This window comes from Scardinius erythrophthalmus (genome assembly GCF_964197995.2).
Source record: "Scardinius erythrophthalmus genome assembly, chromosome: 1".
Classification (NCBI taxonomy): Eukaryota; Metazoa; Chordata; class Actinopteri; order Cypriniformes; family Leuciscidae; genus Scardinius; species Scardinius erythrophthalmus.
In genome coordinates this window covers 31,890,101-31,949,232 of record NC_138221.1, presented here as the reverse complement: position 1 = coordinate 31,949,232, position 59,132 = coordinate 31,890,101, and the positions used below count along the sequence as shown (strand labels likewise).

General features: G+C 36.8%; 3 protein-coding genes across 8 annotated transcripts; all 3 read right to left on the bottom strand.

The window, feature by feature from the left end:
- Positions 1-15,336: 15,336 nt before the first annotated feature.
- On the bottom strand, positions 15,337-17,003 carry LOC308699861 (extracellular superoxide dismutase [Cu-Zn]-like). Of its 2 annotated transcripts, none has more exons than XM_081380983.1 (2): positions 16,805-17,003; positions 15,337-16,113 (listed from the first exon to the last, which is right to left on the bottom strand). In XM_081380983.1, the coding sequence occupies exon 2, from the start codon at positions 16,096-16,098 to the stop codon at positions 15,559-15,561; it is 540 nt and encodes a 179-aa protein (XP_081237109.1). In that variant the 5' UTR covers positions 16,099-16,113; positions 16,805-17,003; the 3' UTR covers positions 15,337-15,558. The 2 variants fall into 2 exon arrangements, with proteins under 2 accessions (XP_081237109.1, XP_081237110.1); XM_081380984.1 differs by having other exon boundaries at positions 16,810-16,897.
- Positions 17,004-19,570: 2,567 nt separating this feature from the next.
- LOC308692175 (uncharacterized protein) lies at positions 19,571-21,876 on the bottom strand. 2 transcript variants are annotated; one of them, XM_081367936.1, is made up of 3 exons: positions 21,752-21,876; positions 20,401-21,071; positions 19,571-19,658 (listed from the first exon to the last, which is right to left on the bottom strand). In XM_081367936.1, exon 2 carries the CDS (start codon positions 21,054-21,056, stop codon positions 20,403-20,405), a length of 654 nt encoding a protein of 217 aa, XP_081224062.1. In that variant the 5' UTR covers positions 21,057-21,071; positions 21,752-21,876; the 3' UTR covers positions 19,571-19,658; positions 20,401-20,402. The 2 variants fall into 2 exon arrangements, with proteins under 2 accessions (XP_081224062.1, XP_081224061.1); XM_081367935.1 differs by lacking the exon at positions 19,571-19,658 and having other exon boundaries at positions 20,394-21,071.
- A 3,239-nt stretch (positions 21,877-25,115) lies between these two features.
- pde6ga (phosphodiesterase 6G, cGMP-specific, rod, gamma, paralog a) lies at positions 25,116-58,875 on the bottom strand. 4 transcript variants are annotated; one of them, XM_081361153.1, is made up of 6 exons: positions 58,802-58,875; positions 28,395-28,504; positions 27,801-27,858; positions 26,071-26,254; positions 25,933-25,973; positions 25,116-25,810 (listed from the first exon to the last, which is right to left on the bottom strand). In XM_081361153.1, exons 4-6 carry the CDS (start codon positions 26,202-26,204, stop codon positions 25,734-25,736), a joined length of 252 nt encoding a protein of 83 aa, XP_081217279.1. In that variant the 5' UTR covers positions 26,205-26,254; positions 27,801-27,858; positions 28,395-28,504; positions 58,802-58,875; the 3' UTR covers positions 25,116-25,733. The 4 variants fall into 4 exon arrangements, with proteins under 4 accessions (XP_081217279.1, XP_081217277.1, XP_081217278.1 ...); XM_081361151.1 differs by having other exon boundaries at positions 27,801-27,986; positions 58,802-58,873; XM_081361152.1 differs by lacking the exon at positions 58,802-58,875 and adding an exon at positions 28,842-28,945 and having other exon boundaries at positions 27,801-27,986.
- Between the last annotated feature and the right edge of the window lie 257 nt (positions 58,876-59,132).

The window sequence follows — 59,132 nt, the reverse complement described above, 5'->3', positions numbered from 1 at the left end:
CATCGCTACTTTTTACTCGTAGTGTGGATTTCCCTGAGGGGTTGAAAGGGTTAACTGTGTAAGATAAAAAAGACACACCCACAAAATGTATTTTAACAGTAATAAACTGTAAGTTATAAAACAGGTTTATACTGGCAACACTGTTGCCAGTAGTTTACTGTAAAATTATTTTTTTTGGGTCACCATTGTGCTGAAGAGTAGAGCCTGAGCTTCAGTCCAGGAGAAGATCTACAAACATTGATGATATGCTGCATGTTGCTTTATTTAACAGGTGGCGACTGTGTAGTTGCTGGTCCAGTGGAAATCTTTTTATGTACAATAGTTTTTTAGTGGTCTCAAATGAAAGAAGTTCACAGTAATACTTTGCTCACATTATTAATGCATTATAAATTTTAGTTAATACATTTAAATGACAGATGGTCAATTTAAGGAAGTCGGTTTCTGCAAGTGTAATTAGTTAACTATAATTTAGTGCATTTTTACAGAAACAAACTAGATTACAGTAAAGAACTGTACAATTAACAGTATTTTACTGGCAACAGTGTTGCCAGTATTTTACTGTAAAAAAACCCGGTAAGGTCTAACAGTGTACTCAAAGCGCTTTACATAGAAGGGGGAATCTCCTCAACCACCACCAATGTGCAGCATCCACCTGGATGATGCGACGGCAGCCATATTGGGCCAGAACGCCCACCACACACCAGCTTAATGGTGGAGAGGAGACAGTGATGAAGCCAATCAGTGTATGGGGATGATTAGGAGGCCATGATGGAAAGAGGCCAAGGGGCAAATTTGGCCAGGATGCCGGGGTTACACCCCTACTCTTTTTCATCCTGGGATTTTTAATGACCACAGAGAGTCAGGACCTCGGTTTAACGTCTCATTGGAAGGATGGTGCTCTTTGACAGCATAGTGTCCCGATCACTACACTGGAGCGTCAGGTCCCACATAGACCACGGGTGAGCACCCCCTGCTGGCCTTACTATCACCTCTTCCAGCAGCAACCTGGTTTTCTCAGGAGGTCTCCCATCCAGGTACTAACCAGGCTTGCTAACCTCTTACAATAACAAAGGTGTAGGTTGATGACGCATAAGCGGAATTATGGAACTGGTCGTCATGCCGAAGGATCTAATAATGTTCATGGATGAGTGAATACATTGATGTTTTTAACATGATTGTGGTATAAAGCAGGTCGCGATTGCTAATGAGAGACAGATATCAGAGCCACATGCGAGTCTCGCGGATATAAAGGAATAAGGACATTTCATTCTACCGATCTACCCACAAGTGCTGAATTAACGTAACGGCAAAGATGGCGGTTGTATGAACATGTCCCGCCCCTCCCGCTGGAAAGCCAATCATCTGCTTTTAACAGTCAAGCCGCGAAACATTTAAACCTATCGTCTGGTTCCATTGACGCACGCGCACAGTTGAGGTTTTGCGACAGCGGAGACGATTTGGGGACAGCGAGTTGTGTGTGCGAGATCAGTGACAGGGCGCATATTTAACTGAAAGAAAGAACCATATGGAAAGGACAAGCAGAGAGGGAGAGCCCCGGTCGCGCGCGCGCACCCTCTCCCTCTCTTTCCGAAGCCAGGCGAAAGTGTAAATATGACTTCACCGTCTCCAAATTAAGCGCTGTCTTGCTCTCTCTCCCGCACACATATTAATCAAAATAAAACGACATGATGGTAAAAGGTCGGAAGTCCAAAGTTTCATGTTTTCCCTGAATTACCGCTGGGTGTGAATTGTGCTAAAATACGTTGCCTTATCTTCTCTGAAATGCGTTCCGCACATTCAGCTGACATAAAATTACTCTAAATAAACGAAAAAATCTATCCAGTGATGTAATGTTTTCTGTGTTGACACTAACCTTGATGTCCATGTCCTAACTGCTGGGATAATCACACAACCGTATGACACGTCCAATTCACGAACTAATGATTAATTTGAACCGATTCATTTTAATGAATAGTTAAAACTACTGATCTATACAATACATTGTTATTACTGATAAAGTGCAAACCTGCTTATATTTAAATAAAGGAGAACAATATTGACATTGAATATGCACAACATCGGCATTCTGGATAAAGACGTAAATGAAGTTGGTGTCGTGAACCCTTGCGCATGCGTAGTAAAAGTATAACCTGTGGGGAAAAAGGCGTTTTAAACCTTATTTTGGGGCAAACAAAGTCATCAAACTTTTTCAGCGATTTTTATCATATTTTACTGCTGTTTCGATACATGCAGTTTTTATGTCCCAGTGACCAGTGAAAGTGCAGTTCTGACTCTCTGCCCATTCATTTAGATAGGAGCCTGGTCTTGTTAGTCCGAAATAGCTGCCCGGAGGCGTTGCCAAGATGGCGGCCGAGTGGCACGACTTGCCTAAAAGGACTTTGGTTCGACTGACGAGCTCTCTAAGATCCGGTTTGCCTTTCCACAAGGTCACTGTATACATCTCATGTTGCCCAGCAACGCTAGCGTGGCAGCGCCAAACACAAACACACCAGGCTTGTTCGAGATGGTTCGGCTTCTCGCAGACCGATCGGCTCATGACATCAAAGCACTGCGAAAGCAATCCAAACGCACAAGGACTCGTATGCTCTCCAAACACTCCCGCAGCTCCGATCGGTCCGTGCCGCTCCAATGCATCTCGAACAAGCCTTCCATCAACAATGGAGGTCGTTGCGTTACTATTGATGCTCATGGCTTTGCGAACCTACATCGGCATCCAAACACGGCGAATCCAACGTGTTCGTGCAGCTCGCCGTAACTTGCATAGACGGCGATTACAATCAAGCTGTTATTAGCTCGATTAGCTGCTATTTGAAAAATGGCGGTCACGGGGATGTCACGTGACCCGGAGTGAGGTGGCTGCGTGAGTTCTTTGCTCCGCTCGACTTACTTAATAAATCACGCTTTTTCCTCCGAATTCTAATTTCATTTCGTTGAACAAACTATAAATATGTCAGACACACCTTCTGATAAGGATTTCCCTATTTTCGCCTCGACGCGTTCGCAGAAGGCTAAAGAAAAGGATACGAAGAAGCCTACTGTCCATGCGCCCTCGGCTAATGCTAACACTGACGCAGCCGATTCGCACCTGGATATGTCACTGATTCTATCAGAAATAAAGGCTAATGGATCACGCCTCGATGGAATCACTAGTCATCTGGAGGGTATCGCCAACTCCGTTTCTTGCCTTCAGAATTCGTTTACCGCTCTCTCTGAGAGAGTCACTGGCGCCGAATCGCGCCTGGAAGAAGCCGAACGGAGGATTTCATCTACCGAAGATTCGGCGACATCTACGGAAAGGCAGGTGACTTGAAGACGATGGTAGATCAGCTGCAGGCAAAAGTAGATGACCTTGAAAATAGAGGCCGCCGCAAAAATCTGAAGATTGTTGGCCTGCCGGAGAAAGCCGAGGGCTCTGGTTCACTTTTATCGTATCTTCAAGACATGATCCCAAAATGGTTAGACCTGCCAGTGGGTTCCTCTGTTCTGGACATTGAGAGGGCTCATAGATCTCCCACCTTCGCGTCTGCCAACCCGAACTCAGCTCCGAGAAGCATCTTAGTTCGGTTTCTGAGGTTCACTGATAAAGAAACAATCTTGAAAGCCGCCATGAAGAAGACGATCACTCACAATGGCTCAGAGCTTCGATTCTACTCGGATTTGTCAGCTGGACTGCTGCAGAAGCGTCGTGAGTTCGGGACTGTGGGGAAAGCTTTTGCCGCCCGTGGTTTGTATCGTGGATTTGCCTATCCAGCCAGGCTTAGATGTCTACATAATGGAAAGATTCGCCTGTTCAACGACCCGGACTCAGCCAAGGCTTTTTTGGACTCGCTTGACAGCTAAATTTGACTCTTGGCTGAAATATATACTTTAACTTTCGGTGGAACATTCTGATGATACCATTGGACAAGTAGGATACTTTCTAAGGTAACAGTTAATATCCAGAAAGTTGCCGCCCGCCACGCAGGGTTGTAACGTTCAAGTTATTTTGTCTGTGGCGGATATAAAAATTATTGGTTATGTTTTATTTATTTGTTTATTTATCTTTTCCAACGGTGTCACCCATTACTGATAATTATTTGTTGGGGATGTCAGTGGAGCGGGTTATGACGGAGCTATAACTTGGTGGTTTCAGTATGCTGTTGTCAACTTTTTCAAAGTTCCTTATTTGGTTTTGTGACTTTTTGATATTATCTGTGCCTCATCAGTTGGGGATGGGGTCTTTGGGGGAGGGTTTTATAGGTTTGATTTGCGTTCTATTTGTGGTACTCTCTTGTTCGTATTCGGTATCTCGTACTAGCACAATTGACTTTTTTTTTTTCTTGCATACTATCATTCATATGACTTTTTGTTGCAATTTTTAATATGCTTAATTCTTTTAAATTAGTAACATGGAACGTGAAAGGCATAGGTCATGTAATTAAGAGAAAGAAAATTCTTACATTTCTTAAAAAAGAAGGTGTATCTATAGCGCTATTACAGGAAACGCATTTATCCGATAAGGAACATTTGAAGCTGAAAAGAGACTGGGTCGGCCAGATATACTTCTCCTCATTCGCGTCAAATTGTAGGGGCACCGCAATTCTTATTCATAAAAACATTCCATTCGCCCTTGAACATGCTGAGTATGATTCTGAAGGAAGATTCGTGCTAATTTCTGGTTTAATTGTTGGAAAACATATTACTGTAGGCAATGTATATGCCCCAAATGTGGACTGCCCTAATTTTATGTCTCATGTGATTCTAAAGTTTAATCAGCTCTGCAAAAACATGGGTTTCTTAGGAGGTGATTTCAATTGCATAATTGATGGAAATCTAGATAAATCCTCACCTCAGATTTCAATGGGTTGCAAGTCATCATATATATTACGTAACAGTTGTAAAGATCTGGGACTGGTGGATATTTGGAGGGAGCTGCATCCTAAAGACAGAGATTATACTTTTTATTCTCACCCCCATAAATCTTATTCAAGGCTAGATTATTTTTTCATACCTTCCGATTGTATACACTATGTGAGTTCTTGTCAAATTGGCCCTATTGTGTTATCTGATCATGGCCCGGTTTATTTAGTCATTGATATTAGTATACTTATTCAAAAGTCTAATTATTGGAAATTCAATACTTCGTTCTTAAGTAATACTAGTTTTTGCACTTTTTTTAGACAGAAAATAACTCAGTATTGGCAAGACAATCAGAACTCTCCAGTTTCTCCTGCAATAAAATGGGACGCAGCTAAGGCTACGTTGCGGGGTCATCTTATTGCTTATGCTGCTTTAAGGAAAAAACTTATGATACAGAAAAGGAAAGAATTAGAAGCCGAAGTATCTCACCTGGAAAAACAACATAAACGTTTGCCAAATCAAGTTAATTGGATTTTATTAAATAATGCTAAAGCTAAACTTAACTTAGACCACACAGAACATACCAAGAAATTATTATTTTATACAAAACAGCGCTACTATGAGTCTGGTAATAAACCCAGTCGCCTTTTGGCCTATCAGTTAAAAAAGGAGCAGAGTGAAAGAACTATAAAAGCAATTAAGACATCTGCAGGCAACATGACTTTTGACCCTCAGGACATTAACACTTCTTTTTCTGATTTCTATAGGAACCTTTATACAGCTGAATATCATGGATCAAATGAGGATTTGCTTAATTATTTAAATGAGATTTCTCTTCCCAGTATTTCTGATGATGCTACACTGTAAAAATAAAAGGTGCCTGGAGGAACCTTTTGGGGTTCTTCACTTTGCCACACCGGCGGAACCGTCTGTAGATCCTCTAGGCACCCTTTAAAAAGGGTCGGTTCTCTGAGGAACCACACAGGTTTCCTGAGGAACTCTTATATTAGGCACTGTGTGGAACCACTTTGGGTGCCTCCAGGAACCAAATTTCATTTTTTTTAAATATTTAATTTCATGTTGTTACTATGGTTACCTTTGACTTCTATTATAATAAACAAATTGAACCAAATACAAAATAAGAGTTGTTTATTACATATTTGATGTTAATTTTTATACATACACTTCCATGCACATGGAAAAAAAAGCTAACTATAGCTTAATATCAATGAATACACAAAAAAATAGTATAATACATAAGCAACATGAATAATCAACCATGTATATACAATAGATAAACAAGAAAAGACATCTCAACAAAATGCATGGAAACACATATGTTCCACTAAATAAATCAATGTAAAAAAAATTACATTTTGACTAATTAAAAATGTCCATCATACTTAACTTTAACACATTTGTGTTTCAGTCCGATGGTTAGTCTGACATCACTGTTTCCAAGTCCAAAAGCTCCATAAGATGCCAAAAACAAACAATTGTGCTGTAATATTCCTGAAAATTATGATCCTAACCTTTATCTCTATACCGAAATCTCAGATGGTTAGTTATTCAGCTATTGTGTATCATAAAATGTTGAAGTCTGGGATGCCGTGAGACTGGAGACTGTAATGTACACTATGGCTTTTGAAAAGCTTAAATGTGTGACTTGAATCAACAGTGTTCATAAATGGTTGTTGAGTATTCTCATGAAACAAGATAGAGGAAGTAGAGGCTTCGACCCGGAAACAGTATTAAGGTGCAGTAAAATGATCTGTTGTTCTGTGAATGTTCACTGGTGAATTCCAGTAATTTCAATAAGAATCCACACGATCAGCAATTTCGTTTGTGGTCAAAAATGTCACTATGGGACCAAGTTGGTGTGAGGTACTTAACGAGTTAGAAAAGTGAAAAGGTGCCGCAGATTTGGTTTCCGTTTGGTTTCCCTCTTTTCTGGTGGATGGTCCAGGCACTTCAGTGATTTTCAGGTCTACAGGAGGATTTTTATTCTTGTTCAAACTTGTATTTCAGCTTACCGATATCCCTGCAAAGTACAAAATTTACTGTTAGTAAGGTTATTAAAGTGATAGTTGTGAAATTTAAATAAATTTCTCAGCCTTGTGACGTTCCAGACCTGTTTGACTTTCTGTCTGTGGAACCCAAAAGCAGATCTCAGGCATAATGCAATCCCAGTCACCATTCAATTTCACTGCATGAAACACAAGCAGAATTTTTTTTTTTAAATCATTCATAAAAACCATTCTTATGTAGACTTGTCTAGTTCAATTCAATTAAACAATTTATGTAAAAATGGTTAAGCTCCAAAAATGTCCCAGAAAAGATCCTAAAAATAATCAATGAGTTCACAACTCATGTGTTATGGGTTGTGTTGTAAGTCTTCTGAGGCCATATAATAGCATTTTCCTTTTTTTAAATTTTTTTTTGTCAAAAAAGACTAAACTTGAAGTTATAATTCAGAGTTAAAATGTCTTATATTCAAATGCAAATGATAAAGATATAAGAAAAAATGCATAGCATTATTTGTGAACCAAACCTGTGATATTATTTTTCTGAGTAACATGAATGAGATTTGAGAGCATGAGGGAAGATTTTCAGAGAATAACTGATTAAAAAACACAAGTACACAGTCAAACAATACAATTTCACACAGAGAAAGTTCATAGTAATAAAGTACTTGCATGTGGTGCAGGTAACTTACTGTAATTCAATGTTGCCACTGAAATGTTCAGATTATTTTAGAAATGTAATGGTTGTTCTGGGGAAACAAAAGAACAAAGCTGATTATTCACAACATAATATTTATTGACCAGTAAATGGCTTTAAAATGGTAACGTATTTGAGAGAATGAGGGCACCTGTAGTAAGTAAAGTTAGGCTGAACAAAAACAGAGCAAACTATAACCTGTTTTTGTTATTCATAACAAACGCCAAGAATCAGATAATTTTCTAAATTAGTTAGGCTATATCAGCAATTTGAAGACACAGTTGTACAGAATATGTTGAATTGAATGACTAAATCAATCTAAGACAATAAGTCAATCATTTCCATTTGTTTATTAGATCAACGTAGTTAGCATCGCGGCTAAAACCTTCATCCCAGATAGGGGAGAGTGGGGTGAGTTGTGCCAGTTTTTACTCAAAGTGACTTTAAAGTGAGGCCATGACAGTAATGCCTTCAACTTAAGGATGTACATGTATTTCAGGATGTTGTGCATCCCTGAGAATAATAACTTTGGATCTGAAATAAATAGTTTCAGAAATATAGCTTTTGGGAAAAAAGTGGTCTCATGGCACAACTTGCCCCTGGTGCGGGGTAAGTTGTGCCTTTTGGGGAAATATGTTGGGGTAAATTGTGCCAGTGCTTTCTGAAGTAAAACATAACATTTTACTGTTATGAACCGTATGCTATATGAAAGCAAGACAAATTCAATACAAAATGACTAATTTAAGGTTTATTTAGATATTGTCACCCTGGAATACCATAGCATGCGTTTTTCCTACTATGGTCAATTGCATAGGGATTTTGTATTGAACACAACTCTGGATCACAGTGTCATAGAGACAAGGGGGCGGGCTCATTTTACTCAGACGACCAATCAGTCTCTCAGGATCATTGTGAAGCTATCAAGCTACGCCCTAGCAACCATTTAGAGCACCATAGCAACACAATATATGATATTTGTGATTCATTTCAGGCAAAAAAGGCTTTGGCAATAGATGCCTGTTGACAGAACGCTGTCTGTCAATTATGTAACATAAGAATAAAGTTACTAGGCTAATTTCTAAACATCCTATTGTGACTTAGGCCACTTAAAAACTGAATAAAACTTCTCTTTATTAACATAGTGCAAACTCAAAACTGAAATCAGTGTTAGCTAAATTAAACAAATAGCAGGTAGGCCTAAGTCAAACACTGATGAGGCATGCCCATCTCCTCACTTCTCAAGATTATCCCCTGTGAGTATGTAGGTCTCTAGGTGGTCTGGATCTGGCACAACTTACCCCATGCCCTTTGGCACAAATCACCCCATACCCACAAGTTTGAATAATTAGCATGTTCCAGCAGTTAAGAGCTAACATAATGCTAACTGTATAGACTCATTGTGTAGCCTACTAAAGCACTAAAACATGTGTGAAATGTTTTCAAACTTGTCTATAATTGTCCAGACACTACAATCAAAAAACCTTAATCATAGAAAATTTACTTTGAAAGGGAAAAAACAGTTTTTTGCACTAAAATTTGCTTAACTCTCATGCCATGTATCTCTCTTCTTTGGAGGATGAGTAAAATTGATTGCTTTTCAAAATTATGTGGTCACATGACCAAATTATTCTATGGTTTTCCAGAACAAGGGGTGGAACTACTTCCCCCCCCGGCACAAATCACCCCACTCTCCCCTACTGTGCAATAAACGAGTGGTAAACACTGTAAAAACGTAGTAATGTATAATAAATTTAGTTTATATATATGTGTGTGTTTGAATAGTGAGTAGACTCTGTATTTATATTTATTTGGCGAGTTTACAAACCTTGTAACGGAGAGCCGAACAAACGCGGAAGCTTTGATGAGAGGAGCCGTTACTTTCCTGATGACGATCAGCTGAGCTTTGTTGCGCGCGAGCAGCGCGAGGATCACTGAAGCGACGACAGCAGAGGAATAGCAGCAGTTTCGTGACTGAATAAAACTTTTCTCCTCCTTCTTCTTCTTCTTCATATAATATTATTATTATTATTTAGTGTTGTTGTTTAAGGTTTAAATTACTTAATAAAATAGGCCTATATTAAATATATGTAAGCTACCCAAGTGAAAAAGACTAGGTTACTGTTAAATGTATTAAAAATGCATTAAAGTATATTTGTATTAAGGTCTACTAAAAACACACTCAAGTACATTTTTAATACATTTAATAGTACGTCTTTTTCACCTGGGTATGTATACTGAATCAAACTTAAGTAGCCTATAATAATAATAATAATAATAATAGGATAATAATAATAATAGAATAATAATCTAATTCTGGCCTCACTGAACCATTGGGTTCCTCCAGATGCTGGCTTTAACATAAGAGATCTTCCAGGAACCACTTAAATGTTAAAAGATCTTCCAATAACCCTTTTATCGCATTTAAGTTCCTCTATTTTCCCCCAAAGCACTTCGAGGTCTCATGGTAATGAAAAGGTGACTCCAGAACCTCTGAAGTAAATACAAAGTGCTTAAAGGATCCCATAAGTTCCAGCAAGAACCTCAAAGATTGTCAATGCTTCTCCAGTAACCCTACTATAGGAGAAAGAGCTTTGAGGCACCTAAATTACATTTTTAAGTTCCTTGAGTATCCAACAAGATATTTGAGGCTCCTTTAGTTTTTACAGTGTAGGAGTCTTTTGAATGCCCCTTTTACCAAGGATGAGATCTGGCATACTATTCAGTCAATGCCATCCGGTAAAGCTCCTGGCCCAGATGGGTTTCCGTTAGAGTTCTATAAGCAGTTTTGGCCTGAGCTTTCCCCTATTTTAATGCAGGTGATGAATAATATTTTTGAGAAAAACTCTTTGCCTGAATCTTGGTCATTGGCAATTATCAGTCTGCTTCTGAAAAAAGACAAAGATCCAACAAATTGTTCATCTTATCGACCAATTAGTTTACTTAATGTAGATTATAAAATTATAGCCAAGTCCTTAGCTCGACGGCTTGAAAATATTTTGCCTTACGTTGTCAATTCAGATCAAACTGGTTTTGTGAAATCCAGGTACGGTTCAGACAATATCCGAAGAGTTCTAAATATTATAGATCACTTAAATTTTACCAAGGAATCTGCTTTTATTTTATCCCTAGACGCCGAAAAAGCGTTTGATAGGGTGGAATGGCCTTTCCTTTTTGCAGTTTTAGATAAAATACAGTTAGGATCTAATTTTATTGATTTAATTAAACGCCTATACTCTAATCCTATAGCTCAGGTTAACACTAATAGAATGTTGTCTAATAGATTTTCAGTAAGCAGAGGCTGTCGTCAAGGCTGTCCTCTTTCGCCTTTGTTATTCTCTCTGGTTATTGAACCACTTGCGGTTGCTGTGAGAACTAATAGTAGCATACATGGTATTAAAATAGGTCTAGAGGAACACCGTATATCTCTGTACGCAGACGATGTTTTATTGTATCTTAAACTCCCTGACACCTCTACCGATGTAATTCTTACAGTAATTGAAAAATATAGTAACTTTTCAGGGTACAAGATTAATCTGGACAAATCTCAAGCTTTGTATATGCATGCTCCCTCTGAAGCCATTTCAAAATCACCCTTTCATCTTGCACTTTCTGGATTTCAGTATTTAGGAATTAATATTACTCCCAATTTGGAAGACCTCTTTAAAGCCAATTATCCCCCTTTAATTACAAAAATTAATCAGAATTTATCAGATTGGTCGATCCTTCCAAATTCTTTTTTTGGCAGGATCAATGTTATACGAATGAACATTCTTCCGAGATTAAACTTCCTATTCCAGAATCTGCCATGCTACCTAAATACAAACTTTTTTAAGAGGATTAACTCTTCAATTTCAAGGTATATTTGGAATCACAAGAAACCCAGACTTAAACTTTCGCTTTTGATGAAACCAAAGGAATTGGGTGGGGTTTCGCTACCCAATTTACAATTATACTTTTGGGCTGCACAAATTAAGCACATGTTAAGTTGGTTTATTTACAGATTTGATTCACGCTGGGTTGGGATTGAATCCACAAGATGCTTTCCCAGGCTGTTATGCTCCCTACCATTTATTCATAATGTACAAAAAAATCAACATCTGTCTAGTATTTTTACGGTAACAAATACTCTTTTGGTGTGGAGGGATGTTAAGAAATATTTATCCATCCCAAATAAGTTGTCTCTTAAGTCTCCAATTTCGCTCAATCCCGATTTTCCCACTCCCATACAGAATATTGGCCTTTTGACTTGGAGGTCAAGAGGAGTGTCGGAATTGGGTCACTTATTTGATGACGGCCAAATAAGATCATTTCAGGAGCTAAGACAGGAATTTAGTCTCCCCAGTAAAGATTTTTATAAATTCCTTCAAATTCGACATTTTTTGGAGTTACAGTTAAAAGAAGGTACTATACAATTTGATCTTACTGAAATAGAAAAACTGCTTTTGTCTTCATGTACACTTAAAAAAAAGATCTCTGAATTATATACATTGTTGTCAAATATTGGTCTTTCAACCTTTGACTCTTTAAGGGTGATATGGGAAAAGGACTTGGGGTCTATTTTTAGTGATGAGGAGTGGCTATCTGTCTGCTCAAATATCTATCCCAAAAGTAATTCAATTTTGGTTCATGAACAAAATTATAAATGTATTCACAGGATTTATCTAACCCCAGTTCGCCTCCACAGAATATTTCCCAATTGTTCTCAGCTATGTTTTAAATGTAAGGTAGACATTGGCACAGTGATGCATGTATTTTGGGACTGCGACAAAATCAAAATGTACTGGAAAGAGATCCACAAAATTACTCAAAAAATAATTGGAAAGACTTTTGTTTTGTCACCAAAAGTATATCTTCTGAATTGTACAGTGGAACTGTGTCTTGATCGTGATAAAGAATGTGTATTGAATTTTTGTATATATTTAGCCAAAAAATGTATACTATTATTATGGTCAACTGCTCAGATACCTTCAATTAATATGTGGCTGAGTCAGGCGGCAACACTTTTACCACTGGAAAAACTAACTTATGATTTACATCAAAGATCCGAGGTGTTCTGGCGCATTTGGTCCTCCCTCTGGAACTTTCTTGAGGGTACCCAGTGACTATGTCTTTCTAAATTTGGTTTATAATTTCCTTTTATTTATGTCTTTGTTTCTAAGCATTTGTATGCATTTGAATGTCTTACAAAAATTGCTGTACTTGTTGTTATGAGATACCAGTACCACTGTTGTTTTATTTTATTTTTTAAATAAAAAAAAAAAAAAATGTAAAACAACATCCCATATAATATTCAATGTATAAATTAAATAAAGATGAATCATTATTAAAGTAAAAAAAAAAAAAGAAAAAAAAAAAAAAAAGAAAAATGGCGGTCACAAGTTTCTGTTCGTCTTGTTGGTCACGGTAACCCCGCCCCCAGCCCCTGACGCAAGCGGTTCTTACTTCTAGACCAGCAATGTTCTTAAGAACCACTTTTCCTGGTTCAGAGCTGGTGCTCTGGGTGTCGAAAAACAAAGAACCCATTTGAAACTAGGCTCTAGCCGTGAACCAGCACCAGCACTTCCTTTGCTGGAAAAGGGTTAACAAGTCAGTTTATTTGGCGAATTAAACTTGTGAGGTAACGCAGCGCTGTTTCACTTGGTCTACACTATCACACTAAACTGCATTTGAGTGTGTTGAAAGTTATAATGTTATTCTATGCGTTTGTTTGTCTGTACTGTATGAGACTAGCAGTAAGCTAGATGAACATTAGAATAACATACTGATCATATTCTAACATTTCATCATGTTGAGCTATATGACATTGATTAGCTTTATGTACATTTGCTCAGCTGTCTAATAAAGTACATGCAAGACGTCTCTGTCAAGTCGAAGTTTGCGGCATCTCGAAAACACCACGGCGATATTGATCCTCGTTTTAGTTCTCCTTTTGTCCCAAAGTCTGCCTGCCATGGTCCATAATGTTTGAACGAAACAACTCCATGAGCGTGCCGCTAGACGTAACGCAGATGTCGCCATGGTTACTATGGCAGTATGAGCGGAAACCAGGGATAACGCGGATATTACGTCATTGACAGGCGACAAGTGAACATGGACGAGCCATTATTAGGGGTTCAAGCACGAAGTGCTAAAACCCTATTGTAATTGTTAGGGTTTTTATTATTATTATTCCGCCGTAAAACTGATCGTGCAGCCCAAACCGTGAATGCTGGAGTCTTGAAACTTGGCCAAATGGTAGTCCTCAATTTGGGGAGAACCTATCAAAGTAGGACCCCGATTGGCCAATAGGTGGCGCTACAGCAAGCAAAAGTATGAAATTGCTCTCCTAGACGGTTTGTGTATATTATATTGAATATTCATGATTATGTCAAAAACCTACTTTTGCAAACTAGTCCTAGGCGTTTTCGCCCGATCGCAGCCAAACCAGTCTAGGACAATTCTCTGGACTCTCTAGAACAGGGGTGTCCAATCCTGCTCCTGGAGGGCCACTGTCCTGCAGAGTTTAGCTCCAACCTCAATTAAACACACCTGAACCAGATAATCAAGGTCTTACCTGGTTCAGGTGTGTTTAATTGGGGTTGGAGCTAAACTCTGCAGGACAGTGGCCATCCAGGACTGAGTTTGGACACCCCTGCTCTAGAACAGTGGTTCCCAAACCTGTCCTGAAGGCCCTCCAACACTGCACGTTTTCTTTGTCTCCTACTCAAACACACCTGATTCAACTCATTAACTCATTATCACATGGGTTAATTGAGCTGATGAGTTGAATCAGGTGTGTTTGAGTAGGGAGACAAAGAAAACGTGCAGTGTTGGGGGGCCTTCAGGACAGGTTTGGGAACCACTGCTCTAGAACAATAATTATCAAAAAAAAAAGTTGAACTTTTGCATTTGGATGGCTATAACAGGGTCATTTAGAAGATGAACTCAAAAGCCTTTAAATCCTAAACAAAAACTTCACGGAAATTGGTGAGCATATGTGATATAACATTGTAAACAAGCATGCACAATGTTATGGAGATCGGACCATAGGTGGCACTATAACTGTTAACAAGCTTTGAAAACCATATATTTCCTGTTAAATTGGCTGGAAATGGCCTTTTCCATGTATGATGTCAGTGGTTAAATGGTTGCCAAATAAAACTTAGTCTTTTTATGCATTGGTGCTTAAAGGCCTTAAATGCTTGAACCCCGATAAATGCTGCTTGCAATTTTTAAATTGGAATTTCTCTGAAATTAAAAATCTTTGGGAGCTTTTGGGATACTAAAGTACACAACTGCAGGAAATATATCACACTTTGCAAGTGATTTTTGGTCATTAAAAAAAAAAAAAAAACTTACATATTGTAGCTTTAAACACCTTACATTTTGATTCCCTGTTAACTGTAGTAACAAACTGTCAGAATAATATACCCATTTGATGACATTTAGCGAGAAACCTTATAATTTAGAAAATAAAATCTTACGTCAGAGGTTATGTCTACCTTCAACAATAAGGGTGTCCTCCCTTGAGATGTAGCCACACCCTCCAGTGTCATATTGCATCAACCAAAACCATTGTATCATTTAAAGAAATAGTGTCTCTTTAATTAAAGGCCATTGTCATGATCTTGAAGTGTTAACCCATTGAGCACAGTAAATCAAACTAAACGGCCCACTTTGCCTGCAGTCACCCTACATTTATTTTTAAGAGTGCATTTACAAAGCTATGGCCAAAAAGCCTCTGAAAAGACCAAGAAAAAAAAAAGCATGGGAATGTTCAGGTTATGAAATGTACTTTAATGTAGGACACATACACAAGGAAAATCATGATTATCCTATTTGAATCTGCCCTTCCACCATAACCGACTCCCTCATCTTTGACTCTCAGTGCCTTCCTCCACATGTTTTCTTGGGGGGCACTTCAGTCTTCTGCCACAGGCTTGGAGTAGTAATACCAATCACACCAAGAGCAATTATCGGTCCAGCATTCCCACTGAGTTAACTCTCCTCATCTGAACCCATTCCCAGATCATCCTCCTTCTCATGAACCACCACCGCACGTCCCAGAATGGAATAAGGCCCAAAGAGCTTGGCGTCTGGAAGCGTCAGGAACTGCCTTATAACTCCTTTCTCAGAAGCAAAGTTGCCCAGGTCTCCGGGATGATGAGGGTGGTCAACGCCGTTTGGATTATAATGAGGACCAACAGTGATGCAGCCTTGACTGAGGTCTCCATACTGATGGATGTGCATGGCACGCTCTTGACGATCGTTGGCAGGCAAACCACGGAGGTTGATTTTCACTTCTAAATCTCCATCGGGGAAGACCTGCTTGAAGAGGATTTGCCCAAAGATCTTTGGCTGGTTACGTGGCATATTGGGGTTGGGAGTTACTTCACAAGTGGCATAGATTGTGTTGTCGAACTCCACGACTTCTGGCTGTGGAGCTACAGGCAAACAAACTGGAAGTTTGTGGAACTCTCCTCCTTGTATATGCAGCACCAACAATATCAGAGGGAGTATTAGGATGATTTTCTCCATGTTGATCTTTAAAGCCTACAATGAAGAGTGGATTCAGTGAAATCATGCCATTTGGTTTAAGAATGTAATATTTTTGATAAAAGGTCAAAGCTTTGTTGCAGGGAACTTTGAGAATGGAAGTTGCATTAGGTAAAATAGCACAACCAGATTAGTTTGCAACAGAAAACCATACAAGAACCCAGACAGCAACCAGATCCGGCCCACATCTGGTACACCCAGATGTGGGCCGACACCATGTTGCTGTCTAGAAAACTATCATTTTTGAATTGCTATGTACCCTTGTGAAAATAAAATAAGAAATGTGCTTATTGGTATTGGATGTGTACCTGTAGTATCTTGAAAGTACAATAATAATAATAATAATAATAATAATAATAATAATAATAATAATAATAATAATAATAATAAAAAAAACATGTAGGTCCACTTGCAGATAATAACACTGATGAATTTTAAAAATCTTTTTGTTGTGCTTTAAAGTACACTTAATTTGATCTGTTGTAGCCTACATGTTATTCAATATTAAATATAAAGTTAAGATTTTCTGATTCTGATATTTTTCACAAGGACAGGTAAAATAAAAGACAATATCTATACTTTTGCTTAAACTAACTTTTTTTAGTTGTACTAAATCAAGTCAGTTGATGGAGAAAATGGAATGGAAAAGAAAAAAAAAAACAAGCCTAAAACAGCAAAGGTGCATTACCGTACAGCTGAAAAGTTGTCCTCAATCCGTGTGGAGCCTGAATATTGCTGTGACAAAAATACTACAACGCTTAATCCGTGTGCAGTCCTGACCTGGGGTTAAGAGAATGTTCCTTTTGGCTGCTCTTATAGGAACTCATGTTGAGCTACAAGTTAACCATGATAGTCTGTTAGTCACTAATTAGGTTCACCTGTGTTTCATTTAGCTCCCTTTGTTTGCCTGTTTATATATAGCACTCAGTTTATTAAGTTCTGTGTCTTGCATTGCACAATGTGTTCTCCAGTGTTTTGTGTTTATTAAAAGAAGTACTGCTATAGATTCCTCTTCTCTTCATTTGGTGGCTCATTTGTGACTCATTCATTCATTCTCAGTGTACAATTCCACTTGACGTTCATGCTTGACACCACTTCTTATAGCAGATATTCATCAAACATAAGTGAATAGCTGACAGTTCTTCCTTTTCAAGAAACCAAGACTCTGATGTACCAAGCCTGACAAGCCTATATTACACATGCAATTGGTCTGTTTTAGGACTCGTATGCTCTCCAAACACTCCCGCAGCTCCGATCGGTCCGTGCCGCTCCGATGCATCTCGAACAAGCCTTCCATCAACAATGGAGGTCGTTGCGTTACTATTGATGCTCATGGCTTTGCGAACCTACATCGGCATCCAAACACGGCGAATCCAACGTGTTCGTGCAGCTCGCCGTAACTTGCATAGACGGAGATTACAATCAAGCTGCTATTAGCTCGATTAGCTGCTATTTGAAAAATGGCAGTCACAAGTTTCTGTTCGTCTTGTTGGTCACGGTAACCCCGCCCCCAGCCCCTGACGCAAGCGGTTCTTACTTCTAGACCAGCAATGTTCTTAAGAACCACTTTTCCTGGTTCAGAGCTGGTGCTCTGGGTGTCGAAAAACAAAGAGCCCATTTGAAACTAGGCTCTAGCCGTGAACCAGCACCAGCACTGCCTTGGTGGAAAAGGGTTAACAAGTCAGTTTATTTGGCGAATTAAACTTGTGAGGTAACGCAGCGCTGTTTCACTTGGTCTACACTATCACACTAAACTGCATTTGAGTGTGTTGAAAGTTATAATGTTATTCTATGCGTTTGTTTGTCTGTATGAGACTAGCAGTAAGCTAGATGAACATTAGAATAACATACTGATCATATTCTAACATTTCATCATGTTGAGCTATATGACATTGATTAGCTTTATGTACATTTGCTCAGCTGTCTAATAAAGTACATGCAAGACGTCTCTGTCAAGTCGAAGTTTGCGGCATCTCGAAAACACCACGGCGATATTGATCCTCGTTTTAGTTCTCCTTTTGTCCCAAAGTCTGCCTGCCATGGTCCATAATGTTTGAACGAAACAACTCCATGAGCGTGCCGCTAGACGTAACGCAGATGTCACCATGGTTACTATGGCAGTATGAGCGGAAACCAGGGATAACGCGGATATTACGTCATTGACAGGCGACAAGTGAACATGGACGAGCCATTATTAGGGGTTCAAGCACGAAGTGCTAAAACCCTATTGTAATTGTTAGGGTTTTTATTATTATTATTTCGCCGTAAAACTGATCGTGCAGCCCAAACCGTGAATGCTGGAGTCTTGAAACTTGGCCAAATGGTAGTCCTCAATTTGGGGAGAACCTATCAAAGCAGGACCCCGATTGGCCAATAGGTGGCGCTACAGCAAGCAAAAGTATGAAATTGCTCATAACTCCTAGACGGTTTGTGTATATTATATTGAATATTCATGATTATGTCAAAAACCTACTTTTGCGATCTAGTCCTAGGCGTTTTCGCCCGATTGCAACCCAACCAGTCTAGGACAATTCTCTGGACTCTCTAGAACAATAATTATCAAAAAAAAAAAGTTGAACTTTTGCATTTGGATGGCTATAACATGGTCATTTAGAAGATGAACTCAAAAGCCTTTAAATCCTAAACGAAAACTTCACGGAAATTGGTGAGCATATGTGAAATAACATTGTAAACAAGCATGCACAATGTTATGGAGATCGGACCATAGGTGGCTATAACTGTTAACAAGCTTTGAAAACCATATATTTCCTATGTTAAATTGGCTGGAAATGGCCTTTTCCATGTATGATGTCAGTGGTTAAATGGTTGCCAAATAAAACTTAGTCTTTTTATGCATTAGTGCTTAAAGGCCTTAAATGCTTGAACCCCGATAAATGCTGCTTGCAATTTTTAAATTGGAATTTCTCTGAAATTAAAAATCTTTGGGAACTTTTGGGATACTGAAAGTACACAACTGCAGGAAATATATCACACTTTGCAAGTGATTTTTGGTTATTAAAAAAAAAAAATCTTACATATTGTAGCTTTAAACACCTTACATTTTGATTCCCTGTTAACTGTAGCAACAAACTGTCAGAATAATATACCCATTTGATGACATTTAGCGAGAAACCTTATAATTTAGAAAATAAAATCTTACGTCAGAGGTTATGTCTACCTTCAATAATAAGGGTGTCCTCCCTTGAGATGTAGCCACACCCTCCAGTGTCATATTGCATCAACCAAAACCATTGTATCATTTAAAGAAATAGTGTATCTTTAATTAAAGGCCATTGTCATGCTCTTGAATTGTTAACCCATTGAGCACAGTAAATCAAACTAAACGGCCCACTTTGCCTGCAGTCACCCTACATTTATTTTTAAGAGTGCATTTACAAAGCTATGGCCAAAAAGCCTCTGAAAAGACCAAAAAAAAAAAAAGCATGGGAATGTTCAGGTTATGAAATGTACTTTAATGTAGGACACATACACAAGGAAAATCATGATTATCCTATTTGAATCTGCCCTTCCACCATATCCGACTCCCTCATCTTAGGCTACGTTCACACTGCAGGGCTTAATGCTCAATTCCGATTTTTTGAAAAAATTCGATTTTTTTGCAAGGCCGTTCACATTTTCAATTAAATGCGACCTTTTGTGATCTCCTGTGTGAACGTGAAATTACCCAGAAGTGACCCGCATGCGCAGAAGAGTACTCAACGGTCAACGACGTCACTTGTTGTTTGCGGAAGTAGCTAAACTTTAACCAGAGCCCGTCTCTGCTTTAACTAACTGTGATTCTCTCACTCACACACACACACGCAGCGACCGTTACACAAGAGACAGACTGCAGCTGCTGACCTATCTAATATCAGATTCAGCACAAATAAGTTAACATAACGTATATATAATGGCCGTGGGCTTTTTTTTTTTAATTAACGGGCTCGTCGAGGTCGACCCGTTCGGCAGATTTACCTCAGCTCGACGAATATGCAGTCCGTTTTCAAACCGACGACTACTTCAATGCAGAATTATGACGTTTTTCGCGTATCAATGACGTGCGGGTCGGATACATGCGACCTGGCCGTTCAGACTGAAGTCGCATTTCAAAAGATCGGATATGTATCGGATTTGGGACCACATACCCAAGTGGCCTGGGTCGCATTTGAAAAGATCGGATCTGTGTCGTTCAGACTGTCATGAAAAGATCAGATACAGGTCGCATAGGGGCAAAAAAATCGGAATTGGGTCGTTTCAGCCTGCAGTGTGAACGTAGCCTTTGACTCTCAGTGCCTTCCTCCACATGTTTTCTTGGGGGGCACTTCAGTCTTCTGCCACAGGCTTGGAGTAGTAATACCAATCACACCAAGAGCAATTATCGGTCCAGCATTCCCACTGAGTTTACTCTCCTCATCTGAACCCATTCCCAGATCATCCTCCTTCTCATGAACCACCACCGCACGTCCCAGAATGGAATAAGGCCCAAAGAGCTTGGCGTCTGGAAGCGTCAGGAACTGCCTTATAACTCCTTTCTCAGAAGCAAAGTTGCCCAGGTCTCCGGGATGATGAGGGTGGTCAACGCCGTTTGGATTATAATGAGGACCAACAGTGATGCAGCCTTGACTGAGGTCTCCATACTGATGGATGTGCATGGCACGCTCTTGACGATCGTTGGCAGGCAAACCACGGAGGTTGATTTTCACTTCTAAATCTCCATCGGGGAAGACCTGCTTGAAGAGGATTTGCCCAAAGATCTTTGGCTGGTTACGTGGCATATTGGGGTTGGGAGTTACTTCACAAGTGGCATAGATTGTGTTGTCGAACTCCACGACTTCTGGCTGTGGAGCTACAGGCAAACAAACTGGAAGTTTGTGGAACTCTCCTCCTTGTATATGCAGCACCAACAATATCAGAGGGAGTATTAGGATGATTTTCTCCATGTTGATCTTTAAAGCCTACAATGAAGAGTGGATTCAGTGAAATCATGCCATTTGGTTTAAGAATGTAATATTTTTGATAAAAGGTCAAAGCTTTGTTGCAGGGAACTTTGAGAATGGAAGTTGCATTAGGTAAAATAGCACAACCAGATTAGTTTGCAACAGAAAACCATACAAGAACCCAGACAGCAACCAGATCCGGCCCACATCTGGTACACCCAGATGTGGGCCGACACCATGTTGCTGTCTAGAAAACTATCATTTTTGAATTGCTATGTACCCTTGTGAAAATAAAATAAGAAATGCGCTTATTGGTATTGGATGTGTATCTGTAGTATCTTGAAAGTACAATAATAATAATAATAATAATAATAATAAATAAAAAAAACATGTAGGTCCACTTGCAGATAATAACACTGATGAATTATAAAAAGCCACTTTGTACACACGTACACTTTCAGAAGCGTCACACCTGCCAGCCAAAGTGCCTATGATACAAACCAATGACATACAGGTGGATGTAATCACACTAAAATGAGTCCAGGCAAAGGTTTATGGAAATGGAAAAGGTCTAGGTAGAAGTGCCCTCTGGTGGCCATGATAGGGCTTCTGCTGGCAGGAGTGACATTAAGTACATGTACACTTCATGGAATGGAGAAGAAAAAAAAAACAAGCCTAAAACAGCAAAGGTGCATTACCGTACAGCTGAAAAGTTGTCCTCAATCCATGTGGAGCCTGAATATTGCAGTGACAAAAATACTACAATGCTTAATCCGTGTGCAGTCCTGACCTGGGGTTGAGAGAATGTTCCTTTTGGCTGCTCTTATAGGAACTCATGTTGAACTACAAGTTAACCATGATAGTCTGTTAGTCACTAATTAGGTTCACCTGTGTTTCATTTAGCTCCCTTTGTTTGCCTTGTTTATATATAGCACTCAGTTTATTAAGTTCTTTGTCTTGCATTGCACATTGTGTTCTCCAGTGTTTTGTGTTTATTAAAAGAAGTACTGCTATAGATTCCTCTTCTCTTCATTTGGTGGCTCATTTGTGACTCATTCATTCATTCTCAGTGTACAATTCCACTTGACATTTATGCTTGACACCACTTCTTATAGCAGATATTCATCAAACATAAGTGAATAGCTGACAGTTCTTCCTTTTCAAGAAACCATTTCTACAGACTCTGATGTACCAAGCCTGACAAGCCTATATTACACATGCAATTGGTCTGTTATATTTACAGTTTTTTACATATGCTATGACAAGTTTTTCAATAATTTTAACAATTTTCCAAAACTCTTAACACAGTTAGCACTACATCCGTCTATGTAAGCTATACCATGAACACATTTTGTGTTGCTTTAACACAAAATGCATACAATTAACACAAATTTAAAATGCTTGAACTTCTTTCACACACAAGCTCAAACAAGAGCAAAACAATGGATTTTACTGCCAAATTTACCAATGCTTTAACACTGTATGTCAGAACAGATAGTACCATGTTCTAAACCTAACCTTACAGGCTAAAGTCAAGGTAAACAGCTGTATATATTGTGAATTGAAACACAAATATATCCCCTGTATTTTATCCTATTGTTACTGAGAAACAGCCGATTGAATTATGCAAATATATGAATCACAGCTTATTCCCATCTAGGAAACACACTCAGGTGTTGAGGTTCTTTCAATCGCATGACCATATGGTATACTGTAACCGTACATTCTATAAAGCACTCTGAGATGGGTCTTTTTTTATTTAATTTCTGCAGCAAAAGACCTACAGTAAACCCAACAAAACAAAAATGTAGAGAGGCTTCAAAAGAAACTGCAGTGCAAAACACAATCTATGATCAATACAATATACTAGGGCTGGGCGATTTAAATCGTGAGATTGTTATGCGCATCTCGTCAGTAAAGATGGTTCCTTGATTAGTAGTAAATCGGCATCACCTGCTTTCAGATGGAGCGGCATTTACTACACAGCAAAAACTCCAGTGTTAAATGAACTCTTCTGGGAGTGTATATGAGTCCACACTCAAGAGTGTTGAAGTTAATGAGATAATTAAGTGATTAATTTAGTGATGATTGAGCATTATTGAAGACACCTGATGTTAACAAGCAGAATCACTGAAGGAGAAAATCACAAATTGTAAGCCACCGTTATGGTGATGGGTGTTTGCTTTACTTGGGCAATTGACCCTTATATTATTAACTTTAGATTTTGTTATCTCTATCTCAAAAAGTTTCATTTTTCAGATGAAAACTGAAAACTATGTGAAAACATAACCAACACTATCAGATCCCACTTTTCTTTGTTCATTTGACTGTTATAAACCAATAACAGCAGACAAACAAAATCTAAAGTTAATAATATAAGGGTCAAGAGCCCAACTTGCTAACTTGTAGTTCAGTTGTGCTTTGGGTGGCCCGACTTCAAATCTCATATCGTATGCCTTTTCCTGATCCCGTCCTCCTCTCTCTTCCACTTTGCTTCTTTTCTACATACAGTCCTATTAAAATAAAAGGCAAAAACGATAAAAAAGAAAACTTTAAATTGTTGCTGTTGAAACTCCATCCACAAATGGAATAAAATCAGCATCTTTTAAGCCACTACATCAACATCTCTAATCATACGGGTGGGGGAATCAGCTAATTGGCAATCTATGACAATAGCCCAGTGGTCAGCTTGCTGTTTAAAAGGACAGTTGTGCTTTCGTTGACCTTGGGTTCAAATCCCGACTCGTGGACCTTTTCCTGATCCCGTCCTCCTCTCTCTCTACCACTTCGCTTCTTTTCTACATACTGCGCTATTATGAAAAAAGGCAATAACGCCACAAAAAAAGGCTTTAAACTGTTGCTGGTTAAGCTCTATCTACAAACAGGATAAAATCTGCATCTTTTAAGCCACTACGTCAACATCTCTCTTCATGGGGGTTCGGGGAACGGATTCCGAAAGCTGGATTGTTTGCCGTCGGATTCTGTTCCCCCCATGTTTCGTAGAAAATGAGGTTCTAATATATACAAAACTGGCTTCATCCGCTTAGCCACAATGGCCTAGTGGTCAGCTTGCTGAACCAAGTTCAAATCTCAATTTGTGGACCTCTTCCTAATCCCGTCCTCCTCTCTCTCTACCACTATTCTTTTTTCTACCAACTGTACTTTCCCATTATGAGAACAGGCAATAATACCAAAAAATAAGTCTGTTGCTGGTTAAGCTCCATCTACACAGAATGGAATCAGCATCTTTTAAGCCACTACATCAACATCTCTCATCATGGGGGTGGGGGAACGAATTCCGACAGCTGGATTATTGGCCGTCAGATTCTGTTCCCCCCATGTTTCTAACACAATGAGGTTTTAATATTTACAAAACTGAAGCAGGCTACTTGGCCCCTATAGCCTCTTGGACAGCCCACTGACTAGTAAAGTTGTGCGGTGCCCCGAGTTCAAATCCCAACTTGTGTTCGTTTTCCTGATCCCTTCCTTCTCTCTCTCTCTCTTCACTTCGCTTCCTTTCTACATTCTGTCCTATGATGATAAAAGGCAAAAATGCTAAAAAATATCTTTAATGTTTCGAAAACAACAGGTGCCGCTATTTTTGAAGTCACAAAGAGTATACTGACTCCTTTTGAAAAACAGACATACCGTACATAGTTACAATCAAAAGTTATTTTAAGTTAAGTAACATGGTCGATCATTAGATTATTTCACCGGATGTTTATTGCAACTTACCTAAGTATTGGCACATCAGGATAGTGCAGACATTTGAATATAGCTCTATTGCCCTCTTTAGTACTGGTTTGTTACCACCAGCTTTTGCATTTTTAAAGTGTGTTTCTGCTGTATTAGCCCCGATAACTAAACACTAGTCATGTTAATTGAATTGCAGTTAGACACTGAAACATTTTAAAGGGTAACTGAAGTGTTTTGATTTACTTAAAAACGTGCATGAAAGCACATCCTGCTATTGGCAACATGTTACAGGCTGCATATTGTGCATAATGTTTTATTTTATTTGACCAGCAGGTGTAGAAGCAGGAATTACTCAGACACATAGTTGAAAAGTATGAAAATAATCAAGCTTTATTTGATGTCCAAACCCTTTCTGTGCTGCCGGGAATGAGTCGGACTCATTCTCATGTGGTTCTCTAGCATCATAAGGCCAATAAACTGGGCCGGGCTCTCACAGAGAGCTGCTCCCAGTAATCGCGCTATGGGCAGACGCCGAGACCCAACAGCACCCAAACTCATTTTTGTACAAGACACAAATTTTACAACTTGACAAAATTAAAACATATACATCCATTATTAAAAAGATCCAGCTGCTGCTACATTTTGTAAATTGATCTTTGCAGAGTAATATGGAAGTAAAATATGACAATACTAATATGTAAAATAATGGAGTAAAAAAGATGAATAAGAAGAAGTTATCTGAAATTAGAATTGGTGACAGAGTGAAATCTAGTTCACCAGGAAACGTCATTTTGAAGAGGTAGATTAACTAATTCCATTTAGTTACTTAAAAACAATTTTTGTGAATTTTCCATAAATGACTAACCAAACTTCTACAAAAGATATTTCTAATATGAATATTTAAATGACATATTAAGGTGCAGGATGTTGTCATGATCATTCACTGGTTGCTGATTCAGTGAGATGTGGGAACAGGAAGTGAACTCATATAATGCCATACTGGGCCAGCTCATGTAATTCCAGGTGACTGTATGCCTCCCACGGACAGATCACGTTAAAGTCTGTGAGAGAGAATATGATTACACATGCACATAATCTTAATCATAAAGTCTCAAATGACTTGAAAATAGAGTAAATCAAATTTTAATAATACTTTTTTGACTTTTGAATTTTTTTTACATACCAGTTCCCAACCATTCCATTCCAGGAATTTCTTCACCAAATCTGAGAATAACAACATTAATAATTTTAAGACAGATAAAACCTGCAGATCCACCCAAGACCAAACTAAAGGAATTTTTTCAAAAGTTAAAAGTAGTACCCAATGACACCCTTTTTGGGGGGTTTGCTCTTGAACTGTCGCGTTGCCCTCTGTTTGAACTTGGGCTGGCCAGTGCCAGGCGCCATGGCACGTGTGACAACCTTGCTGCTCGCTTTAGGCTTTGAGTCCTCCATAACCACAATAGAAACCAATGACAAGTGCTGGGCACTTATTTGATGATGATCTGTAAGACATTGAGGGTTTAGAGATTGCTGTTTGGCATTCAAAAGTTGGCAAATAAACAAGCAAAACTTTCTGTTATTCCAGTAGAAGCAGTATTATTTATATAGCACACTTCATACTCAATGATGTAAAAAAAAATAGAAAGAATCAGCAGAGAGATGTTCTGTTCTGACCAGATGAATAGACTGTGTATAATAATAATCATAAATCTCTAGGCTGTCAGTGTCCTGGCTCCTTTAATCCCCCTTACAATGATCAAGCCCCCTTTAATCTGCTGTCCAGAGGGTTTCTCAATTAATCTCATTAGATGAAGGTCATTGCACAATAAGCAGAACTAACTTGATGTCAGACTCTTTTCATTTATAAGATGAAGCACAAAAGAGTACATTACTTGAGTTAACTGCGCTATAATATAGGAAATTAGTTCAAAACATCACTTGCATTACAATTGTTTCTCTGCTGCAGTTAAAACAGTGGCACCGAACATATATGGACATGTAAGACTTGCTTAAAATATCTGAATGTCATTGCTAAAAAAAAAAACATTAAAAGTGCCCATCGTCATCTCAGATGCTGCAGTGTCTTTTTTGTCACTAAAGTTTTCCTCAATGTTTTTTAAATCACTGTAATAAGTGGATGTATAAAGTTCTCTTCAAGTTCATATGGCTATAGTTCATCAGGATCGTTCCCACCAGTCAAACTCAGTTTCTGGAGAGCCACTATCCTGCGGAGTTTAGCTCCAACCTTAATTAAACACACTTGAACCAGCTAATCAAGATCTTCAGGATTATTAGAAACTTCCAGGCAGGGGCCAGTTGCACAAACAGCAAGTTAATAAGACTGTCTGACCATTAAGAACTAGTTATGGCTAATCATTCTTCCTTTTCGGATTCAAATGAGAACAATCTGCCTTTTTATGTAACTGACTTTAAAAAAAAATTATGACCAGTCTTGAAGAAAAAAAAATATGTAAGACTAGTTTTAGCAGTTTATGCAACCGGCCACAGATGTTTTGGAGCTGGTTGGAGCTAAACTCCAGGAACTGAGTTTCCCTGGTTCACACCAAGAACGATAATAAAGATAACGATAACTATGTAATTAGCGTATAACGATGATACATATATTTATTTTATTATAAGTGTATACGCACGGTTATGTTGTCTGCCGGTTTAAATGCTAAAGGTCATTAAACTTGTATGGATTCTGTTTTGCTCTCAATGTAGCTGTAAAAATTTAAAGTGAACAAACAAGAACGAATATTAAAGCTTTGTCGTCATAGTTATCGTCCTAGGTGTGAATGGGCCTTAACTATAAAAATTTCCACTAACAACAAACAAAAAATAATATTTTTTGAACAATATATTGTTTTATCATTTCAAACCTGCACACCACTTTTTGTGAACTGTTTTATAGGTGTGGTGTGCTGTCTTTCTTTAAAATCAATGCCACAATGATATAACCATTAGCTATAACTGAAACTTTCACACAACTAAAACATTACAAACCTTTTTTTTCCATTCTAGATGTTGTAAAGCAGATGTACTCACCTGCTGGTCTTTTCTCTGTCTCTCTGTGTGTTGAGCTGGTCAGGACACGGCTCTCTGTCTACACACGTGCTCACATCAGCTCTTATATACTTCTGAGCATCATAAGATGATTATTCCTGCACATGTCGGCCCTTCCTCTTTCCGAAACATTGCAGCTGTCATCAACCCTTAAAGGGTTCGATGAGGCTACATCCACAGATATGAGATTAATCCTGTTTGTTTTCCATGATTCATGCAATATTAAATTAGGCACAGAGGGTTTGGATAATTTTAATTTAGGATTTTATTTGGTTTTGCTTCAGGTTTTTTTCAGTTTTTCTTTACATATTATATTATCAGCATAACAATTTGTCTGAAAACAGTTGTGAATTAGAATAATTAAATAGAATATTGCATAAAATAATGTCAAGATATTACATTGAAGATATTTAACTTTAAAATGGATAAACAGGAGTGAGTCATCACATCAAAATATTCACATCAACAATTTTGTTTATGCACACAGAACTGTCAGCAGCTCACATATTCACACACATGACACGTCTAGTGTGATGATCCTGATCTTCTACTTATGTAACAGTTTTTATGAATCACCTGTCCAGAAGTCCTGTGTGTGCTGTGAGTCCTGGCTTCAGTTTGATCAGCAGTCTGTCAGATAATCTCTACATCTCCATCCATTCAGAGAAAAGATTAAAATCTCCAATCTGAACAAACACACACAACACTAACTCAACTGCGGTATCGGTATCATTCCCTTCTAAACTTACACAGCCAAAAATGGATGACTAAAATACACTGTTAGACCTTACCGGGGTTTTTTACAGTAAAATACTGGCAACACTGTTGCCAGTAATTTACCGTTAATTGTACAGTTCTTTACTGTAATCTACAGTATGTTACTGTAAAAATGCACTAAAACTCAAGTTAACTAATTTCACTTGCAGAAACCGACTGTCTTAAATTAACCAACTATCAATTAAATGTATTAATTAAAATTTATAATGCATTAATAAAGTGAACAAAGTATTACTGTGAACTTACTTCTTTTGAAACCACAAAAAATCTTGGTAAATAAAGAGATTTCCACTGGACCAGCAACTACACAGTCACCGTCTGTTAAATAATGCAACATGCAGCATATCATCAATGTTTGTATATCTTCTCCTGGACTGAAGCTCAGACTCTACTCTTCTGCACAATGGTGACCCAAAAAACAAGATTTTACAGTAAAATACTGGCAACAGTGTTGCCAGTATAAACCTGTTTTAAAACTTACAGTTTATTACTGTTAAAATACATTTTGTGGGTGTGTCTTTTTATCTTCCACTGTTAACCCTTTCAACCCCACAGGGAAATCCACACTACAAAGATTGAAAAGTAACACTGACAGTGTTGCAGTGAGATAATTAAGAGAATATGTAAGTGATTGAGCATTAGTGATGAACACCTGCTGTTAACAAGCAGAATCACTGAAGGAAAGAGGAACACAAGAACAGAAAATAGAGAAACACAAGAACTACAACTGACTTCCAGCCATTACACATTATTACACTTATTATTAACCAGTATGACTTTATTTCTGTCATCTACAGAAGTTGTTGTTGAGATGTTTAATTAAAAATGTTTGTTTGGAAGTTACCATTATAGAGATCAGTGTTTGCTTTAGTTGGGTTGCTGATGTTAAAACAGAAGTGTTTCTTTTGCTGCTTGAGCTGTTTTTGTGCAAGGCACACTTGTGCACACACACAGTTTATCATCATATTGCCTGTTCATTCACTAAGGAATTCATTCCTACTCATTCAGAGTTTAATTCTCAATCAAAAGTGTTACATTAGCACCACTGTGAAACAACAGCAATAAATTACAATGACTTATTTAACACATCATGCATAAACCAAAAAGAAACAAAGCTACACCTTCTTTTAGAAACACAGAGATATCACAATTTAGCACATGAATCTCAACAATGGTGGCAATATTTTTTTTATTATTCATGCAGCAGTGCATGCTGGGAGTTTTATATTATCGTGGAACCCAGCATGCATTGCGACATGAAACTTTTGATTGTCACCATTGTTGAGATTCATGTGCTGATTGTTGATATCTGTGTGTGTCTGAGTCAAGCTGGAGTTAAACATGTTTTAATGCACTATATGATTATGATATTCTTCAGAAGACCTGATTACAGAAATGTTAAATTCATGTTGTAGATTCACAGACAAATATGCTAAACATGAAATACCCATAAATTCAAAAGAATATATAAAGGTAAGTTCTGAAATTCAGACATGTTCAGGACGAATGTTAAATTATCCCAAAAGCCAAAAACAACTAATCATCTTCCTCTTGACTTTTTCTTGCCATAACAAATGCGCTTAATAAAATCACTGTTACAGCAGTCAGAGAGAGATGAAAAGTAAGAAGTCCAGGGACAAGAGACCAACTAAAGCAAATACTGATCTCCATCATGGTGACAACAAATTTTATTATTAACTCAATCTCTGTTAATTCTATACAAGAACTTTTGTACATGTATGAAAGAAATAATCGTAAACTGGTTTGTAAACTGGTTTCACACTCAGTGTTGCTGAAAGTCAGTTGTAGTTTCTGTGTTTCTCTTTTTTCTGTTCTTGTTTCTCTGTCCTTCGGTGATTCTGCTTATCAGGTGTTCATCAGTGTCTCAATTCACTCACTTCTTTTCATTCAAGTGGACTATATTAGTGAACTAATGTAGGGAATAGTGAATGAGGGTATAGGGTGTGATTGTGAAAACAGCCTCTGAGTGTCGATTTTGAGCGCTGTTAATTCACAGTATATTCCTGTAGGCTAGTTTTGTTTTCTACTGTATATTACTGTTTTAATGGAAAATGGTATGATATTGTCCTTTTTTTACAGCAAGGGTTAACAGTGTACACTGTTAGACCTTACCGTTTTTTTTTTACAGTAAAATACTGGCAACACTGTTGCCAGTAAAATACTGTTAATTGTAGAGTTCTTTACTAGTTTATCTAGTTTGTTTCTGTAAAAATGCACTAAATTCTAATTCAAGTTAACTAATTACACTTGCAGAAACCGACTGCCTTAAATTGACCAACTGTCATTTAAATGTATTAACTAAAATTTATAATGCATTAATAATGTGAGCAAAGTATTACTGTGAACTTCTTTCATTTGAGACCACTAAAAAACTATTGTACTTAAAAAAACTATTGTACTTAAATAAAGCAACATGCAGCAAATCATCAATGTTATATTCCTGTAGGCTAGTTTTGTTTTCTACGGTATATTACTGTTTTAATGGAAAACGGTATAATTTTGTCAGAATTTGGCCTTTTTTACAGCAAGGGTTAACAGTGTACACTGTTAACCCTTGCTGTAAAAAAAGGCCAAATTCTGACAAAATTATACCATTTTCCATTAAAACAGTAATATACCGTAGAAAACAAAACTAGCCTACAGGAATATACTGTGAATTAACAGTGCTCAAAGTCGACACTCAGAGGCTGTTTTCCCAATCACACCCTATACCCTCATTCACTATTCCCTAGTTCACTAATAAAGTCCACTTGAATGAAAAGAAGTGAGTGAATTGAGAAACTGATGAACACCTGATAAGCAGAATCACTGAAGGACAGAGAAACAAGAACAGAAAAAAGAGAAACACAAAAACTACAACTGACTTCCAGCTACACTGAGTGTGAAACCAGTTTACAAACCAGTTTATGTTTATTTCTTTCATACATGTACGAAAGTTCTTGTTGAGAATTAACAGAGATTTAGTTAATAATAAAATTTGTTGTCACCATGATTGAGATCAGTATTTGCTTTAGTTGGTCTCTTGTCCTTGGACTTCTTACCATTCATCTCTCTCTGACTGCTGTAACAGTGAGTTTATAAAACAAATTTGTTATGGCAAAAAAAAGTCAAGAGATAGTTGATCAGGTGTTATTATTATTTTGTGATGATGTCACAATCATCCTGGACCTGTCTGATTTTCAGATTTTTTTCTGTATATATTCATTGAAATTATGGGTATTTCATATTTAGCATATATCTGTGAATCTACAAAATGAAATCAATATTTCTGCAATTAGGTCTTCTGAAAAATATCGTAATTATATAGTGCATTAATTTTTATTTTACTCCTGCTTGGCTCAGACACACAGATATCAACAATCAGCATATGAATCTCAACAATGGTGAAAAGTTTCATGTCGCAATGCATGCTGGGTTCCAGGATAATATAAAACTCCCAGCATGCACTGCTGCATGAATAATAATAAAAAAGAAATATTGCCACCATTGTTGAAATTAATGTGCTAAATTGTGATATCTCTGTGTTTCTATAACACACTGTAGCTCTGTTTTTTTGGTTTATGCATGATGTGTTAAAAAAAATGAGTCATAGTAATTTATTGCTGTAGTTTCACAGGAGTGCTAATGTAACACGTTTTCAGATAATGAAAACTCTGAATGAGTAAGAAATAAGACCTTAGTGAATGAACAGGCAATATGATGATTTTGTCATCATAAGCATTACAACCTCAATCATTCATAAACTGTGTGTGTGCACAAGTGTGACTTGCAAAAACACAGCTCAAGCAGCAAAAGAAAGATAAATGATTTAGCATCAGCATCCCAACTAAAGCAAGCACTGATCTATGTAATGGTAACACAAAAACATTTGTGTTGTAAAACAAACATTTTCAATTAAACATCTCAATAACAACTTCTGTATGACAGAAATAAAGTCATACTGGTTAATAATAAGTGCAATAATGTGTAATGGCTGGAAGTCAGTTGTAGTTATTGTGTTTCTCTATTTTCTGTTCTTGTGTTTCTCTTTCCTTCAGTGATTCTGCTTGTTACCAGCAGGTGTTCATCGCTAATGCTCAACAATCACTTATATTCACTTAATTATCTCACTGCAACACTGTCTCAATGTTACTTTTACTCGTTGTAGTGTGGATTTCCCTGTGGGGTTGAAAGGGTTAACAGTGTAAGGTAAAAAGACACACCCACAAAATGTATTTTAACAGTAATAAACTGTAAGTTATAAAACAGGTTTATATTACTGGCAACGCTGTTGCCAGTAGTTTACTGTAAAATTTATTTTTTGGGTCACCATTGTGCAGAAGAGTAGAGCCTGAGCTTCAGTCCAGGAGAAGATCTAGAGACATTGATGATATGCAGCATGTTGCATTATTTAACAGACGGTGACTGTGTAGTTGCTGGTCCAGTGGAAATCTTTTTAAGTACAATAGTTTTTTAGTGGTCTCAAATGAAAGAAGTTCACAGTAATGCTTTGCTCACATTATTAATGCATTATAAATTTTAGTTAATACATTTAAATGACAGTTGGTCAATTTAAGGCAGTCGGTTTCTGCAAGTGTAATTAGTTAACTTGAATTAGAATTTAGTGCATTTTTACAGAAACAAACGATTACAGTAAAGAACTGTACAATTAACAGTATTTTACTGGCAACATTTTACTGTTAAAAAAAACGGTAAGGTCTAACAGTGTAGGAAATACATTTTATGGCATATTTCTTTGGTGTACATTTTATAAACCTCTTAGAAACAAGAGCTCATTGGAAAGTAAAATCACAATGTGCCACCCCTTATGAAAAGACAATATATTTCCATATATATCAATGATCAATATATTAAATGGTTTAACAGTATATTTGAAAATATATGGTATAATATATTGTGTTAATATATTACAATAATATGTTGAATAATACACAAGGAATTGCCGCTTTTCGTATGATGAAAAATGTGACAATATATTTACTAATATATCATACTTTTATATTCAGTACACTTCATAATATATAGATGTATATGTGATCAGATATGGTACTGCATGTGTAATATATTGCAGATATATTTACTCATGTAGCATAAACATATAGAGAAATGTATAATGTAATAGCATATTTTTTATTTTTCTAATTATTTGCATTATAAAATGTTTCATATTTTCAAGCTAGTAAACAAAAGCACAAGCACACCTGCATGTACTAAAGTATTTTAGAGACTATCACTGTTTTGAGGAATGAACAGCCATTACTTTTAAAATATAGTACACTCTTGAGTGTGGAGTCAAATAAACTCCTAGGAGAGCTTTTGCTGTGCAAATGTAAAATTCTATTTCATGATACATCACAATGAAAAATAATTAGTGTTTTCAAGGCAGGCATGATTGTTACTTGTACTTGAACAAAAACAATAGAGCCATATTGTTATGGTAGCCTACGGCGTAGAGAAGCGTACGACGCAGGAGATGAGAAACCAAAAAAGTCTTTATTAATGGATGCACATTAAAAGTATATTGTTGCAAAAGTATTTCCAACTTCTTTTTACTTCTAACAAAGCACGAAAAAGAACTTCACCGTGAGTTTATAGGGGCATTTAATCACGTTAAGTCTCTTTAACTTTGCATGTGCACGAGTGCGAGCGCGAGCACGAGCAATAGCACGAGCTGGCTGCAGTTCACTTAACAGCCACCGGTGTCGCTAATAACAAGGGTTTCTGAGTTCTACATAAAGCCCCTTTAAAAGAACCATTTATTTGACTTGGTATGAAGAACATTTTAATAATATAATGAAACCTTTTTTACTATAAAGAACGTTTTGTGGAACCGAAAGGTTTCATGGTAGTTCAGCAGATTAGTAAAAAAATCGTTCACTTTGGTATACAAGCATGAAATTTGGCACATATACTCTCTAATGGCTCGTTTCCACTGAGCAGTACGGTACGGTACGGGACAGTACGGTACGGTTCGGGTCTGTTAACCACGATCTGGCTAGCGTTTCTACTGCCAACAGTACCCTTACTTGATAGGCATGGTGTTTCGATCGACGTCATTTTCGCCCGAAGAAGAACATAGTCAACTACAATGGATGACACACAGCAGATCTTGTTCTTGCTCCTCGACATGTTTGTCACAAGAAGACAAACGCCGACATTAGGCTTTTCTCAATATCAAGTATGCAAAGTTTGTACTTGCCATGTGCGACTCCTATATGCAAATGGTACAGCGCGTTCTTAAAAGCGTCACTCAGCTCGCTCTGCTACTCCGGTTATCTCTGTTACTCTGTATGTACATAGCCTACATTTTAGGCAACAATAAAACAAAATATGTTATAAAACACCACTCTGCCTCTTTTCGTTTTCATTTAAATAAATTAAACATTATAGGAACACTACACAGCAAAATCCCCAGAGTAAAATTAACTCTGTTCAGAGAACATTTGGTCCCTCTCTACTAGGGCTGGGCGATGTAAATCGCGATATTGTTATGCGCATCTCGTCAGTAAAGCCGGTTCCTTGATTAGTAGTAAATCACCATCACCTGCTTTCAGATGAAGCGGCATTTAGGGTTAGGGCTCAGGAGATAATTAAGTGATTAATTTAGTGATGATTGAGCATTATTGAAGACACCTGATGTTAACAAGCAGAATCACTGAAGAAGAAAATCACAAATTGTAAGTTACCATTGTGGTGATGGGTGTTTGCTTTAGTTGGGCTCTAGACCATTATATGTTTACTTTAATATTTACTGTTGTTCGTCTGCTGTTAATGTTTTATAACATTATGTTATCATATAGTGCTGGTTATGTTTTGACATAATCATGCTGTGATCTGAAAAATGAAACATATTAAAATAATTTGGTTTAACTTGTTAGCTGCAGTTTAGTGATTCTTCAGCCTATGATTATCAGTACTTTACTTATAATTCAAAATATTTAATAAACATTGTTCTGATCAAAAATACATTCAGACATTCATTTAAAACACAGATATCAATAATCAGCCTGTGAATCTCAACAATGGTGACAATAATAAAGCATGTTGCAGTGGCTGCCACCAATCACAACTCATTAATGGCTCCCATCATGCATTGCGGTATGAATACATTATGATCTGAATTGTCTATGTAATTTACTTTTCCTCATTGAATATTCTGCTCCTCACCATTGTTGAGATGCATAGACTGAATCTTTACATCTGTGTGTGCCTAAAAGAATGATTTTTTTTTAAAACAACTTTTAAGAAATCTTTTATATTATAACAAAAATTCTGGCCATTTATTCAGATTCACAGTTATGCAGTAACCAACAACATAAATCGAAGTCAGAAAGAAGGATTTTAATGAGTTCAGTGATCAAGTTCAAATGATGATTGTCATAATTTAACCAACACCATCAGATCACTTTTTATTCTTTGTTCAACGGGCAGTTTTAACTCAGATACAACCACCAAACAAAATCTAAAGTACATATAAAAGGGTCAGAGCCCAACTAAAGCAACTACCCATCACAATAATGGTAACTTACAATTTGCGATTTTCTCCTTCAGCGATTCTACTTGTTAACATCAGGTGTCTTCAATAATGTTCAATCATCACTAAATTAATCACTTAGTTATCTCATTAACTTAAACACTCTTGAGTGTGGACTCATACACTCCCAGGAGTGTTAATTTAACACCGCTAATTTACTGGAGGTTTTGCTGTGTACAAAGAGCCGTAGTTAACTGACAAGCTGAGCCATATCGCTTTAAATATCGCTGGCGATACGTCCGCGATATTCATGTGATTTGGCTCAGCTTGTCAGTTAACTACGGCTCTTTGTAGTAAATGCCGCTCCATCTGAAAGCAGGTGATGGTGATTTACTACTAATCAAGGAACCGGCTTTACTGATGAGATGCGCATAACAATATCGTGATTTAAATCGCCCAGCCCTACTCTCTACAGTAGGGCTGGGCGATTTAAATCGCGATATTGTTATGCGCATCTCGTCAGTAAAGCCGGTTCCTTGATTAGTAGTAAATCGCCATAACCTGCTTTCAGATGAAGCGGCATTTAGGGCTGAGGAGATAATTAAGTGATTAATTTAGTGATGATTGAGCATTATTGAAGACACCTGATGTTAACAAGCAGAATCACTGAAGAAGAAAATCACAAATTGTAAGTTACCATTGTGGTGATGGGTGTTTGCTTTAGTTGGGCTCTAGACCATTATGTGTTTACTTAAATTTTTACTGTTGTTTGTCTGCTGTTATTGATTTATAACAGTTAAATGAACAAAGTAAAGTGTTATCATATAGCCTAGTGTTGGTTATGTTTTGACATAATCATGCTGTGATCTGAAAAATGAAACATATTAAAATAGTTTGGTTTAACTTGTTAGCTGCAGTTTAGTGATTCTTCAGCCTATGATTATCAGTACTTTACTTATAATTCAAAATATTTAATAAACATTGTTCTGATCAAAAAGACATTCAGACATATTCATTTAAAACACAGATATCAGTAATCAGCCTGTGAATCTCAACAATGGTGACAATAATAAAGCATGTTGCAGTGGCTGCCACCAATCACAACTCATTAATGGCTCCCATCATGCATTGCGGTATGAATACATTATGATCTGAATTGTCTATGTAATTTACTTTTCCTCATTGAATATTCTGCTCCTCACCATTGTTGAGATGCATAGACTGAATCTTGACATCTGTGTGTGCCTAAAAGAATGATTTTTTTTAAACAACTTTTAAGAAATCCTTTATATTATATCAAAAATTCTGGCCATTTATTCAGATTCACAGTTATGCAGTAACCAACTACATAAATCGAAGTCAGAAAGAAGGATTTTAATGAGTTCAGTGATCAAGTTCAAATGATGATTGTCATAATATAACCATCACCATCAGATCATTTTTTATTCTTTGTTCAACGGGCAGTTTTAACTCAGATACAACCCCCAAAGAAAATCTAAAGTACTTAAAAAAGGGTCAGAGCCCAACTAAAGCAACTACCCATCACAATAATGGTAACTTACAATTTGCGATTTTCTCCTTCAGCGATTCTACTTGTTAACATCAGGTGTCTTCAATAATGTTCAATCATCACTAAATTAATCACTTAGTTATCTCATTAACTTAAACACTCTTGAGTGTGGACTCATACACTCCCAGGAGTGTTAATTTAACACCGCTAATTTACTGGAGGTTTTGCTGTGTACAAAGAGCCGTAGTTAACTGACAAGCTGAGCCATATCGCATTAAATATCGCTGGCGATACGTCCGCGATATTCATGTGATTTGGCTCAGCTTGTCAGTTAACTACGGCTCTTTGTAGTAAATGCTGCTCCATCTGAAAGCAGGTGATGGTGATTTACTACTAATCAAGGAACCGGCTTTACTGATGAGATGCGCATAACAATATCGCGATTTAAATCGCCCAGCCCTACTCTACAGAGAGTTAAAATAACTCTGAAACAGAGTAAAAGTTAATGAGATACTTAAGTGATTAATTAAGTGATGATTGGGCATTAATGATGAACACCTGCTGTCAACAAGTTCTCAGCAGAGGAGGATTAAACAACTCCATAAACAGCATTACCAGCTTCACTTATTACTAACCAGACTAACTTTATTTCTGTCATACGTTTACAGAAGTTCGTATTGAGAATTGAGGTTTAGATGTTGACGATTTATTGAAAATGTATGATCACCATTATCGTGATGAATGTTTCCTTTAGTTGGGCAGTTTGACTCTAGCTTATATTTTTGAGTGTTTATGGTTTTTGTAACAGCTTTTACCAAAACATGTAATTTGTTGCAAAGAATGCCAGATGCAAAGATGTTCAGGTGATCTAGTTTTCAACAACAAAAAGTAGAATGATGCGCTTATATCAACACTAGGGCTGGGCGATTTAAATCGCGATATTGTTATGCGCATCTCGTCAGTAAAGCCGGTTCCTTGATTAGTAGTAAATCACCATCACCTGCTTTCAGATGAAGCGGCATTTAGGGCTGAGGAGATAATTAAGTGATTAATTTAGTGATGATTGAGCATTATTGAAGACACCTGATGTTAACAAGCAGAATCACTGAAGAAGAAAATCACAAATTGTAAGTTACCATTGTGGTGATGGGTGTTTGCTTTAGTTGGGCTCTAGACCATTATATGATTACTTAAATACTTACTGTTTATTGTCTGCTGTTAATGTTTTATAACAATTAACTGAACAAAGTAAAGTGTTATCATATACTGTTGGTTATGTTTTGACATAATCATGCTGTGATCTGAAAAATGAAACATATTAAAATAGTTTGGTTTAACTTATTAGCTGCAGTTAAGTGATTCTTCAGCCTATGATTATCAGTACTTTACTTATAATTCAAAATATTTAATAAACATTGTTCTGATCAAAAAGACATTCAGACATATTCATTTAAAACACAGATATCAATAGTCAGCCTGTGAATCTCAACTATGGTGACAATAATAAAGCATGTTGCAGTGGCTGCCACCAATCACAACTCATTAATGGCTCCCATCATGCATTGCGGTATGAATACATTATGATCTGAATTGTCTATGTAATTTACTTTTCCTCATTGAATATTCTGCTCCTCACCATTGTTGAGATGCATAGACTGAATCTTGACATCTGTGTGTGCCTAAAGGAATGATTTTTTTTTTAAACTTTTAAGAAATCCTTTATATTATAACAAAAATTCTGGCCATTTATTCAGATTCACAGTTATGCAGTAACCAACAACATAAATCGAAGTCAGAAAGAAGGATTTTAATGAGTTCAGTGATCAAGTTCAAATGATGATTGTCATAATATAACCAACACCATCAGATCACTTTTTATTCTTTGTTCAATGGGTAGTTTTAACTCAGATACAACCACCAATCAAAATCTAAAGTACATAAAAAAAGGGTCAGAGCCCAACTAAAGCAACTACCCATCACAATAATGGTAACTTACAATTTGCGATTTTCTCCTTCAGCGATTCTACTTGTTAACATCAGGTGTCTTCAATAATGTTCAATCATCACTAAATTAATCACTTAGTTATCTCATTAACTTAAACACTCTTGAGTGTGGACTCATACACTCCCAGGAGTGTTAATTTAACACCGCTAATTTACTGGAGGTTTTGCTGTGTACAAAGAGCCGTAGTTAACTGACAAGCTGAGCCATATCGCATTAAATATCGCTGGCGATACGTCCGCGATATTCATGTGATTTGGCTCAGCTTGTCAGTTAACTACGGCTCTTTGTAGTAAATGCCGCTCCATCTGAAAGCAGGTGATGGTGATTTACTACTAATCAAGGAACCGGCTTTACTGATGAGATGCGCATAACAATATCGCGATTTAAATCGCCCAGCCCTAATCAACACTGTCCAAAAGTGGTCATTTGATGTTAATAGATTATGTTCACTAACAATACTCTCTTGCCACAAATTGGACATTTTGAATTTTTTTAAATACATAATAGGGGATTTTTTTTCTAAGACACAGACATCAAGAATCAGCTTATGAATCTCAACAATGGTAACATGTTTCATGCCGCAATGCATCCTGGGAGCCATGAGTTTTATACTATTGTGGCTCCCAGCATGCATTGCAGCATGAAGCATGTCACCATTGTTGAGATTCATAAGCTGATTATTGATGTCTTTGTTTAAAAAAAAAAAAAATCCCCTATTATGTATTTTAAAAATTCAAAATGTCCAATCTGTAGCAAGAGAGTATTGTTAGTGAAAATAATCTATTAACATCAAATGACCACTTTTGGACAGTGACGATATAAGCTCATTTTTTTTACTATCTGCTGTTAAACACTATATCACCTGATCATCTTTGTTTTTTGTTTTCTTTGTAACAAATTACATGTTTTGGTAAAAGCTGTTACAAAAACCACAAACTCGCAAGAAGAGTCAAACTGCCCAACTGAAGGAAACACTCATCACTATAATGGTAATCATACATTTTCAATAAATCATCAACATCTTAACCTCTGTTAATTCTTAATAAGACCTTCTGTAGATGTCTGACAGAAATAAAGTCAGTCTGGGGTGCGTTTCGCGAAAGCATCGTTGGCCAACTATGGTCGCAAGTTCCGTCGTTACCAATAGAGTTCAATGGACATTGCGATGAACTTGCTACCATAGTTGGCCAACGATGCTTTCGGGAAACGCACCCCTGGTTAGTAATAAGTGAAGCTGGTAATGCTGTTTGTGGAGTTGTTGAATCCTCCTCTGCTGAGAACTTGTTAACAGCAGATGTTCATCATTAATGCCCAATCATCACTTAATTAATCACTTAAGTATCTCATTAACTTTAACTCTGATTCAGAGTTATTTTAACTCTCTGTAGAGAGGGACCAAATGTTCTCTGAACAGAGTTAATTTTACTCTGGGGATTTTGCTGTGTATGGAAGCTTGTTTCCGCCACAAAATAATAAAAAAAAAAAAGATAATTGCGACTTTTTATCTCACAATTGCAAGTTTACATCTCGCAATTCTGACTTTCTTTCTCAGAATTGTGAGATATAAAATCAGAATTGCGTGAAATAAAGTCGCAATTGCGTGTTTTAAAGTCACAATTGCGTGTTATAAAGTCAGAATTCTGAGATATAAAGTCGCAATTGCGTCTTATAAAGTCAGAATTCTGACTTTTTTTCCTCGCAATTGCGACTTTATATCACGCAATTCTGACTTTATATCTCAGAATTCTGACTTTATATCTCAGAATTCTGACTTTATATCACGCAATTGGGAGATATAAAGTCAGAATTGCATGATATAAAGTCGCAATTGCGTGTTATAAAGTCAGAATTCTGACTTTTTTCTCGCAATTGCGACTTTATATCACGCAATTCTGACTTTATATCTCAGAATTCTGACTTTATATCTCAGAATTCTGACTTTATATCACGCAATTGGGATATATAAAGTCAGAATTGCATGATAAAAAGTCGCAATTGCTTGTTATAAAGTCAGAATTGTGAGATATAAAGTCAGAATTGCGAGATATAAAGTCGCAATTGCGTCTTATAAAGTCAGAATTCTGACTTTTTTTCTCGCAATTGCGACTTTATATCACGCAATTCTGACTTATTATCTCAGAATTCTGACTTTATATCACGCAATTCTGACTTTATAACACATAATTGCGAGTTTATATCTCGCAATTCTGACATCTTTTCTCAGAATTGTGAGATATAAAGTCCAATTCTAAGGGGAAAAAAAGACGGACTTTTTTTTTTTACCTCAGAATAGTTTATATCTCACAATTCTGACTTTATAACACGCAATTGCGACTTTATATCATGCAATTCTGACTTTATATCTCCCAATTGCGTGATATAAAGTCAGAATTCTGAGATATAAAGTCAGAATTGCGTGATATAAAGTCGCAATTTCGAGAAAAAAAGTCAGAATTCTGACTTTATAACACGCAATTGTGACTTTATTTCACGCAATTCTGACTTTATATCTCGCAATTCTGACTTTATATCTCAGAATTCTGACTTTATAACACGCAATTGCGACTTTAAAACACGCAATTCTGACTTTATATCTCGCAATTCTGAGAAATAAAGTCAGAATTGCGAGATGTAAACTCGCAATTGTGAGATAAAAAGTCGCAATTATCTTTCTTTTTTTTTTTTTGTGGCGGAAACAAGCTTCCATAGGACACAAATGTGGTTCATGCGCAACGCATATTGATTATTCACTGCACGTTATTCGTTATTCTATTTATAACAAAGCGAAATTTAAAACACAACCCTAACGTTGCCTCTTTTCGTAAAAAATAAAATAAAAAAATAAACATATTTCAGGCAATATATGCATTTGTACAAATGTTGCAATAAACATCAGTAAACATCAATAAACATCTTGTAATAAAAAAATGACAAGAAATATTTCTTTTTGTAAAATTTCTGTTTTATCAAAAATAGCCAATATAAAAGTTTAAGTAAAAGGTACAAGAAGCTTTACAAGAAGAAATAAAGCAAACAATTCAGTCAAATATCCAAATGCAGCGCTCTAGTCTAACATTACAAGTAAAGTTAAATACAAATAGCCTATAACGTTAATAAGAATCTAAACTTAGCCCTCACCCAAAACGATTGACAGGGAACGAATTATATATTCACAAGACCAAAGATCGCCCGTTAGGTCTACACAAGACGAATCTCATGTTTAACCACTACCGTCAGCGGCGAACGTCAGAAGAACTAACTTAGCCGAGGAAATGCTCATCCAGCCGGGAAACATGAGCGCCGAGCGCCTGCTGACCGCATGGATCTCACAACCGGGGAAAAAAAATCATCTTTATAAATAAACCACAGATTTGAGCTTTAAACAACTAATTCTCGCCTGAAAAACTCTTAAAATTACATTTCGTGATACAGTAACAGTAGTATTATATTAAACTGTATATTAAAAAATGGCGCTTCTTATGTTGTCATTCCCCTTGTAGCACGTGCAAGTGACGATTCCCTGTCAACCAATCAACATCCTGCAGTGAGTCTAGCTCCACCTTTTAGTACCGTTCCACTGTGCTACACAGTAAATTCCCCAGTGTTAAATTAACACTGCTCAGAGCACATATGGTCCCACTCTACATGGTGTTAAACTAACACTGAAGCAGTGTTCAAGTTAATGAGACAATTAAGTGATCAATTGAGTGATGATTGAGCATTATTGAAGACACCTGATGATAACAAGCAGAATCACTGAAGGAGAAAATCTCAAATTGTAAGCCACCGTAATGGTGATGGGTGTTTGCTTTAGTTGGGCTCTTGACCCTTACTGTATATTATTAACTTTAGACTTTATTTGTCTGCTGTTATTAATTTATAACAGTCAAATGAACAAAGAAAAAGTGTGATCTGATAGTGTTGGTTATGTTTTGACAATCATGCTGTGATCTGAAAAATGAAACTTGTTGAGATAGTTTGGTTTATCTTATTAGCAGAAACTCTGTGATTCTACAGCATATGATTATCAGTATTTTTCATATAATCCAAAACATTTAATAAACATTGTTCTGATCTAAACACTTTTCAAATGTATTTATTTAGAAACACAGACATCAATAATCAGCCTGTGAATCTCAACAATGGTGACAATAATAAAGCATGTTGCAGTGGCTGCCACCAATCACAACTCATTAATGGCTCCCATCATGCATTGCAGTATGAATAAATTATGACCTGAATGGTCTATATAATTTACTTTTCCTAATTGAATATTCTGCTCGTCACCATTGTTGAGATGCATAGACTGAATCTTTATGTCTGTGTGTGCCTAAAAGAAATATTTAAAAAAATAAAAATTAAAAATTAAAACTTTTAAGAAATCCTTATATCTAAAATTCTGGATATTTATGCAGAATCGCAGTTATGCTGTAATCAACAACATAAATCAAAGACATAAAGTTCAAATGATGATTGTCATAACATAACCAACACCATCAGATCACTTTTTTTCTTTGTTCATCTGGCAGTTATAACTCAGATACAGCAGCCAAACAAAAACTAAAGTTAATAATTTAAGGGTCAAGAGCCCAACTAAAGCAAACACCCATCACCATAACGGTGGCTTACAATTTGAGATTTTCTCCTTCAGTGATTCTGCTTGTTATCATCAGGTGTCTTCAATAATGCTCACTCATCACTCAATTGATCACTTAATTGTCTCATTAACTTTAACACTGCTTCAGTGTTACTTTAACACCATGTAGAGTGGGACCATATGTGCTCTGAGCAGTGTTGATTTAACACTGGGGAATTTACTGTGTAGGTACCCCAATGGAAGGGTACCTAAAAAGTGGTACGTTACGGTTCGGCATTTTGGTACCATTCACAACTTTTGATAGTGGAAACGCAAATAAATGTGTACCGTTCCGTTCCGTACCGTACCGCTCAGTGGAAACGAGCCATAAGGGCCACTATTCTGGAAAAAGGCGTTGGCCACTCAAAAATTCAATATGGCGCCCATTTTTCAAGATGGCTGCCATGCTATTCAATGCTTATTATATCAATTATTCAAACAGTGATCCAAGCATTAAATTTGATATAAATACTCTCTAAAGGACATGTTAATGGAAAAAGATGCTTGTCAGCAAGTGTTGTATTGGGGGCAACATATCCAGGAAGGTTGTACTGCAAAAGTTGCGCAATAGCCTGGGCAGTCTGTGAAGTGCCAAATCTCAGCTGCGATTTGATGTGGGATCCATGTTCTACCATACCAACAAATTGCAGGAGAGATGGGGGGATGGCCTCTTTGATACATCCTTCATGGAATATTCCATCAAATTTGGACTGATAATCCAGAATATGCCTTCTCAGGATTTTTGCAGCCTTGGCCATGATAAGTGCCTCTGAGTCTTCAGACGCTTGAGAGAGAGCCAAGCCAACATCTTTCTGGAAAGCCAGGAGCACATCTCTGCCCTGTTTGTGAGCCGTGAGTTCAGGGATCTCAGCCAACAGCTTTTCCTTTAGTCTAGTAGAGTTAACTGTAGGGGAATGTACACCCAGTTTATCTAGACGCTGCTGGTACAGGTTGCACATATCTGCGAGAAGGAAGGCGGAAGGACCATCAGAATTGAGACTGGTTTCAACAATATAGGTGACCAGTTCAGAAAGAGCCATAGGAAATATGGCTGGTTGAATCGTTTCACTCTGTGACCCTTTCTCAAGCCTTCTGAGGTGGAGTTTCTCTCTGTTGTAAAGATGAATGAGACACAAATGATGGTATTTCAGCTCCTGTGCAATGGCATCAGCACCACTTAGTTGAGACAATAATTTACCATTATTCAGAGTTTGTGCACATTCATGTCTGTCATTCAGGTGCATTGTCATTACCTGACGTTCAGGAGATATGTTATTACAAAGAAAGCAAACCTGATCATCTAGACTTTTCTGCATCATGGTTCTGTGATGCTTTGTTTGGCCTTCATCTGTCTCACTGAGCATCGGATTGTTGCTTCTGGGCACGAAGTAACTTTGTGTTGTTGAACCGAAGTCGACAATTGTAGTGATACTTCGTTTGGTCCTTCTCAAAGGAGCTTCTATACCACCACCTTCATCCAGTCATTCCAGGTCCAGGGTTATTGACATTTTGTTCATCTTGTGAAAGAGTGGAATGTTGGTGGCAATCATTTTATAGCCATCATGTTGAGAAACATGATGGGTAGGTGGTGATTGGAGGGGTTCCTTTGTGTCTGTCTGACAAAGACAACATTTCATGCAATCAGTTGGCCTCTTGGCTGACATGGGATTTTCATTTGCCATTTTGGGGGTTTATTGTCTGATTAAGGCTGAGGTGTTATCCTTTTACCACCTCAATCATAGACATAGAACACATTCAGGTATGGGATACAACTAGGTTTGGGTCACCTACACCTAGCCCGATCATTCATCCAGTGCCATTTAAGTCCCGTGTGATCTGTACACCTTCCAGGTAAGCAAACATGAAGAAGTCATGTATTGCCCCGCTTCCCCTTGGCTCGGCTCTCCCGCGCTGGGACAACCTGTCAATTCAGGTGCGGCTATCTAGCTACATCTATTACTAGCTAATTGATGAGGGGCTGTTAGACAGCATTTGGGACACTAAACTTAGCTATACTATTACTACTAGTCAAGAACTACAGTGCAAGTAAAACTAACAATTTAACACATTAAATTGAGCTGTGGCAGAAATGGTGGCCATCTTGAAAATGGTTGCCATCTTGAATTTTTGAGTGGCACACACCTTTTTCCATGATAATGTTCCTTGAAGAATATTTGTACCAAATTTCATGATAGCATCACCATTTGAAAAAAAAGAAGGATTCAAGAGAAATGGCGGCCATCTTGAATTTTTGAGGGACAAGCACAGTTTCCAAAAAAACATTCTGAAGAGAGTATTTTCACACAGTGTTATGCCTACTTCACTGTTTAAATGATTGACATGATGATCATTTGACAGAAATAAATGAAATGATTCAATGAAATGACAGAAATATTTTTTCTTGAAAAAATGGCCGCCATGTTGAATTTTTGGGTGGACAATGGCTTTTTCCAAAAAAGTGACCCTTAGAGAGTATCTGTGCCAAATTTAATGCTTGTATACCAATTTGAACGATTCTCTTGAAATATCATTAATCTGCTGAACTATAGAGCTGGTAGTCCCGCCCCTTCCGCAAAACCCCGCTGGACCTCAAAGTTGAAAAACCATCAATGCAAGTGAATGGGAGAAAATAATTATTTTCTGGTCCCGTTTGAATTGTGCCATGAATGTGAACATATGTTGTCTGTGAATTTTTTATATAACTTTTCGTGTAAAGAATGATACAATTTAGCGGGTAGAAGTTTGATACGGTTAGACTTTGTGTGAGAGCACTTTGTAGACTACAACTCTCGACGCGTTTGAAACGTCCCCACCACTAGCACACGGACTAGCTCACGGATCCCGCTAAACATGGCTGTGTCTTTGGTGCACTTCACCGCCTTCTTTCAGGGAGAGGACAAAATCGTTGAGGTTGGCGAAAACCACGGGTAAGTCAACTTTATGGGGTGACGTCACATAGGCGACATGTAGTCTTTCTCGTTATGTCTTTTCCACAACTGCTAGCCGAAGAATCATACCATATACTGTCAAACTCGTAACATGGAGAGTTATATAAAAAATTCACAGACAACATAATAATTATTTTCTCCCATTCACTTGCATTGACGATTTTTCAACTTTGAGGTCCAGCGGAGTTTTACGGAAGGGGCGGGACTTACCAGCTCTATGGATATTAAAAGGTTCTTCTTGGAACCATCAATGCCAATAAAGATTTTTAATTCAATTATTCAATTTCAATTATTTTTAAGCATAGCAACCACTCATGTCACCATAGATAGGCTACAGAGAACCTAAAGGAACATGATGGTGGGAAAATATGGCATAGGAGAAAAAAAAAAATCTTTCAATACTTTTGCGTTCTCTTTTAAAAGTTTTGCATTCCACTTAAAACCTTTGTGTTGTTTTGCGAGCAAAATATATTTTTTCCTCCCATCTCATTTTTTTCCATCATCATGTCCCTTTAGGGCTCTGTAGACTTACATCACATGCACAGTAACTCTAGTTTATTACTGTGTAGCATCACAAGTTACATTACAGACCCCGTGAAGAGGCATGGAGATAAAAAAGGAAGGAAAATGTTCCCCAGATACACTTTATGTTCTCTCTCAAAACTATTGTGTTCCACTAAGAAATTTTGCGTTCGCTCGCAAAAGCACTGACATAGTTTTTCCTCCCATCTCCCATTTTTTATCATCACCATCTACCTTTAGGGGCACTGTATTAACAAATCAATGAAAATGAAATATGATGGATGTATATTCAGCACACACCACATATTTAGTATGCTATTTTTCATAGATATGTGGCAGTAGAAAGCACACAACAAAGGAGATTATAAAATACACAGTCTTTAATAACAACTCTAGAAGAACCGTCACATTCACGTTTGACACAAACAATAACCGACAAAAGACTGAACAGAAAAGGGAGTATACATACATGAGGACACTAAACAGGAACAGCTGGACAAGGATTAACTAATTAGAAACAACAGTGACTAATTAGAACTAATACAGACATAAAGACATTAGTTTCATTACAATTTGGCATTTAAAATATATATATTTTAATTATGTTCAGAAAGTAGGCCTAAATAAGCACTTGCTTCATTGTAAATACAGATCAAAAGCAAGGAGTCTTTGACTTGATCCAAAATATACTGAATTCAAACAATCAAGAATTTTCCAATTAAAAGTAGCTAGCGCCACCATGTGGCAAGAATAGAAATAGCACAATGTTCATTTGGGTTTTATCAAGTAGAAGAGAATTTAATCTTAATTGGGGATTTTACCATCACATGTAAGTATTGCACACCTTCATGCATAATATGCATAAATGTACATGCTCAAGTAATGAGTAAACTTAATTAAGATCATGAACTTACATTGTAAGTAGCCTATAGCCTTGTGGACATTTATTATACAAATTTAGTTTAATTGAATCACCTACAGAATATTTGACAAATATTTCCTTTTGACTCGTTTATTGAATAAAACTGTGTCAACTACGATAAGACTATGAAATGACCATCTTGTTGCATTGAAGCCTGTTTTTATTATCATCAATTTCAGATTAACCCACCCCTAAACTTCAAAAGTCTAAATTCAAAACCTCTTTCCATGTCATATGGCTTTTCATCTAACTGAGAAAATCTTGGCCAGAATCAATTGAAATCAGAATTTATATGACTTAATAATGATTAAGTCAAAATGTGAGATCACAACAATTAATACAGACATGAATGCACACACACTTTCAGATTTCTATTACACTACATTTTAAACAAATTTCCAAATAATTCATTTCTGAATATGCTTATTCTGATCCTATTAGAAATCATCAGACGATCACTGAAGTTGAGATCCTTATAATCCTTATAATATCAGATTAGGGATGGGCGATATATCGCACGATATTGTTATGCGCATCTCGTCAGTAAAGCCGGTTCCTTGATTAGTAGTAAATCGCCATCACCTGCTTTCAGATGGAGCGGTGTTAAATTAACACTCCTGGGGCTGGGAGTGTATATGAGTCCACACTCAAGAGTGTTAAAGTTAATGAGATAATTAAGTGATTAATTAAGTGACTATTGAGCATTATTGAAAATACCTGATGTTAACAAGCAGAATCACTGAAAGAGAAAATCACAAATTGTAAGTTACCATTAAGGTGATGGGTGTTTGCTTTAGTTGTGCTCTTGACCATTATATGTTTACTTTAATTTTTACTGTTGATTGTCTGCTGTTATTGATTTATAACAGTTAAATGAACAAAGTAAAACGTGATCTGATAGTGTTGGTTATGTTTTGACGTAATTATGCTGTGATCTGAAAAAGGAAACTTATTGAGAGAGTTGGGTTAACTTGTTAGCAGCAGTTTTGTGATTCTTCAGGCTATGATTATCAGCACTTTACTTATAATTCAAAATATTTAATAAACATTGTTCTGATCAATAGATGTTCAGATTACTTCATTTAAAACACAGACATCAATAATCAGCCTGTGAATCTCAACAATGGTGACAATAATAAAGCATGTTGCAGTGGCTGCCACCAATCACAACTCATTAATGGCTCCCATCATGCATTGCGGTATGAATAAATTATGATCTGAATTGTCTATGTAATTTACTTTTCTTCATTGAATATTCTGCTCCTCACCATTGTTGAGATGCATAGACTGAATCTTGACGTCTGTGTGTGCCTAAACGAACGATTTTTTAAAAAACAACTTTTAAAAAATCCTTTATATTATATCAAAAATTCTGGCCATTTATTCAGATTCACAGTTATGCTGTAACCAACAACATAAATCGAAGTCAGAAAGAAGAATTTTAATGAGTTCAGTAATCAAGTTCAAACGATGATTGTCATAATATAACCAACACTATCCGATCACTTTTTATTCTTTGTTCAACTGGCACTTTCAACTCAGAAACATCAGCCAAACAAAATCTAAAGTACACATGAAAGGGTCAGAGCCCAACTAAAGCAACTACCCATCACAATAATGGTAACTTACAATTTGCGATTTTCTCCTTCAGCGATTCTACTTGTTAACATCAGGTGTCTTCAATAATGCTCAATCATCACTAAATTAATCACTTAGTTATCTCATTAACTTAAACACTCTTGAGTGTGGACTCATACACTCCCAGGAGTGTTAATTTAAAACTGGAGGTTTTGCTGTGTACAAAGAGCCGTAGTTAACTGACAAGCTGAGCCATATCGCATTAAATATCGCTGGCGATACGTCCGCGATATTGATGTGATTTGGCTCAGCTTGTCAGTTAACTACGGCTCTTTGTAGTAAATGCCGCTCCATCTGAAAGCAGGTGATGGTGATTTACTACTAATCAAGGAACCGGCTTTACTGATGAGATGCGCATAACAATATCGCGATTTAAATCGCCCAGCCCTACTACACACTTTTGTCAATTCAAGAATAATTCATGCAATTGTATATTGTTTATTTGAAAGCATTAAAAGTGCAGTTTCTTGTCTCTCCTTGTATTGTTCAAGTGTTTAGACATGGGATTTAGTAATTAGTAATAAGTAGACCAATAATTTCTAAAGATAGTCATTATTACATTAATCTAATTACACTGTTGAAGATGTCATTTGTAGTTAGTAATACAAGTAACTTACCCAACTGTTATAATATCAGAGGTGAAACTGGAAGAACAGTATGTTATTCAACCTAATTTTAATTTTCATTCATTGTAATCCTGCAGGCATTAAAAGACCATGGCAGCAGCTGAAAATTAAATATAAAAACATAATTCAGTCAAGTAAGGCTTGAGCATATCATGGGTGTAGGCTACCTGACCTTACAAACATTTGACATATTAAATAACTAAATAGCATCCAGTGTCTAACAGTGCAGCAGCATTTTTGGGAATTCCTGGAGGGACTTCAGAGCCAGTCCCAAAGATCTAAGGGCCTTCATAAAATGTAAGAGGTTTACATATGTGTTATTTTTTATATAGGCTATTTTTTATTTTTCCATTTATTTTACTTTGGGTTGGGTTTTTTGTTGGTCCCAACAGATTCTGATGGTAATATCTGTCTTTTGGAGCCTCCTGTCCCAACAGAACCACAGGCAGTTGTAAGTCAATACACCAGAAATTATGACAAATAGTGTTATAAAGTGCACTCAACCAAATGCTCATCACATGGGGATAAAGAGTTTCTGCTCCCACAGAGAGGCCTACTTAATGAGGTAATGTTAATATTATGTGTCTACACATCTACAGTGTTGTAATGTAACGGAGTACAAATACTTCGTTACTGTACTTAAGTAGAAATTTCACGTACACTCAAAAAAAAATTGTGTCTAAAAATAAGATTTATGTATTTGAATTGCATAACAAATTCCCATGCATTTGGATTACATAGTTTTAACATAAACCAATCAATAATCTGAATGTGATTCATATTTTTAAGTCATATCTAAATGAAACAGATAAGATTTATGTAATTGTATTAATAAACTGAATGTGATTTATATTTGTCAGTCGTAGGGATGGGCGATATATCGCACGATATTGTTATGCGCATCTCATCAGTAAAGCCGGTTCCCTTGATTAGTAGTAAATCACCTTCACCTGCTTTCAGATGGAGCGGTGTTAAATTAACACTCCTGGGGCTGGGAGTGTATATGAGTCCACACTCAAGAGTGTTAAAGTTAATGAGATAATTAAGTGATTAATTTAGTGATGATTGAGCATTATTGAAGACACCTAATGTTAACAAGCAGAATCACTGAAGGAGAAAATCACAAATTGTAAGTTACCATTAAGGTGATGGGTGTTTGCTTTAGTTGGGCTCTAGACCATTATATGTTTACTTTAATATTTACTGTTGTTTGTCTGCTATTATTGATTTAAAACAGTTAAATGAACAAAGTATAGTGTGATCTGATAGTATTGGTTATGTGTTGACATAATCATGCTGTGATCTGAAAAAGGAAACTTATTGAGATAGTTTGGTTTAACTTGTTAGCAGCAGTTTAGTGATTCTTCAGCCTATGATTATCAGTACTTTACTTATAATTCAAAATATTTAATAAACATTGTTCTGATCAAAAGACATTCAGATAAATTCTTTTAAAACACAGACATCAATAATCAGCCTGTGAATCTCAACAATGGTGACAATAATAAAGCATGTTGCAGTGGCTGCCACCAATCACAACTCATTAATGGCTCCCATCATGCATTGCGGTATGAATAAATTATGATCTGAATTGTCTATGTAATTTACTTTTCCTAATTGAATATTCTGCTCATCACCATTGTTGAGATGCATAGACTGAATCTTGACATCTGTGTGTGCCTAAAAGAAAGATTTTTTTAAAAAACAACTTTTAAGAAATCCTTTATATTATATCAAAAATTCTGGGCATTTATGCAGATTCACTAACCAACAACATAAATCGAAGTCAGAATGAAGGATCTTAATGAGTTCAGTGATCAATTTCAAATGATGAATGTTATAATATAACCAACACCATCAGATCACTTTTTTCTTTGTTCAACTGGCAGTTACAATTCAAATACAACAACCAAACAAACTTTAAAGTAAACAAATAATGGTCTAGAGCCCAACTAAAGCAAACACCCATCACCACAATGGTAACTTGCAATTAGTGATTTTCTCCTTCAGTGATTCTGCTTGTTAACATCAGGTGTCTTCAATAATGTTCAATCATCACTAAATTAATCACTTAATTATCTCATTAACTTTAACACTCTTGAGTGTGGACTCATACACTCCCAGCAGTGTTAATTTACTGGAGTTTTTGCTGTGTACAAAGAGCCGTAGTTAACTGACAAGCTGAGCCATATCGCATTAATTATTGCTGCCGATACGTCCGCGATATTGATGTGATTTGGCTCAGCTTGTCAGTTAACTACGGCTCTTTGTAGTAAATGCCGCTCCATCTGAAAGCAGGTGAAGGCGATTTACTACTAATCAAGGAACCGGCTTTACTGATGAGATGCGCATAACAATCGCATGCGATATATCGCCCATCCCTAGTCAGTCGTATGTAAATGAAACAGGTAAGATTCATGTAATAGTACACAGAAAAACGCCCATGTTAAATTAACACTGCTCAGTGTTCATATGTGTGCACACTACAGAGGTAAAGCGGTGTTGAAGTTAATGAGATAATTAACTGATGATTGAGCATTAATTATGAACACCTGCTGTTAACAAGCAGAATCAATGAAGGAAAGAGAAACACAAGAACTACAACTGACTTCAGCCACAGCCTTAGATGAAATCAACTGAAGAGAAAAGAAGACATTAAATCTGTGAAGATCTCAGCAGAGGCGGATTAAACAACTCCAAAAACAGCATTACCAGCTTCACTTATTACTAACCAGACTGACTTTATTTCATTTCCGTTTGAATTAAATCAATAGTTGTATTTTAAAGTCACCATGATGGTGGTTAGCATTTGCTTTAGTTGGGCTCTTGACCATTGACTCTTTAATATAAAATTTTCTCTAGCTGCTATAATTATGTGTTAATAAAACACATTTATTGCAGCGAAAAAGCGAAGAGAAAATGAGATCAAGTGATATTGACTGTTTATTGATGAAGGTGTAATCATCATATTGTGGCCTAAATCACTTATCTTTTTCAGTGTCTAATGCTTTGGGGTTGTGTGATTTTGTTTTATTTATTATAGTAGCTGTGAGACCTGACAGCATTAGTTCCAACAGTTAATCAAATAATATAAAGAATTTTAAAAACATTTAGTGCATTAAACTTTCTCTTCTACATTATTACTTAGACATCAAGAATCAGTGTATGACTCTCAACAATGGTGACAATCAATGAAATGCTTCATACTGCAGTGCATGCTGGGTACCACCAATCAAAACTCACCCATATCTCCCAGCATGCATTGCGGCATTAATAAATTATGCATCAGGATTTTTTGTATCTTTTGTCACCATTGTTGAGATTCATATGCTGTTTCTTGATGTCTGTGTGAGTCGAAGTAATGCCATAGATGAACGGTTTTTGTGCACTAACTATATATATATATAAAAAAAAAGTATATTGTTTGATAAACAATACGGTTAGATTTCATGCTGTAAAATCAAATGACTTCGTTTATGAATAAAACAATATTAAAAAGCATTACACACTGAACAAGATCAGCAAATGAGGCAATTACATTTGACTTTGTCATCATCATCATCAATAAACAACCAACATCACCTGATCTCTTTTTCTCATGGCTTTTTCGCTGTAACAAACGTGTTTTATAACTACATAATTATAGCAGCCAGAGAAAATGTTGTATTAAAAAAGTTAATGGTCAAGAGCCCAACTAAAGCAAACGCTAACCACCATCATGGTGACTTTAAAATACAACTATTGATTTCATTCAAACGGAAATGAAATAAAGTCAGTCTGGTTAGTAATAAGCTGGTAATGCTGTTTGTGGAGTTGTTTAATCCGCCTCTGCCTGAATGTCTTCTTTTCTCTTCAGTTGATTTCATCTAAGGCTGTGGCTGAAGTCAGTTGTAGTTCTTGTGTTTCTCTTTCCTTCAGTGATTGTTCGGTTCTATAAGAATCTCCCCACCGAACGGGGCATCAGGAGAGGACACGTTGTTATGACTCGTTGTGGTTTTTTATTTACTTTGATTCATTTTTCACATACAGTTGATTAGTCCACAAATAGCAGGTTATAAACCTGTAGAAATAGAAAGGCTATGGTGTAAACAACAATATTAATAGCCACATTCATAATAGGGCTGGGCGATTTAAATCGCGATATTGTTATGCGCATCTCATCAGTAAAGCCGGTTCCTTGATTAGTAGTAAATCACCATCACCTGCTTTCAGATGGAGCGGCATTTACTACAAAGAGCCGTAGTTAACTGACAAGCTGAGCCAAATCATATGAATATCGCGGACGTATCGCCAGCGATATTTAATGCGATATGGCTCAGCTTGTCAGTTAACTACGGCTCTTTGTACACAGCAAAACCTCCAGTAAATTAGCGGTGTTAAATTAACACTCCTGGGAGTGTATGAGTCCACACTCAAGAGTGTTTAAGTTAATGAGATAACTAAGTGATTAATTTAGTGATGATTGAACATTATTGAAGACACCTGATGTTAACAAGTAGAATCGCTGAAGGAGAAAATCGCAAATTGTAAGTTACCATTATTGTGATGGGTAGTTGCTTTAGTTGGGCTCTGACCCTTTTTTATGTACTTTAGATTTTCTTTGGCGGTTGTATCTGAGTTAAAACTGCCCATTGAACAAAGAATAAAAAGTGATCTGATGGTGATGGTTATATTATGACCAGGGCTTAATTTGAGCCGGAACACGCCGGAACATGTTCCGGCACCTCCGACATTGGATCCGGAACCTTTTTTATTGGATCCGGCACCTCCCGTGTCAATAAAATTAATTGCCTAAATAAAATAAAATTACTGTTTTAGTGTTCAATGTTTGTGACACATGACTTGCGCGCTTGTTGTACGAGTTGAGATTGATGTTAGCCTCGATCGTTTCACTCAGGGGAAAAATGTCAAAAAGACGCTAGACAGTCAGATCCCAAACAAGCAAAAATCGTTTCTGCTGATCAAAAAGGAGACCACGGTGGACACAGTAGCCTAGTATCGACATTATATCTCGTTATTTCGACATAATAAGGGGACATTCTAATCTGCCACATTAAGCGTTCTTATAATGGTTTTCTATATATGGGAGGAAAATGCTTAACGTGTAAATGCGTTCATATTATGGGCTCATCTGATTTTTTGTACATAGCATATTTGTCAGGATTTTAGTATCATAATGATTAATAACGCACAATTATCCGTGAACTTGATCTGAACAAATGCCTTTCACTTGTGTGTGCAAAATTCAGAATTAAATTAATGTGCAGAAATGTGTACAAATAGAGAGTATGTAGGCCTACTATGCCGTTGTAGCCATTAAAAAAGCACATTTAGTTTCATATTTGTTAAAATATTATAATGTTTTTGTTTTTTTTTCATTTATGTTGATTTATGAAAAGTGAACAGCACGACCGAGTAAGATAGGATGCGCAATATGAGACATGGAGCGGGTCAGACATGATTTTGTCCGTTGAAGTTGAAGTTGTTTAGAAAGCCTTTCTTTAAAGTGAATTTCGTTTTGTATAAATTGTATCTTAATTTTAATCAAATTTTCATCAACCATTTGCCTGTAGGCCTATTTATTGAATACGAAAAAAATATAACGGAGGCGCCAGCGCGCTCACTTGCATTGCACGTGAACAGCAGCACGAAACTCAGTGTATGCCTCACACAGACATGACAAATACATCAAATACACAAAGCTTGAAATGTCTTTAAACGAAATAATTCAAAACGAAAAAGGAAAAAGGCTACTCTCTGATTATGTAATCCATTAGGCCTATTTATGTGCATTTCTCTCTATAAGTGCGTTCACACGGAGATGGCGATCGTCAACTTCATCTTTGCAGCTGAGTCGACACTTTTAGAGAAAACACTTTATTGTTTTTATTAATAAAAATCAATACACGCGTCACCGGATTTACAGATGCACGCACACATATTATTTCGAAATAACGAGATATTTTGTTGAAATAACAGTCATTATTATTAATTTATTTGTTCTATCTGTAATAAAATAAATAAACATTATTATTAATAATAGCCTACATCTTTTAGAATATTTGATTGAATGCTGAATGTTATTTAAGTAGCCTACTTGTTCAATTTAATAAAATTAAAACTTTAATTGTGATCATTAACATAACTGAATATTAAATATTTAGTGGCCAAGTTTTGCGCAGCTCCCCGTCAATGATCTATCTATAGCACCCACTCAGCTGGCGCTGTCCCTGCAGAGAAGCTACGTAGGCAGTGTAATTATTATTATTTATTTTTTTTGTTCCGTTACCTCCAACCCCCGTTTTGAGTCGCCGGATCCACCCCCCCTCTGCGCTCCGGGACCTCCCACTTTACAAATAAAGCACTGATTATGACAATCATCATTTGAACTTGATCACTGAACTCATTATAATCTTTCTTTCTGATTTCGATTTATGTTGTTGGTTACTGCATAACTGTGAATCTCAATAAATGGCCAGAATTTTTGTTATAATATAATGGATTTCTTAAAAGTTGTTTAAAAAAAATCATTCTTTTAGGCACACACAGATCTCAAGATTCAGTCTATGCATCTCAACAATGGTGAGGAGCAGAATATTCAATGAGGAAAAGTAAATTACATAGACAATTCAGATCATAATGTATTCATACCGCAATGCATGATGGGAGCCATTAATGAGTTGTGATTGGTGGCAGCCACTGCAACATGCTTTATTCTTGTCACCATTGTTGAGATTCACAGGCTGATTATTGATATCTGTGTTTTAAATGAATATGTCTGAATGTCTTTTTGATCAGAACAATGTTTATTAAATATTTTGAATTATAAGTAAAGTACTGATAATTATAGGCTGAAGAATCACTAAACTGCAGCTAATAAGTTAAACCAAACTATTTTAATATGTTTCATTTTTCAGATCACAGCATGATTATGTCAAAACATAACCAACACTAGGCTATATGATAACACTTTACTTTGTTCATTTAACTGTTATAAATCAATAACAGCAGACAAACAACAGTACAATTTAAGTAAACACATAATGGTCTAGAGCCCAACTAAAGCAAACACCCATCACCACAATGGTAACTTACAATTTGTGATTTTCTTCTTCAGTGATTCTGCTTGTTAACATCAGGTGTCTTCAATAATGCTCAATCATCACTAAATTAATCACTTAATTATCTCCTCAGCCCTAAATGCCGCTTCATCTGAAAGCAGGTTATGGCGATTTACTACTAATCAAGGAACCGGCTTTACTGACGAGATGCGCATAACAATATCGCGATTTAAATCGCCCAGCCCTAAAATAATATACCACAAATTCTGAATAATACAAATATAAAAATATAAATTTCAATATAGTCAGTATTTAATATTATAAATATTATAATATACTCAGTTTTTTAAACTAAATGACCAAACAAAGAATCACAGAAATGCAACCATTTCACACACACCAAATATACATCAATGTCAATGTTGCACATTAAACCAATACCCCAAAACCACAAAAGTGTTCTCAGTATGTTGGCCTAAAGTGAAAACCAGTGAGTGTAGTTTTAAATAGCAAAGCTGAGCATAGCAATCCATTACATTACATTACATCCAGTGTAAAGCGATTAACTACATTACCCATCAAGCACCGCAAACAGGAAGTAACTCGTGTGATAGTGAAACGCTCCAATTTCAAACATTCGCTGGAATATACACAGACACTATCGAGCTGACAATGATAAACATCAGACCGCACACAAGGTTTTATCAGCGTGACCAAAGTAGCAGTTATCAAGCATTACAACCGCGCACAGACAATCGGCAGCACAGCAGTAGCGCAAGTTTGCACATAGCCTATACTGTTTACAGACAAACCGCAGCTCAATGGATAGAAACAGCAGCTTACCGTTGGCGCATCTCTCCTGACGAAACAACATGCCAAAACTAGTACTCGCTCCCGCTTATAGCTCGTGCTCATTCATACTGGATTCTAACACACCGTTTTTTACTGGTCTACGTTTCAACTCTTGACTGGCCCGTGCTTTAATCAGGTAAGTGAACCTCCCACTTATTCACCTGCGTTACATTACTGTTGAACACCCGTGACGTAGTGAACGCGACAGTGATTCTGCTTGTTAACAGCAGGTGTTCATAATTAATGCTCAATCATCAGTTAATTATCTCATTAACTTCAACACAGCTTTAACTCTGTAGTGTGCACAGATATGAACACTGAG

Bases quoted from the DNA above. Each gene is read 5' to 3' on its own strand.
- LOC308699861 (XM_081380983.1), bottom strand. From the start codon at position 16,098: ATGGAGAAAATCATCCTAATACTCCCTCTGATATTGTTGGTGCTGCAT.
- LOC308692175 (XM_081367936.1), bottom strand. From the start codon at position 21,056: ATGGAGAAAATCATCCTAATACTCCCTCTGATATTGTTGGTGCTGCAT.
- pde6ga (XM_081361153.1), bottom strand. From the start codon at position 26,204: ATGGAGGACTCAAAGCCTAAAGCGAGCAGCAAGGTTGTCACACGTGCC. The intron at 25,974-26,070 runs GTACTACTTTTA...TGTTATTCTCAG, and splicing joins CCCAAAAAGGGTGTCATTGG to ATTTGGTGAAGAAATTCCTG. The intron at 25,811-25,932 runs GTATGTAAAAAA...TCTCTCTCACAG, and splicing joins AATGGAATGGTTGGGAACTG to ACTTTAACGTGATCTGTCCG.